Genomic DNA, 72,089 nt, shown 5'->3' on the forward strand with positions numbered 1-72,089 from the left:
CAGTATCTCCAATGTCCCTGGGTGGTATGTCATTATTTACTGTGGTCCCTGGGGAGAATATCACCATTTACAATGGTCTCTGGGTAGTGTATCATTATTTACAGTAGTCCCTGTGTAGTGAATCATTATATAAAGTGGACCCTGGGCAGTATATCATTATTTACAGTGGTCCCTGGGTAGAATACCATTACTTACAGTGGTCCCTGGGCAGTATATCATTATTTACAGTGTTCCCTGTGTAGAATATCATTATATAAAGTGAACCCTGGGCACTATATCATTATTTACAGTGGTCCCTGGGTAGAATATCATTATTTACAGTGGCCCCCGGGGTCGTATATCATTACTTGCAGTGGTCCCTCTGTAGAACATCAATATTTACAGTGGTCCCTGGGTATTATATCATTATTTACACTGGTTCCTGTGTAGAATATCATTATTTACAGTGGCCCCCGGGGTCGTATATCATTATTTACAGTGGTCCCTCTGTAGAATATCAATATTTACAGTGGTCCCTGGGTAGTATATCATTATTTACACTGGTTCCTGTGTAGAATATCATTATTTACAGTGATCCCTGGGTATTATATCATTATTTACAGTGGTCCCTGGGTAGTATATCTTTATTTATAGTGGTCCTTGGGTAGATTATCATCATTTACAGTGGTCCCTGGGTAGTATATCATTATTTACAGTGGTCCTTGGGTAGAATATCATTATTTATAGTGGTCCCTGCGTATTATATCATTCTTTACAGTGGTCCCTTTGTAGAATATCATTCATTACAGTTGTCACTGGGTAGAATATCATTATTTAAAGTGGTCCCTGGGTAGTATATCATTATTTACAGTGCTCCCTGGGTAGTATATCATTATTAACAGTGGTCCCTGGGCAGAATACCATTATTTATAGTGGTCCCTGCGTATTATATCATTCTTTACAGTGGTCCCTTAGTAGAATATCATTATTTAAAGTGGTCCCTAGTGGTATATCATTATCTACAGTGGTCCCTGGGTGGAACATCTTTATTTCTAGTGGTCCCTTGGTAGCATATCATTATTTACTGTTGTCCCTGGGCAGTATATCATTATTTACAGTGGTCCCTGGGTAGTATATCATTATTTACAGTGGTCCCTGGGTAGTATATCATTATTGACAGTGTTCCCTGGGTAGAATATCATTATTTACAGTGGTATCTGTGTAGTATCTCATTATTTACGTGGTCCCTGTGTAGAATATCATTACTTACAGTGGTCCCTGGGCAGTATATCATTATTTATTGTGGTCCCTGGGTAGAGTATCATTATTTACAGTGGTCCCTTGATTAGAATATCACTATTTATAGTGGTCCCTGCGGATTATATTATTCTTTACAGTAGTATATAAAGTAGTATATCTTTATATCATTCACCTGAGGAAGGAGCAGCGCTCCGAAAGCTAGTGACATCGAAACAAACCTGTTGGACTTTAACCTGGTGTTGTAAGACTTCGTACTGTGCTCACCCCAGTCCAACGCCGGCATCTCCACATCATTATTTACTGTGGTGCCTGAGTAGAATATAATTAATTACAGTGGTCGCTGGGTCTTATATCATTATTTACAGTTGTCTCTGGGTTGTATATCCTAATCTTCAATGGTCCCTGTGTAGAATATCATTATTATCAGTGGTCCCTCGGTAGTATATCATTATTTACGGTGGTCTCTGTGTAGTATCTCATTATTTACAGTGGTCCCTGGGGAGAATATCATTATTTACAGTGGTCCCTGGGTAGAATATCATTATTTACAGTGGTCACTGGGTAGAATATCATTATTTACAGTGGTGCCAGGGTATTATATCATTCTTTGCAGTGGTCCCTGGGTAGAATATTATTATTTACAGTGGTCCCTGGGTATTATATCATTATTTACAGTGGTCCCTGGATGGAATATTATTATTTACTGTGGTCCCTGGGTAGTCTGTCATTATTTACTGTGGTGCCTGAGTAGAATATGATTAATTACAGTGGTCGCTGGGTCTTATATCATTACTTACAGTTGTCTCTGGGTTGTATATCCTTATCTTCAATGGTCCCTGGGTATTATATCATTATTTACAGTGGTCCCTGGGTAGAATATCATTATTTACAGTGTTCTCTGGGGAGTATATCATTATTTACAGTGGTCCCTGGGTAGAATATCAATATTTACAGTGTTCATTGGGGAGTATATCATTATTTACAGTAGTTCCTGGGTAGAATATCATTATTGTCAGTGGTCCCTCGGTATTATATCATTATTTACGGTGGTCTCTGTGTAGAATATCATTATTTACAGTGGGCTCTGGGTAGTACATCATTACTTACAGTGGTTCCTGGATAGTATATCTGTATCTACAATGGTCCCTGGGTAGCATATCATTATTTACCGTGATCCCTGGTAGTACCTCTTTATTTGCAGTGGACTCTGAATGGTCTATCTTTAATTACATTGGTCCGTCGGTAGTATATCTTTATTTACAGTGGTCCCTGGGTAGAATATCATTATTTACAGTGGTCCCTGGGCAGTATATCATTATTTACAGTGGTCCCTGTGTAGAATATCACGAAATACAGTGGTCTCTGAGCAGTGTATCATTAAATACAGTGGTCCCTGGATATTATATCATTATTTACAGTATTTCCAGGGTAGTATATCAGTATTTACAGTGTTCCCTGGGTAGAATATCAATAGTTACAGTGGTCCCTGGGTAGAATATCATTATTTACAGTGGTCCTTAGGTAGTATATCATTATTTACAGTGTTCCCTGGGTATGATATCATTCTTTACAGTGGTTCCTCGGTAGAATAACATTATTTACAGTGCTCCCTAGGTAGTCTATCATTATTTATAGTGGTCGCTGGGTAGAATACCATGATTTTCAGTGGTCCCTGGCTATTATAACATTATCTACAGTGGTCCCTGGGTAGAACATCATTATTTCAATTGGTCCCTTCGTAGTATATCATTATTTATTGTGGTCCCTGGGTAGAATTTCATTATTTACAGTGGTCTCTGGGTACTATATCATTCTTTACAGTGGTCCCTGGATGGAATATCATTATTTACTGTGGTCCCTGTGCAGTATGTCATTATTTACTGTGGTGCCTGAGTGGAATATCATTAATTACAGTCGTCCCTGGGTCTTATATCATTATTTACAGTTGTCTCTGGGTTGTATATCCTTATCTTCAATGGTCCCTGTGTATTATATCATTATTTAAAGTGGTCCCTGGGTAGAATATCATTATTTACAGTGGTCCCTAGAGAGAATATAATTATTTAATGTTGTCTCTGGGTAGGATATCCATATCTTCAATGGTCCCTGTGTATTATCTCATTATTTACTGTGGTCCCTGGGTAGAATTTCATTATTTAATGTGGTCCCTGGGAAGTATCTCATTATTTACAGTGGTCCCTGGGCATCCACAGCCCGGCCCTCCGCCACCCAGCCCTTCCCACGGCACCCACAGCCCGGCACTCCGCCACCCAGCCCTTCCCACTGCACCCACAGCCCTCCGCCACCCAGCCCTTCCCACGGCACCCACAGCCCTCCGCCACCCAGCCCTTCCCACGGCACCCACAGCCCTCCCCACCCAGCCCTGCCCACGGCACCCACAGCCCGGCCCTCCCCCACCCAGCCCTTCCCACGGCACCCACAGCCCGGCCCTCCCCCACCCAGCCCTTCCCACGGCACCCACAGCCCGGCCCTCAACAACCCAGCTCTTCCCACGGCACCCACAGCCCGGCCCTCCGCAACCCAGCCCTGCCCACGGCACCCACAGCCCTCCCCACCCAGCCCTTCCCTCGGCACCCACAGCCCTCCCCCAGCCAGCCCTTCCCACGGCACCCACAGCCCGGCCCTCCGCCACCCAGCCCTTCCCACGGCACCCACAGCCCGGCCCTCCGCCACCCAGCCCTGCCCACGGCACCCACAGCCCTCCCCACCCAGCCCTGCCCACGGCACCCAAAGCCCGGCCCTCCCCCACCCAGCCCTTCCCACGGCACCCACAGCCCGGCCCTCCCCCACCCAGCCCTTCCCACGGCACCCACAGCCCGGCCCTCCGCCACCCAGCCCTTCCCACGGCACCCACAGCCCGGCCCTCCGCAACCCAGCCCTGCCCACGGCACCCACAGCCCTCCCCACCCAGCCCTTCCCTCGGCACCCACAGCCCTCCCCCAGCCAGCCCTTCCCACGGCACCCACAGCCCGGCCCTCCGCCACCCAGCCCTTCCCACGGCACCCACAGCCCGGCCCTCCGCCACCCAGCCCTGCCCACGGCACCCACAGCCCTCCCCCACCCAGCCCTTCCCACGGCACCCACAGCCCTCCCCACCCAGCCCTTCCCACGGCACCCACAGCCCTCAGCCACCCAGCCCTTCCCACGGCACCCACAGCCCGGACCTCCGCCACCCAGCCCTGCCCTCGGCACCCACAACCTCCCCCACCCAGCCCTTCCCACGGCACCCACAGCCCGGACCTCCGCCACCCAGCCCTGCCCACGGCGCCCACAGCCCTCCCACACCCAGCCCTTTCCACGGCACCCACAGCCCTCCCCACCCAGCCCTTTCCACGGCACCCACAGCCCGGCCCTCCGCCACCCAGCCCTTCCCACGGCACCCACAGCCCTCCCCCACCCAGCCCTTTCCACGGCACCCACATCCCGGCCCTCCCCCACCCAGCCCTGCCCACGGCACCCACAGCCCTCCGCCACCCAGCCCTGCCCACGGCACCCACAGCCCTCCCCACCCAGCCCTGCCCACGGCACCCACAGCCCTCCCCCACCCAGCCCTTTCCACGGCACCCACAGCCCGGCCCTCCCCCACCCAGCCCTGCCCACGGCACCCACAGCCCTCCGCTCCGCCAGCCACCCGAATGGAGATTGGCGGAGGTGCGGATTCCTGAGCAGCGGCTCCCTTACGACAGCCGCCACTCCTGACGGGGGAGAGCTGCGGCGCCTGGAGACCGTGTTCCAGACTTTGAGGAGGTCCTGGTACAAGACGGGCAGCGCCAACAGAGAGTTCCGAAGACCCTGCTGGTCCACAGACAGGAGCTGCACGTTGTAGTTCAGGCCGAGCCCCTGGGGGAAGAAATCCGTCGCCAGGGCCCCACCGTGGAGGAGGCTCAGCGTACAGGTAACGCTGCAGAGTCTGAGGGTGGAAAGTGGCAGTCTGGGTGCGGAGGCACACCAGCGCCTGACCGCCCTCCGCTATCGGGAGACTCCAGACCTCCGCAGCGACCCCGTGCAGTCGATTGTCCCAGAGGAACCGAAGCCGGGCTCTCTGGATGGTGTGACAAAGCCAGGGGGAGGAGTCAGTGACCAGCCGGGACCACAGCATGGAGGCGATCAGCTGGTTTATGACGAGAACTCGGCCCCTGTGGGACAGCACTCGGAGCCGTCCTGTCCAGCGTCCCAGGCCAGCGGTGACCTTGGTCTCCAGCTCCTGCCCGTTCGCCGGCCAGGCTCCCTCTGCCGGGCAAAGATGGACTCCCAGGTCGAGACTGTTGGTCCGACTCCAGCTGAAGGGCCCGAGCTCCTCCGGGAGGGGGTCCACCTGCCACGGACCGACCAGGAGTCGGGAACATTTAGCCCAGTTGATCCGTGGGGAGGACGCGGCGGAGTAGACAGCTTGGCTCTCTCGCATCCTCCGGGGGTCCGCGGGGTCAGTGACCATGAGGAACACGGCATCAGCGTCCGCCGAGAGGACCACCCCCCCGTCCGGCTCGCGCAGAACCAGCCCCGTGAACCCCCTCCGCAGGAGGCACAGGAAAGGCCCCACGCAGAGGGAATAATGTTGGCCGGACAGGGGGCAGCCCTGACGCACTCCTCTCCCAAAGCGAAGGGGCGCCGTCAGGGACCCGTTAACCTTAATCAGACTCTCCGAGGCGGCGGACAGTAACCGGATCCGGGCGGCAAAATCCCACCCGAACCCGACAGCTCGCAGAGTCCCGAGCAAATCCCCGGGCCCCACCCTGTCGAACGCCTTCTCCTGGTCAAGAGACAGGGAGGCGCTCGACATACCAGTCCCCTGGGTAAAGTGAATAATGTCCCGGGCCAGGTGGATATTGTCATAGACTGTGCGGTCCGGGGCTGTGTAGGACTGGTCAGGGTGGATCATGTGGTCCAGCTCGGGGCCAAGGCGTAAACACAGCACCTTGGCAAAGATTTTATAGTCCGTGCTGAGGAGGGAGACCGGTCGCCAGTTCTTAAGTCGGCGGAGATCCCCCTTCTTGGGCAGCAGGGCAATGATGGCCCTGCGCCACGAAAGGGGCATCTCCCCGGTCGCGGTACATTCCCCCAGGACCCCCGCGTAGTCACTCCCCAGGCCGTCCCAGCACGCCCTGAAGAACTCCACGGTCGGCCCGTCGAGCCCTGGGGATTTGCCCCGTGAGAGGCTGTCCAGGGCGCCGGTCAGCTCTTGGAGGTTGATGGCATTATCAAGCTTCCCGGCGCCCTCCGGGCCCACCTGCGGCAGGTCCTCCCCCAGAACTCTGCAAGCGTCCTCGCTGGACGGACCCGGGGAAAAGAGGTCGGAGTAAAAATCCCTGATCAGGGTCCTGACCCCCTCCGGATCCGAGACGAGGGGCCGGTCGTCGGCCAACTGCGTAGAAACCTGCCGACGGGCCCCGCGTCCTCTTTCCAGCGAGTAGAAGAAGCGGGAGCCGCGGTCCATGTCCGTTAGGAGACGGATCCGTGACCTCACGTCCTCGCCGCGGAACCCGGCGAGTTGCAGGCCCCGCAGTGCGCCCCTCTTCTCCCTGTACACCAGCCCCAGGGCCGGGCCTCATCGGGCTGAGCGAGACGTGACTCCAGATCGAGGAGTTCCTCAGCCAATTTGGCGATCGTGGAGTTCCGTCCCGCCGTAGACCCCTCCGTGTACCCCTGACAGAAGGCACGGTTCTGGGCCTTGCCCACATCCCACTGTAGCCTCAAGGAGGGGAAGCCATCCCGCTTCCTTCTCCAGCCGGCCCAGAAACGGCGGAACGAGTCCAGGAACCGCTCGTCCTCCAGCAGCAGGTTGTTAAAGTGCCAGTACGCGGACCGTGTCTGAGCGCGGGACGGGGCGAGACCCGCCCACACCAGGTGGTGATCCGAGCTCGGCACCTGCTCCATGGAGGCCGTCGGAACGCTGGGCAAGTACGTCTTGGAAATGTAAAGACGGTCGATGCTGGACGCTCTGAACGGGGGCCGCACAGAGGTGCGCCCCCGCAATTCAGGATGGAGAGTCCGCCAGACATCCACCAAGTCGAAGGACATAACCAGGTCCCTCAACTCCACCACCGCAGCCGGGCCGCGCTGGACTCCGATGCGGTCCTTGTCCCGGAGGGTGCAGTTGAAATCCCCTCCGAGGTCGATGCACTCGCCCACCAGGATGGTGCCTGGAAGAGTGGACACCTTTTGGAAGAAAGTCGCCTGCTGCGGTCCGGCCACGGGAGCGGATACATTTACAAAGTGAATCACCGCTGCCCCGAAACGGGCCTTTAGGTGCAGCAGACGGACTGGCACCGGCTCCTTGACCCCCCAAGATCTCCGGCTGAAAATGTGGAGCCAACAAGATAGCCACCCCGCCCGAACGTGGGGCCAGGTGACTCATGAAGACTCCTCCTTGCCCCTCCAGGGTCCACTGAGCTTCGTCACCCGGATGGTCTGGGTTTCCTGCAGGAAGCACATACCGTACTTTCCGACCCGGAGGATAGACAAGAACTGGAGACGGTGGTGCGCGTGGCTGCTGCCGTTGATGTTGAGGCTGGCCATCGTTACCTCCATGTCAGCAGCAATAGTTATCCATCCCCTTCAGTGCTCAGAGTGGGGGTACCGCCCCCTCCACTCCCTCAGGAGTCCCACAAGGAACTGAGCAGCTTGGCGCTGCTCCTCCTGGTCTTGATCGAACTCCCGGGCCTCTCTGACATAGGCCCGGGCGGAGCCAAGGAGCAGCCCCAGGTTTCCCCAGCTGCCCAGGGCCAGCCGCACACAGTCCGGGTGACCGTGATGTTTACCCAGAAATGTCCGGAGTTCCCCAGGGGGGACGAGAGGAGACTCGGTGCCGGGTGTGAGGGTGCCCTCTGCCTCTGCAGAGAGAGTCTAAATCCTCCTCCTCACCCGCCACCGAGCAGCCTTCCTCCTCCGAACGGTCACCTCCCGAGCTCGAGTCCCCCGCCACATGGAGAGTGGGCGGCACGGGCCCACCGGCTAACCCTTGGCCCGAGTCGACCCCACCCCCCAGGGTCATCCTCAGGCAGGTCCCTCGCAGGCTCCTCCCGCGGCTCAGGGCCCGTGGACGGCGCCCCCACCCACGCCGGCGATCCCGGGACCTCGGAGAGGCCCCCCGGAAACATGTCCGGGTTGAAAACAGGGCTCTCCGGCGTCGCCCACCCGGGTGTAGAGGGCGGGGAGCCTTCCCCGTCCTCCCCCGTCCACGGCCCACAGCGGCACGATGAGCGGTCGCTGCTGCTGCCGGCCCCCGGCGATGGTGAAGAGGAGGCGTCCGGGGAGGAAACTTGCACCGGGCGGGACGGGACCCCAGGGGCTTCGTCTCCGCTCGACCCCGGGTCCTCCTGCTCGGGGGGCGACAGCCCCGCCCATCGCACGGGTGCCCGCCTCAATGGTCATGGTAGGGTGGGCATAGCACTTCACCCCCAGCTGCCGCGTGAGCAGGCGGGAGGGCGAGGGCACCGCGGGGGCAGCGGAGCGACGGGAGGCTGCCGCCCCCACATAATGTCTTGTCCGCCCTGCCCCCGGCAGTGGAGGATGCCCCCGAGGTGCTGGCCAGAGGGGTGGGAGGACAGGAGGCCGGGCCTGCAGCCCTGGATGGTCCCTGTCCCACCTCAGGCAGAGGGGTGGGAGGACAGGAGGCCGGGCCTGCAGCCCCAGGCGGTCCCACTCCCACCTCAGGCAGAGGAGTGGGAGGACAGGAGGCTGGGCCTGCAGTCCTGGATGGTCCCAGTCCCACCACAGGCAGAGGGGTGGGAGGACAGGAGGCCGGGCCTGCAGCCCCAGGCGGTCCCACTCCCACCTCAGGCAGAGGGGTGGGAGGACAGGAGGCCGGGCCTGCAGCCCTGGATGGTCCCACTCCCACCTCAGGCAGAGGGGTGGGAGGACAGGATGCCGGGCCTGCAGCCCTCGATGGTCCCAGTCCCACCTCAGGCAGAGGGGTGGGAGGACAGGAGGCTGGGCCTGCAGCCCCAGGCGGTCCCACTCCCACCTCAGGCAGAGGGGTGGGAGGACAGGAGGCTCGGCCTGCAGCCCTGGATGGTCCCACTCCCACCTCAGGCAGAGGAGTGGGAGGACAGGAGGCTGGGCCTGCAGTCCTGGATGGTCCCAGTCCCACCACAGGCAGAGGGGTGGGAGGACAGGAGGCCGGGCCTGCAGCCCCAGGCGGTCCCACTCCCACCTCAGGCAGAGGGGTGGGAGGACAGGAGGCCGGGCCTGCAGCCCTGGATGGTCCCACTCCCACCTCAGGCAGAGGGGTGGGAGGACAGGATGCCGGGCCTGCAGCCCTCGATGGTCCCAGTCCCACCTCAGGCAGAGGGGTGGGAGGACAGGAGGCCGGGCCTGCAGCTCTGGATGGTCCCAGTCCCACCTCAGGCAGAGGGGTGGGAGGACAGGAGACTGGGCCTGCAGCCCTGGATGGTCCCACTCCCACCTCCGGCAGAGGGGTGGGAGGACAGAAGGCTGGGCCTGCAGCCCCAGGCGGTCCCACTCCCACCTCAGGCAGAGGGGTGGGAGGACAGGAGGCTCGGCCTGCAGCCCTGGATGGTCCCACTCCCACCTCAGGCAGAGGGGTGGGAGGACAGGAGGCTGGGCCTGCAGCCCTGGATGGTCACAGTCCCACCTCAGGCAGAGGGGTGGGAGGACAGGAGGCCGGGCATGCAGCCCTGGATGGTCACACTCCCACCTTAGGCAGAGGGGTGGGAGGACAGGAGGCCGGGCCTGCAGCCCCAGGCGGTCCCACTCCCACCTCACGCAGAGGGGTGTGAGGACAGGAGGCCGGGCCTGCAGACCCGAATGGTCCCGCTCCCACGTCAAGCAGAGGGGTGGGAGGACAGGAGGCTTGGCCTGCAGCCCTGGATGGTCCCGCTCCCACCTCAGGCAGAGGGGTGGGAGGACAGGAGACTGGGCCTGCAGCCCTGGATGGTCCCAGTACCACCTCAGGCAGAGGGGTGGGAGGGCAGGAGGCTGGGCCTGCAGCCCTGGATGGTCCCAGTCCCACCTCAGGCAGAGGGGTGGGAGGACAGGAGGCCGGGCCTGCAGCCCTGGATGGTCCCACTCCCACCTCAGGCAGAGGGGTGGGAGGACAGGAGGCCGGGCCTGCAGCCCCGAATGGTCCTGCTCCCACGTCAAGCAGAGGGGTGGGAGGACAGGAGGCTGGGCCTGCAGCCCTGGATGGTCCCGCTCCCACCTCAGGCAGAGGGGTGGGAGGACAGGAGGCCGGGCCTGCAGCTCTGGATGGTCCCAGCCCCACCTCAGGCAGAGGGGTAGGAGGACAGGAGGCCGGGCCTGCAGCCCTGGATGGTCCCAGCCCCACCTCAGGCAGAGGGTTGGGGGGACAGGAGGCCGGGCCTGCAGCCCTGGATGGTCCCACTCCCACCTCAGGCAGAGGGGTGGGAGGACAGGAGGACGGGCCTGCAGCCCTCGATGCTCCCACTCCCACCTCAGGCAGAGGGGTGATCAAACCGTGATCTTTATCAATGATGAGAAGGCGGAGACAGTGGAAGTTTAAACTGTACAGATATTTCACAGCTGGATTCACACAATACAGACAGCAATATATCGTAGATTGTGGAAGTGCCACAAATGTTGTCAAATGCAGGACGTGGGGTCCCTCAATGTTTCAATCTTGCTGAGAAACTGTCATCCCACAGGGACAACATTTCTGTACAATAGGACTGATGCACAAGTTAAAATAGTTCCATTTCAAAGTTTAAAATAACCAGTCATTGCTCTGAGCAGCTTTCGGAATCTGTCAGTGGAATTTACTTCACACAGGCAAGTTTAACAAGTGGATGGGGAACTGATTAGAAGTTTTGATGGAGATATTCCTGCATTATGGAAATGTGTGAGATCTATTTAGGGTTGGGAAATGGATTGAGGATCAAAGGAAGCAGTTGTTTTTTAACTACATTAGACTGAGAGCCTTGAAGATTCACAACTTCCATGTGCTGTGAGAAAGGATTGATTAACTAAGGCCTATTATTCAAATACTTCAGACAAGTGAATAAGCTACAGGAACATTGAATATACAGACAGAGACAAGCAGACACCTGTAATCGGAGCTTAAACTTCACGTTTAAATGTGAAGGGCTGAAATAAACAAGAGTCCACCCTGGGATTCGGTGCAATTTAAGTTCTGCTTTTCCAAAAAATAAAAGTAACTATCTGCAATGAAAAATTTCTTGGACAGGACAGAGGGATTTTGACTCTGTATTTAATCCCAGACAGTATTTGGGTTGTGAGTGTTTGATGGGCAGTGTAGATGAAGCTTTACTCTGAAACACTGGAATTCAGTCTCAGGGCTGATTTAATCAAAATGCTTCAGAATACTAATTGACATTGTACATAGAATCATAGAATCATAGAAGTTTACAGCATGGAAACAGGCCCTTCGGCCCAACCAGTCCATGCCGCCCAGTTTTTACCATTAAGCTAGTTCCAGTTGCCCGCACTTGGCCCATAACCCTCTATACCCATCTTACCCATGTAACTATCTAAATGTTTTTTAAAAGACACAATTGTACCCGCCTCTACTACTACCTCTGGCAGCCCATTCCAGACACTCACTACCCTCTGAGTGAAGAAATTGCCCCTCTGGGCCCTTCTGAATCTCTCCCCTCTCACCTTAAACCTATGCCCTCTAGTTTTAGACTCCCCTACCTTTGGGAAAAGATGTTGACTATCTACCTTATCTCTGCTCCTCATTATTTTATAGACCTCTATAAGATCACCCCTAAGCCTCCTACGCTCCAAGGAAAAAAGTCCCAGTCTATCCAGCCTCTCAAAAAGAACAAAGAACAAATAAATGTACAGCACAGGAACAGGCCCTTCGGCCCTCCAAGCCCGTGCCGACCATGCTGCCCGACTAAACTACAATCTTCTACACTTCCTGGGTCCGTATCCTTCTATTCCCATCCTATTCATATATTTGTCAAGATGCCCCTTAAATGTCCCTGCTTCCACTACCTCCTCCAGTAGCGAGTTCCAGGCACCCACTACCCTCTGCGTAAAAAACTTGCCTCGTACACCTACTCCTTATAACTCAAACCATCAAGTCCCGGAAACATGCTAGTAAATCCTTTCTGTACTCTTTCCAGTTTAATAATATCCTTCCTATAATAGGGTGACCAGAACTGCACACAGTATTCCAAGTGTGGCTGTACCAGTGTCTTGTACAACTTCAACAAGACGTCCCAACTCCTGTATTCAATGTTCTGACCAATGAAACCAAGCATGCCGAATGCCTTCTTCACCACCCTGTCCACCTGCGACTCCACCTTCAAGGAGCTATGAACCTGTACTCCTAGATCTCTTTGTTCTATAACTCTCCCCAACGCCCTACCATTAACTGAGTATGTCCTGGCCTGATTCGATCTGCCAAAATGCATCACCTCACATTTATCTAAATTAAACTCCATCTGCCATTCGTCGGCCCACTGGCCTAATTGATCAAGATCCCGTTGCAATCCTAGATAACCTTCTTCACTATCCACTGTGCCACCAATCTTGGTGTCATCTGCAAACTTACTAACCATGCCTCCTAAATTCTCATCCAAATCATTAATATAAATCACAAATAACAGTGGACCCAGCACCGATCCCTGAGGCACACCACTGGTCACAGGCCTCCAGTTTGAAAAACAACCCTCTACAACCACCCTCTGCCTTCTGTCGTCCAGCCAATTTTGAATCCAATTGGCAACCTCACCCTGGATCCCATGAGCTTTAACCTTCTGCAACAACCTACCATGCGGTACCTTGTCAAAGGCTTTGCTAAAGTCCATGTAGACAACGTCTACTGCACTGCCCTCATCTACCTTCTTGGTCACCCCCTCAAAAAACTCAATCAAATTTGTGAGACATGATTTTCCACGCACAAAGGTATGCTGACTGCCCCGAATCAGTCCTTGCCTCTCTAAATGCTGGTAGATCCTGTCTCTCAGAATACCTTCAAGCAATTTACCTACTACAGACGTTAGGCTCACCGGTCTGTAGTTCTCAGGCTTTTCCCTGCTGCCCTTCTTAAACAAGGGCACAACATTCGCCACTCTCCAATCTTCAGGCACCTCACCTGTGGCTGCCGATGATTCAAATATGTCTGTTAGGGGACCCGCAATTTCCTCCCTAGCCTCCCACAACACCCTGGGATACATTTCATCAGGTCCCGGGGATTTATCTACCTTGATGCGCTTTAAGACTTCCAGCACCTCCTCCTCTGTAATATGCACACTTCTCAAGACATCACTATTTATTTCCCTTAGTTTCCTAACATCCATGCCTTTCTCCACCGTGAATACCGATGAGAAATATTCATTCAGGATCTCACCCAACTCTTGTGGCTCTGCACATAGATGCCCTTGTTGATCCTTAAGAGGCCCTACTCTGTCCCTAGTTACTCTTTTCCCCTTTATGTATTTGTAGAATCTCTTTGGATTCTCCCTTGCATTATTTGCCAAAGCAATTTCATGTCCCCTTTTTGCCCTCCTGATTTCCCTCTTAACTCTATTTCGACAATCTCTATACTCTTCAAGGGATCCACTTGATCCCAGTTGCTTATGTACGTCATATGCCTCCTTCTTCTTTTTGACCAGAGTCTCAATATCTCGAGTCATCCAGGGTTCCCTACTTCTGCCAGCCTTACCCTTCACTCTAAAGGGAATGTGCTTACCCTGCACCCTGGTTAACACATTTTAAAAAACCTCCCATTTACCAGCCGTCCCTTTGCCTGCCAACAGTCTTCCCCAATCTACCTCTGCAAGTTCCTGTCTGATACCATCAAAATTGGCCTTGCCCCAATTAAGAAATTTAACTCTTGGGCCAGACCTATCATTCTCCATAGCTGTCTTAAAACTAATGGAGTTATGGTCACTTATCCCAAAGTGATCCCTCACTTCTGTCACTTGCCCTTCCTTATTTCCCAAGACGAGGTCAAGTTTTGCCCCCTCGCTAGTCGGTCCATCCACATACTGAATGAGAAATTCCTCCTGAATACACTCAACAAATTTCCCTCCATCCAAGCCCCCAATGCTCTGGCTGTCCCAGTCAATGTTGGGAAAGTTATAGTTCCCTACTACTACCACCCTATTATTCTTGCAGCTATCTGTAATCTCCTTACATATTTGCTCCTCAATTTCCCGCTGACTATTTGGGAGCCTGTAGTACAGTCCTACCAAGGTGATCTCTCCCTTCTTATTTTTCAGTTCCACCCATATATACTCAGTGGGCGAACCCTCGGATATATCCCCTCTAAGTACTGCCGTGATGTTCTCCCTAATCAAAAACGCCACTCCCCCTCCTCTCTTACCTCCTGTTCTATCCTTTCTATAGCATCTGTACCCCGGAACATTGAGCTGCCAGTCCTGCCCCTCCCTTAGCCATGTTTCAGTCATAGCTATAATATCCCAGTCCCATGTGCCCGTCCATGCCCTGAGTTCATCCGCTTTGCCCGTCAGGCCCCTTGCATTGAAGTAAATGCAGTTTAATGTAGACCGTCCTTGCTCTCTGCCCTGCTTTCTCAGGTCATGCTTTACACACTCTCCCTTCCTGCCTTTTGTTTCTGTCCCCACTGACTTCCTACATCGGTTCCCATCCCCCTGCCACATTAGTTTAAACCCTCCCCAACTGCACTAGCAAACACCCCCCCGAGAACATTGGTTCCGGTCCCACCCAGATGCAGACCGTCCGATTTGTACAGGTCCCACCTACCCCAGAACCGGTCCCAATGTCCCAGGAATTTGAAACCCTCCCTCTTGCACCATCTCTCAAGCCACGTATTCATCCTAGCTATCCTGTCATTCCTACTCTGACTATCACGTGTCACTGGTAGCAATCCTGAGATTACTACCTTTGAGGTACTACTTTTTATTTTAACTCCTAACTCCCTAAATTCAGCTTGTAGGACCTCATCCCGTTTTTTACCTATGTCGTTGGTGCCTATATGCACCACGACAGCTGGCTGTTCACCCTCCCCCTCCAGAATGCCCTGCAGCCGCTCCGAGACATCCTTGACCCTTGCACCAGGGAGGCAACATACCAACCTGGATTCTCGTTTGCGTCCACAGAAACGCCTGTCTATTCCCCTTTGTCTCTGTCTGTGTCTCTGTCTGTGTCTCTGTCTCTGCCACTGTCTGTGCCTCTGTCTCTGTCTGTGTCTCTGTCTGTGCCCCTGTCTCCGTCTGTGTCTCTCTGTACCTCTGTCTGTGTCTCTGTGTCTGTCTGTGTCTCTGTCTGTGTCTCTCTGTACCTCTGTCTGTGTCTCTGTCTGTGTCACAGTCTCTGCCATTGTCTGTGCCTCTGTCTCTGTCTGTGTCTCTGTCTGTGCCCCTGTCTCCGTCTGTGTCTCTCTGTACCTCTGTCTGTGTCTCTGTGTCTGTCTGTGTCTCTGTCTGTGTCACTGCCTCTGTCTCTGTCTGTTTCTGTGTTTTTGTCTCTATCTTTGTCTCTGTCTGTGTCTCTGTCTGTGTCCCTGTTTCTGTCTGTGTCTCCCTGTACCTCTGTCTGTGTCTCTGTGTCTGTCTGTGTCTCTGTCTGTGTCTCTGTCTGTGTCTCTGTCTCTGCCTCAGTCTGTGTCTATGTCTCTGTCTGTGTCTCTGTCTGTGTCCCTGTTTCTGTCTGTGTCTCCCTGTACCTCTGTCTGTGTCTCTGTGTCTGTCTGTGTCTCTGTCTGTGTCTCTGTCTCTGCCTCAGTCTGTGTCCCTGTTTCTGTATGTGTCTATGTCTGTGTCTCTCTGTTACTCTGTCTGTGTCTCTGTCTGTGTCACTGCCTCTGTCTCTGTCTGTTTCTGTGTGTTTGTCTCTATCTGTGTCTCTGTCTGTGTCTCCGTCTGTGTCTCTGTCTCTGCCTCTGTCTGTGTCTCTGTCCCTGTCTGTGTCTCTGCCTCTTTCTCTGTCTGTTTCTCTGTGTTTGTCGCTATCTGTGTCGCTGTCTGTGTCTCTGTCTGTGTCCCTGTTTCTGTCTGTGTCTCCCTGTACCTCTGTCTGTGTCTCTGTGTCTGTCTGTGTATCTGTCTGTGTCTCTGTCTGTGTCTCTGTCTCGGCCTCAGTCTGTGTCTATGTCTCTGTCTGTGTCTCTGTCTGTGTCCCTGTTTCTGTCTGTGTCTCCCTGTACCTCTGTCTGTGTCTCTGTGTCTGTCTGTATCTCAGTCTCTGTCTCTATCTGGGGCACATTCTGCTGCACAGACTGTGTTTAGGTGTGAGGCACCCACCCAGCTGATCGGCATTGGGAGAGTCACACACCCAGCTGATCGGCAATGCGGGGAAGGAAACACCAAGCTGATCGGCAATGGGGGGAAGCACAAAACCAGCTGATCGGCAATGGGGGGAAGGACAGACCCAGCTGATCGGCAATGCGGGGAAGCACACATCCAGCTGATCAGCAATGCGGGGAAGGACAGACCCAGCTGATCGGCAATGTGGGGAAGCACACACCCAGCTGATCGGCAATGCGGGGAAGCACACACCCGGCTGATCGGCAATGCGGGGAAGCACACACACAGCTGATCGGCAATGGGGAGAAGCACACACCCAGCTGATCGGCAATGCGGGGAAGGATAGACCCAGCTGATCGGCAATGCGGGGAAGTACACTCCCAGCTGATCGGCAATGTGGGGAAGGTCACACCCAGCTGATCGGCAATGGGGGGAGCCACACACCCAGCTGATCGGCAATGCGGGGAAGGACACACAGAGCTAATCGGCAATGCGGGGAAGGACAGACCCAGCTGATCGGCAATGCGGGGAAGCACGCACCCAGCTGATCGACAATGGGGGGGAACCACACAACCAGCTGATCGGCAATGCGGGGCAGCACACACCCAGCTGATCGACAATGGGGGGGAAGGACAACCCAGCTGATCGGCAATGGGGGGAAGCACACACCCAGCTGATCGGCATTGTAGCGAAGGACAGACCCAGCTGATCGGCAATGGGGGGAAGCACCCACCCAGCTGATCGGCAATGGGGGGGGGAAGGACATACCCAGCTGATCGGCATTGGTGGGAAGCACACACCCAGCTGATCGGCAATGGGGGGGAAGGACATACCCAGCTGATCGGCATTGGTGAGAAGGACAGACCCAGCTGATCGGCAATGGGGGGAAGCACAGACCCACCTGATCGGCAATGCGGGGAAGCACACACCCAGCTGATCGGCAATTGGGGGAAGGACACACCCAGCTGATCGGCAATGGTGAGAAGGACAGACCCAGCTGATCGGCAATGGGGGGAAGCACAGACCCACCTGATCGGCAATGCGGGGAAGCACACACCCAGCTGATCGGCAATTGGGGGAAGGACACACCCAGCTGATCGGCAATCGGGGCAAGGACAGACACAGCTGATCGGCAATGGGGGGAAGGACAGACCCAGCTGATCGGCAATGGGGGAAGCACAGACCCACCTGATCGGCAATGCGGGGAAGCACACACCCAGCTGATCAGCAAAGGGGGGAAACACACACCCAGCTGATCGGCAATGGGGGGAAGCACACGCCAACTGATCGGCAATGCGGGGAAGCACACACCCAGCTGATCGGTAATTGGGGGAAGGACAGACCCAGCTGATCGGCAATGGGGGAAAGCACGCACCCAGCTGATCGGCAATGCGGGGAAGCACACACCCAGCTGATCGGCAATGCGGGGAAGCACACACCCAGCTGATCGGCAATGCGGGGAAGCACACACCCAGCTGATCGGCAATGTGGGGAAGCACACACCCAGCTGATCGGCAATGGGGGGAAGCACACACCCAGCTGATCGGCAATGTGGGGAAGGACAGACCCAGCTTATCGGCAATGGGGGGAAGCACACGCCCAGCTGATCGGCAATGGGGTGAAGCACACACCCAGCTGATCGGCAATGCGGGGAAGCACACACCCAGCTGATCGGCAATGGGGGGAAACACACACCCAGCTGATCGGCAATGGGGGGAAGCACACGCCAACTGATCGGCAATGCGGGGAAGCACACACCCAGCTGATCGGTAATTGGGGGAAGGACAGACCCAGCTGATCGGCAATGGGGGAAAGCACGCACCCAGCTGATCGGCAATGCGGGGAAGCACACACCCAGCTGATCGGCAATGCGGGGAAGCACACACCCAGCTGATCGGCAATGCGGGGAAGCACACACCCAGCTGATCGGCAATGCGGGGAAGCACACACCCAGCTGATCGGCAATGGGGGGAAGCACACACCCAGCTGATCGGCAATGCGGGGAAGGACAGACCCAGCTTATCGGCAATGGGGGGAAGCACACGCCCAGCTGATCGGCAATGGGGTGAAGCACACTCCCAGCTGATCGGCAATGCGGGGAAGCACAACCCAGCTGATCGGCAATGGGGGGGAAGCACACACCCAGCTGATCGGCAATGTGGGGAAGCACACACCCAGCTGATCGGCAATGGGGGGAAGCACACACCCAGCTGATCGGCAATGGGGGGGGGGGAAGGACAGACCCAGCTGATCGGCAATGCGGGGAAGGACAGACCCAGCTGATCGGCAATGGGCGGAAGGACAGACCCAGCTGATCGGCAATGGGGGGAAGCACACGCCCAGCTGATCGGCAATGGGGTGAAGCACACACCCAGCTGATCGGCAATCTGAGGAAGGACAGGCCCAGCTGATCGGCAATGGGGGAATCACACACACCCAGTTGATCGGCAATGCGGGGAAGGACAGACCCAGCTGATCGGCAATGGGCGGAAGGACAGACCCAGCTGATCGGCAATGGGGGGAAGCACACGCCCAGCTGATCGGCAATGGGGTGAAGCACACACCCAGCTGATCGGCAATGCGGGGAAGCACACACCCAGCTGATCGGCAATGGGGTGAAGCACACACCCAGCTGATCGGCAATGCGGGGAAGCACACACCCAGCTGATCGGCAATGGGGGGGAAGCACACACCCAGCTGATCGGCAATGTGGGGAAGCACACACCCAGCTGATCGGCAATGGGGGGAAGCACACACCCAGCTGATCGGCAATGGGGGGGGGGGGGAAGGACAGACCCAGCTGATCGGCAATGCGGGGAAGGACAGACCCAGCTGATCGGCAATGGGCGGAAGGACAGACCCAGCTGATCGGCAATGGGGGGAAGCACACGCCCAGCTGATCGGCAATGGGGTGAAGCACACACCCGGCTGATCGGCAATCTGGGGAAGGACAGGCCCAGCTGATCGGCAATGGGGGAATCACACACACCCAGTTGATCGGCAATGGGGGGAAGCACACACCCAGCTGATCGGCAATGGGGGGTAGCACACTCCCAGCTGATCGGCAATGCGGGGAAGCACAGACCCAGCTGATCGGCAATGGGGGAATCAGACACACCCAGTTGATCGGCAATGGGGGGAAGCACACACACAGCTGATCGGCAATGGGGGGAAGCACACACACAGCTGACGGACCATGGGGGAGTCACACTGAAACAGCTGATCGGCCATGGGGGAGTCACACTGACCCAGCTGATCGGCCAATGGGGGAGTCACACTGACCCAGTTGATCGGCCATGGGAGAGTCACACTGACCCAGTTGATCGGCCATGGGGGAGTCACACTGACCCAGCTGATCGGCCAAAGGGGAGTCACACCCACCCACCGACAGTCTCTCCTGGTAATGCAGAATGGTAAATCTCTGCCTGTGTCTCTGCCTGTATCTGTCCAATTCTCTCTCTGTCTGTGTTTCTCTCTGTGTCTCTGTCTGTGTCTCTGTCTGTATCTTTGTCTGTGTCTCTGTGTCGGTCTGTATCTCTCTCTGTGTCTCCGTCTCTGTCTGTGTCTCTGTCTGTGTCTGTGTCTGTATCTCTCTGTGTCTGTGTCCCTGTCTCCGTCTCTGTCTGTGTCTCTGTCTGTATCTCTCTGTGTCTGTGTCCCTGTTGAGGCTGTGTCAGTGTCTCTCCCTGTGTCTCTATCTTTGTCTCTATCTGTATCTCTGTTGTGTTTCTGTCTGTGTCTCTGTCAGTGTCTCTTTCTCTGTCCGTGTCTGTCTCTGTGTCTCTGTCTGTGTCCCTGTTTCTGTCTGTGTCTCCCTGTACCTCTGTCTGTGTCTCTGTGTCTGTCTGTATCTCAGTCTCTGTCTCTATCTGGGGCACATTCTGCTGCACAGACTGTGTTTAGGTGTGAGGCACCCACCCAGCTGATCGGCATTGGGAGAGTCACACACCCAGCTGATCGGCAATGCGGGGAAGGAAAACACCAAGCTGATCGGCAATGGGGGGAAGCACAAAACCAGCTGATCGGCAATGGGGGGAAGGACAGACCCAGCTGATCGGAATGCGGGGAAGCACACATCCAGCTGATCAGCAATGCGGGGAAGGACAGACCCAGCTGATCGGCAATGTGGGGAAGCACACACCCAGCTGATCGGCAATGCGGGGAAGCACACACCCGGCTGATCGGCAATGCGGGGAAGCACACACACAGCTGATCGGCAATGGGGAGAAGCACACACCCAGCTGATCGGCAATGCGGGGAAGGATAGACCCAGCTGATCGGCAATGCGGGGAAGTACACTCCCAGCTGATCGGCAATGTGGGGAAGGTCACACCCAGCTGATCGGCAATGGGGGGAGCCACACACCCAGCTGATCGGCAATGCGGGGAAGGACACACAGAGCTAATCGGCAATGCGGGGAAGGACAGACCCAGCTGATCGGCAATGCGGGGAAGCACGCACCCAGCTGATCGACAATGGGGGGGAACCACACAACCAGCTGATCGGCAATGCGGGGCAGCACACACCCAGCTGATCGACAATGGGGGGGAAGGACAACCCAGCTGATCGGCAATGGGGGGAAGCACACACCCAGCTGATCGGCATTGTAGCGAAGGACAGACCCAGCTGATCGGCAATGGGGGGAAGCACCCACCCAGCTGATCGGCAATGGGGGGGGGAAGGACATACCCAGCTGATCGGCATTGGTGGGAAGCACACACCCAGCTGATCGGCAATGGGGGGGAAGGACATACCCAGCTGATCGGCATTGGTGAGAAGGACAGACCCAGCTGATCGGCAATGGGGGGAAGCACAGACCCACCTGATCGGCAATGCGGGGAAGCACACACCCAGCTGATCGGCAATTGGGGGAAGGACACACCCAGCTGATCGGCAATGGTGAGAAGGACAGACCCAGCTGATCGGCAATGGGGGGAAGCACAGACCCACCTGATCGGCAATGCGGGGAAGCACACACCCAGCTGATCGGCAATTGGGGGAAGGACACACCCAGCTGATCGGCAATCGGGGCAAGGACAGACACAGCTGATCGGCAATGGGGGGAAGGACAGACCCAGCTGATCGGCAATGGGGGAAGCACAGACCCACCTGATCGGCAATGCGGGGAAGCACACACCCAGCTGATCAGCAAAGGGGGGAAACACACACCCAGCTGATCGGCAATGGGGGGAAGCACACGCCAACTGATCGGCAATGCGGGGAAGCACACACCCAGCTGATCGGTAATTGGGGGAAGGACAGACCCAGCTGATCGGCAATGGGGGAAAGCACGCACCCAGCTGATCGGCAATGCGGGGAAGCACACACCCAGCTGATCGGCAATGCGGGGAAGCACACACCCAGCTGATCGGCAATGCGGGGAAGCACACACCCAGCTGATCGGCAATGTGGGGAAGCACACACCCAGCTGATCGGCAATGGGGGGAAGCACACACCCAGCTGATCGGCAATGTGGGGAAGGACAGACCCAGCTTATCGGCAATGGGGGGAAGCACACGCCCAGCTGATCGGCAATGGGGTGAAGCACACACCCAGCTGATCGGCAATGCGGGGAAGCACACACCCAGCTGATCGGCAATGGGGGGAAACACACACCCAGCTGATCGGCAATGGGGGGAAGCACACGCCAACTGATCGGCAATGCGGGGAAGCACACACCCAGCTGATCGGTAATTGGGGGAAGGACAGACCCAGCTGATCGGCAATGGGGGAAAGCACGCACCCAGCTGATCGGCAATGCGGGGAAGCACACACCCAGCTGATCGGCAATGCGGGGAAGCACACACCCAGCTGATCGGCAATGCGGGGAAGCACACACCCAGCTGATCGGCAATGCGGGGAAGCACACACCCAGCTGATCGGCAATGGGGGGAAGCACACACCCAGCTGATCGGCAATGCGGGGAAGGACAGACCCAGCTTATCGGCAATGGGGGGAAGCACACGCCCAGCTGATCGGCAATGGGGTGAAGCACACTCCCAGCTGATCGGCAATGCGGGGAAGCACAACCCAGCTGATCGGCAATGGGGGGGAAGCACACACCCAGCTGATCGGCAATGTGGGGAAGCACACACCCAGCTGATCGGCAATGGGGGGAAGCACACACCCAGCTGATCGGCAATGGGGGGGGGGGAAGGACAGACCCAGCTGATCGGCAATGCGGGGAAGGACAGACCCAGCTGATCGGCAATGGGCGGAAGGACAGACCCAGCTGATCGGCAATGGGGGGAAGCACACGCCCAGCTGATCGGCAATGGGGTGAAGCACACACCCAGCTGATCGGCAATCTGAGGAAGGACAGGCCCAGCTGATCGGCAATGGGGGAATCACACACACCCAGTTGATCGGCAATGCGGGGAAGGACAGACCCAGCTGATCGGCAATGGGCGGAAGGACAGACCCAGCTGATCGGCAATGGGGGGAAGCACACGCCCAGCTGATCGGCAATGGGGTGAAGCACACACCCAGCTGATCGGCAATGCGGGGAAGCACACACCCAGCTGATCGGCAATGGGGTGAAGCACACACCCAGCTGATCGGCAATGCGGGGAAGCACACACCCAGCTGATCGGCAATGGGGGGGAAGCACACACCCAGCTGATCGGCAATGTGGGGAAGCACACACCCAGCTGATCGGCAATGGGGGGAAGCACACACCCAGCTGATCGGCAATGGGGGGGGGGGGGAAGGACAGACCCAGCTGATCGGCAATGCGGGGAAGGACAGACCCAGCTGATCGGCAATGGGCGGAAGGACAGACCCAGCTGATCGGCAATGGGGGGAAGCACACGCCCAGCTGATCGGCAATGGGGTGAAGCACACACCCGGCTGATCGGCAATCTGGGGAAGGACAGGCCCAGCTGATCGGCAATGGGGGAATCACACACACCCAGTTGATCGGCAATGGGGGGAAGCACACACCCAGCTGATCGGCAATGGGGGGTAGCACACTCCCAGCTGATCGGCAATGCGGGGAAGCACAGACCCAGCTGATCGGCAATGGGGGAATCAGACACACCCAGTTGATCGGCAATGGGGGGAAGCACACACACAGCTGATCGGCAATGGGGGGAAGCACACACACAGCTGACGGACCATGGGGGAGTCACACTGAAACAGCTGATCGGCCATGGGGGAGTCACACTGACCCAGCTGATCGGCCAATGGGGGAGTCACACTGACCCAGTTGATCGGCCATGGGAGAGTCACACTGACCCAGTTGATCGGCCATGGGGGAGTCACACTGACCCAGCTGATCGGCCAAAGGGGAGTCACACCCACCCACCGACAGTCTCTCCTGGTAATGCAGAATGGTAAATCTCTGCCTGTGTCTCTGCCTGTATCTGTCCAATTCTCTCTCTGTCTGTGTTTCTCTCTGTGTCTCTGTCTGTGTCTCTGTCTGTATCTTTGTCTGTGTCTCTGTGTCGGTCTGTATCTCTCTCTGTGTCTCCGTCTCTGTCTGTGTCTCTGTCTGTGTCTGTGTCTGTATCTCTCTGTGTCTGTGTCCCTGTCTCCGTCTCTGTCTGTGTCTCTGTCTGTATCTCTCTGTGTCTGTGTCCCTGTTGAGGCTGTGTCAGTGTCTCTCCCTGTGTCTCTATCTTTGTCTCTATCTGTATCTCTGTTGTGTTTCTGTCTGTGTCTCTGTCAGTGTCTCTTTCTCTGTCCGTGTCTGTCTCTGTATCTCTGTCTGTGCCTCTGTCTGTGTCACTGCCTCTGTCTCTGTCTGTGTCTCTGTCTCTGTCTGTTTCTGTGTTTGTGTCTCTATCTGCGTCTATGCCTCTGTCTGTGTCTGTGTCTCTCTGTGCCTCTGTCTGTGTCTCTGTCTGTGTCACTGCCTCTGTCTCTGTCTGTTTCTGTGTGTTTGTCTCTGTCTGTGTCTGTGTCTGTGTCTGTCTCTGTATCTCTGTCTGTGTCTCTGTCTGTGTCACTGCCTCTGTCTCAGTCTGTTTCTTTGTCTCTGTCTGTGTCACCGCCTCTGTCTCTGTCTGTTTCTGTGTGTTTGTCTCTGTCTGTGTCTGTGTCTGTGTCTGTCTCTGTATCTCTGTCTGTATCTCTGTCTGTGTCACTGCCTCTGTCTCTGTCTGTTTCTGTGTGTTTGTCTCTGTCTGTGTCTCTGTCTCTGCCTCCGTCTGTGTCTGTGTCTCTGTCTGTGTCCCTGTTCCTGTCTGTGTCTCTCTGTACCTCTGTCTGTGTCTCTGTGTCTGTCTGTCTCTGTCTGTGTCTCTCTGTACCTCTGTCTGTGTCTCTGTCTGTGTCACTGCCTCTGTCTCTGTCTGTTTCTGTGTATTTGTCTCTATCTGTGTCTCTGTCTGTGTCTCTGTCTGTGTCTCTGTCTGTGTCCCTGTATCTGTCTGTGTCTCCCTGTACCTCTGTCTGTGTCTCTGTGTCTGTCTGTGTCTCTGTCTGTGTCTCTGTCTCTGCCTCAGTCTGTGTCCCTGTTTCTGTCTGTGTCTCTGTCTGTGTCTCTCTGTACCTCTGTCTGTGTCTCTGTCTGTGTCACTGCCTCTGTCTCTGTCTGTTTCTGTGTGTTTGTCTCTATCTGTGTCTCTGTCTGTGTCTCCGTCTGTGTCTCTGTCTCTGCCTCTGTCTGTGTCTCTGTCTCTGTCTGTGTCTCTGCCTCTGTCTCTGTCTGTTTCTCTGTGTTTGTCTCTATCTGTGTCTCTGTCTGTGTCTCTTCTGTTTCCCTGTTTCTGTCTGTGTCTCCCTGTACCTCTGTCTGTGTATCTGTGTCTGTCTGTGTATCTGTCTGTGTCTCTGTCTGTGTCTCTGTCTGTGTCTCTGTCTCTGTCTGTGTCTCTGCCTCTGTCTCTGTCTGTTTCTCTGTGTTTGTCTCTATCTGTGTCTCTGTCTGTGTCTCTGTCTGTGTCTGTGTGTCTGTCTGTGTATCTGTCTGTGTCTCTGTCTGTGTCTCTGTCTCTGCCTCAGTCTGTGTCTATGTCTCTGTCTGTGTCTCTGTCTGTGTCCCTGTTTCTGTCTGTGTCTCCCTGTACCTCTGTCTGTGTCTCTGTGTCTGTCTGTGTCTCAGTCTCTGTCTCTGTCTGCGGCACATTCTGCTGCACAGACTGTGTTTAGGTGTGAGGCACCCACCCAGCTGATCGGCATTGGGAGAGTCACACACCCAGCTGATCGGCCATGGTGGGGGCACATACCCAGCTGATCGGCAATGGGGGAAAGCACACACCCAGCTGATCGGCAATGGGGGAAAGCACACACCCAGCTGATCGGCAATGGGGGAAAGCACACACCCAGCTGATCGGAAATGGGGGAAAGCACACACCCAGCTGATTGGCAATGCGGGGAAGCACACACCCAGCTGATCGGCAATGCGGGGAAGCACACACCCAGCTGATCGGCAATGCGGGGAAGCACACACCCAGCTGATCGGCAATGTGGGGAAGCACACACCCAGCTGATCGGCAATGGGGGGAAGCACACACCCAGCTGATCGGCAATGTGGGGAAGGACAGACCCAGCTTATCGGCAATGGGGGGAAGCACACGCCCAGCTGATCGGCAATGGGGTGAAGCACACACCCAGCTGATCGGCAATGCGGGGAAGCACACACCCAGCTGATCGGCAATGGGGGGAAACACACACCCAGCTGATCGGCAATGGGGGGAAGCACACGCCAACTGATCGGCAATGCGGGGAAGCACACACCCAGCTGATCGGTAATTGGGGGAAGGACAGACCCAGCTGATCGGCAATGGGGGAAAGCACGCACCCAGCTGATCGGCAATGCGGGGAAGCACACACCCAGCTGATCGGCAATGCGGGGAAGCACACACCCAGCTGATCGGCAATGCGGGGAAGCACACACCCAGCTGATCGGCAATGCGGGGAAGCACACACCCAGCTGATCGGCAATGGGGGGAAGCACACACCCAGCTGATCGGCAATGCGGGGAAGGACAGACCCAGCTTATCGGCAATGGGGGGAAGCACACGCCCAGCTGATCGGCAATGGGGTGAAGCACACTCCCAGCTGATCGGCAATGCGGGGAAGCACAACCCAGCTGATCGGCAATGGGGGGGAAGCACACACCCAGCTGATCGGCAATGTGGGGAAGCACACACCCAGCTGATCGGCAATGGGGGGAAGCACACACCCAGCTGATCGGCAATGGGGGGGGGGGGAAGGACAGACCCAGCTGATCGGCAATGCGGGGAAGGACAGACCCAGCTGATCGGCAATGGGCGGAAGGACAGACCCAGCTGATCGGCAATGGGGGGAAGCACACGCCCAGCTGATCGGCAATGGGGTGAAGCACACACCCAGCTGATCGGCAATCTGAGGAAGGACAGGCCCAGCTGATCGGCAATGGGGGAATCACACACACCCAGTTGATCGGCAATGCGGGGAAGGACAGACCCAGCTGATCGGCAATGGGCGGAAGGACAGACCCAGCTGATCGGCAATGGGGGGAAGCACACGCCCAGCTGATCGGCAATGGGGTGAAGCACACACCCAGCTGATCGGCAATGCGGGGAAGCACACACCCAGCTGATCGGCAATGGGGTGAAGCACACACCCAGCTGATCGGCAATGCGGGGAAGCACACACCCAGCTGATCGGCAATGGGGGGGAAGCACACACCCAGCTGATCGGCAATGTGGGGAAGCACACACCCAGCTGATCGGCAATGGGGGGAAGCACACACCCAGCTGATCGGCAATGGGGGGGGGGGGAAGGACAGACCCAGCTGATCGGCAATGCGGGGAAGGACAGACCCAGCTGATCGGCAATGGGCGGAAGGACAGACCCAGCTGATCGGCAATGGGGGGAAGCACACGCCCAGCTGATCGGCAATGGGGTGAAGCACACACCCGGCTGATCGGCAATCTGGGGAAGGACAGGCCCAGCTGATCGGCAATGGGGGAATCACACACACCCAGTTGATCGGCAATGGGGGGAAGCACACACCCAGCTGATCGGCAATGGGGGGTAGCACACTCCCAGCTGATCGGCAATGCGGGGAAGCACAGACCCAGCTGATCGGCAATGGGGGAATCAGACACACCCAGTTGATCGGCAATGGGGGGAAGCACACACACAGCTGATCGGCAATGGGGGGAAGCACACACACAGCTGACGGACCATGGGGGAGTCACACTGAAACAGCTGATCGGCCATGGGGGAGTCACACTGACCCAGCTGATCGGCCAATGGGGGAGTCACACTGACCCAGTTGATCGGCCATGGGAGAGTCACACTGACCCAGTTGATCGGCCATGGGGGAGTCACACTGACCCAGCTGATCGGCCAAAGGGGAGTCACACCCACCCACCGACAGTCTCTCCTGGTAATGCAGAATGGTAAATCTCTGCCTGTGTCTCTGCCTGTATCTGTCCAATTCTCTCTCTGTCTGTGTTTCTCTCTGTGTCTCTGTCTGTGTCTCTGTCTGTATCTTTGTCTGTGTCTCTGTGTCGGTCTGTATCTCTCTCTGTGTCTCCGTCTCTGTCTGTGTCTCTGTCTGTGTCTGTGTCTGTATCTCTCTGTGTCTGTGTCCCTGTCTCCGTCTCTGTCTGTGTCTCTGTCTGTATCTCTCTGTGTCTGTGTCCCTGTTGAGGCTGTGTCAGTGTCTCTCCCTGTGTCTCTATCTTTGTCTCTATCTGTATCTCTGTTGTGTTTCTGTCTGTGTCTCTGTCAGTGTCTCTTTCTCTGTCCGTGTCTGTCTCTGTATCTCTGTCTGTGCCTCTGTCTGTGTCACTGCCTCTGTCTCTGTCTGTGTCTCTGTCTCTGTCTGTTTCTGTGTTTGTGTCTCTATCTGCGTCTATGCCTCTGTCTGTGTCTGTGTCTCTCTGTGCCTCTGTCTGTGTCTCTGTCTGTGTCACTGCCTCTGTCTCTGTCTGTTTCTGTGTGTTTGTCTCTGTCTGTGTCTGTGTCTGTGTCTGTCTCTGTATCTCTGTCTGTGTCTCTGTCTGTGTCACTGCCTCTGTCTCAGTCTGTTTCTTTGTCTCTGTCTGTGTCACCGCCTCTGTCTCTGTCTGTTTCTGTGTGTTTGTCTCTGTCTGTGTCTGTGTCTGTGTCTGTCTCTGTATCTCTGTCTGTATCTCTGTCTGTGTCACTGCCTCTGTCTCTGTCTGTTTCTGTGTGTTTGTCTCTGTCTGTGTCTCTGTCTCTGCCTCCGTCTGTGTCTGTGTCTCTGTCTGTGTCCCTGTTCCTGTCTGTGTCTCTCTGTACCTCTGTCTGTGTCTCTGTGTCTGTCTGTCTCTGTCTGTGTCTCTCTGTACCTCTGTCTGTGTCTCTGTCTGTGTCACTGCCTCTGTCTCTGTCTGTTTCTGTGTATTTGTCTCTATCTGTGTCTCTGTCTGTGTCTCTGTCTGTGTCTCTGTCTGTGTCCCTGTATCTGTCTGTGTCTCCCTGTACCTCTGTCTGTGTCTCTGTGTCTGTCTGTGTCTCTGTCTGTGTCTCTGTCTCTGCCTCAGTCTGTGTCCCTGTTTCTGTCTGTGTCTCTGTCTGTGTCTCTCTGTACCTCTGTCTGTGTCTCTGTCTGTGTCACTGCCTCTGTCTCTGTCTGTTTCTGTGTGTTTGTCTCTATCTGTGTCTCTGTCTGTGTCTCCGTCTGTGTCTCTGTCTCTGCCTCTGTCTGTGTCTCTGTCTCTGTCTGTGTCTCTGCCTCTGTCTCTGTCTGTTTCTCTGTGTTTGTCTCTATCTGTGTCTCTGTCTGTGTCTCTTCTGTTTCCCTGTTTCTGTCTGTGTCTCCCTGTACCTCTGTCTGTGTATCTGTGTCTGTCTGTGTATCTGTCTGTGTCTCTGTCTGTGTCTCTGTCTGTGTCTCTGTCTCTGTCTGTGTCTCTGCCTCTGTCTCTGTCTGTTTCTCTGTGTTTGTCTCTATCTGTGTCTCTGTCTGTGTCTCTGTCTGTGTCTGTGTGTCTGTCTGTGTATCTGTCTGTGTCTCTGTCTGTGTCTCTGTCTCTGCCTCAGTCTGTGTCTATGTCTCTGTCTGTGTCTCTGTCTGTGTCCCTGTTTCTGTCTGTGTCTCCCTGTACCTCTGTCTGTGTCTCTGTGTCTGTCTGTGTCTCAGTCTCTGTCTCTGTCTGCGGCACATTCTGCTGCACAGACTGTGTTTAGGTGTGAGGCACCCACCCAGCTGATCGGCATTGGGAGAGTCACACACCCAGCTGATCGGCCATGGTGGGGGCACATACCCAGCTGATCGGCAATGGGGGAAAGCACACACCCAGCTGATCGGCAATGGGGGAAAGCACACACCCAGCTGATCGGCAATGGGGGAAAGCACACACCCAGCTGATCGGAAATGGGGGAAAGCACACACCCAGCTGATTGGCAATGCGGGGAAGGAAACACCCAGCTGATCGGCAATGGGGGGAAGCACACACCCAGCTGATCGGCAATGGGGGGAAGGACAGACCCAGCTGATCGGCAATGCGGGGAAGCACACATCCAGCTGATCAGCAATGCGGGGAAGGACAGACCCAGCTGATCGGCAATGTGGCGAAGCACACACCCAGCTGATCGGCAATGAGGGGAAGCACACACCCAGCTGATCGGCAATGCGGGGAAGCACACACCCAGCTGATCGGCAATGGGGGGGAAGGACAGACCCAGCTGATCGGCAATGGGGGGAGTCACACCCACCCACCGATAGTCCTGGTCATGCAGAATGGTAAGTCAGGGTGAGGCTGGCTGGGGAGGGTCAGTTTTACCGGCAGTGCGAGGAGAGATTCCGAGTGGGTGGGGTTTCCTCTCAGGGTTTAATGAATTGAAGAATTGAACTAAAGGGAACTTTCAGCACATTTTTCAACTGCTGCCTGAACTGAGTCTGTGTCACGGCGTAAATCGCAGTGTTTGTGCAGCAACTCAGGAGCTGCAGCATGAAGCCCAATTCCTGAACATAATAATCTAACCATACAGAGTCATACCCCAGATTGAACATCCGGTTCCATATAGAATAAACCATTAACGTTGACCATAACAGGATGAAGTTGGCGGAGATAACGAAGAGTAAAATGATGGATTTGCTCCGACTCTCCATCTCTGGGTCTCTGGCACTGTGCCCACTGCTGTGAGCCCGGAGTCTCCTGCGGGCCCTGCTGCTCAGGACAATGTGTCTGACGGTGAGAACATTGAGCAGCAGAATCAGGGCGAATGGAACACCCGGGGTTAGAATGTGGTGGAGGAACTCGATTGGCCCCCAGACCGGAGAGAACATAACACCATCTGTGACATCACAAAACCAGGGGGCGTTCACCAGCCAATACCCACCGGACAGCATCACCCCCCAGGAAATGTCCTTCAGACAGCTCAGCACAGCCACTGTTCCCAGAACCACAGCCGCCGTTTTCTCGCTGCAATATTTACTTTTCAGCCTCGGGCAACAAATGGCCACAAATCGATCAAAGGTGAAAGTGACGGTGAACCAGACAGAACAGTCAGTGGCTGCATAAAGCAGGGCGGCGTGGATATTACACACGCGGATGGACAGCAGGAAAATGAACTGTTCCCAAAAAACAATGGGAATGTGTCTGAATATCAGGTCGAGAATAACGACCAGGAGATCCCCCACTGCCATGGCCAACAGGTAACAAGTCACACATTTGGACAGCCCGCAGTTTCTTCTCTTCAGGATCACAATTGTGATGAGGTTCACTGTGAGGAAGGGAAATACACAATGAAATTATACATCAGCCTGGGAAAGACATCACAAGTATGGTCGGCGTGGTGTTGAGGAAGTGAAATCAATATATACAAATACACACACTCACACAGACAGTAACACACACACACACAGACACTGACACACACACACACACAATCTAACACACTCACACTCACTAACACACACAGACACTAACACACATACACTAACACAAAGACACTAACACACACACAGGCACTAACACACTCACACACAGACAGTAATACACACACAGACACTAACACACAGACAGTAATACACACACACAGACACTAACACACTCACACACACAGAGACAGTAACACACACAGACACTGACACACACACACACACTCACACTCACAGACAGTAACACACATACACAATCTAACACACTCACACTCACTAACACACACAGACACTAACACACATACACTAACACAAAGACACTAACACACACACAGACACTAACACACTCACACACAGACAGTAATACACACACACAGACACTAACACACAGACAGTAATACACACACACAGACACTAACACACTCACACACACAGAGACAGTAACACACACACACACAGACACTAACACACTCACACACACAGAGACAGTAACACACACACACACAGACACTAACACACTCACTAACACACACACAGACACTAACACACACACACAGACAGTAATACACACACACAGACACTAACACACTCTCACACACACACAGACAGTAACACTCTCACAGACACATAAACACTAACACGAACACACACACAGACACCAACACACACACACACAATAACACACACACACACTAACACCCTCACACACAGACAGTAACACACGCACACAGACACGAACACACTCACACAGACAGTAACACACACACACACACAGTAATACTCTCACACACACAGACACCTCCCGTACCAGCCTCCCCAAACAGGCGGTGGAATGTGGCGACTAGGTGCTTTTCACAGTAACTTCATTTGAAACCTACTTGTGACAATAAGCGATTTTCGTTTTATTTCATTTCACTAACACACTCACACACATACAGAGACAGTAACACACTCACACACACACAGACACTAACACACTCACACACACACACACTAACACACACACACACTAACACACTCACACACACACAGACACTAACACACTCACACACACTAACACACACACACACTAACACACCCACACACATAGAACATAGAACGATACAGTTCAGTACAGGCCTTCGGCCCACGATGTTGCACCGAAACAAAAGCCATCTAACCTACACTATGCCAGTATCATCCATATGCTTATCCAATAAACTTTTAAATGCCCTCAATGTTGGCGAGTTCACTACTGTAGCAGGTAGGGCATTCCACGGCCTCACCACTCTTTGCGTAAAGAACCTACCTCTGACCTCTGTCCTATATCTATTACCCCTCACATACATACATAGACTAACACACACTCTCACACACACATACAGTAATACACTCCCACACACACACTGAGACAGTAATACACTCACAGACACTAACATGCTCACACACCCATACATAGACAGTATTACATTCACACACACACACACTGACACACAGTCACACACACACATACAGTAATACACGTATACACACACAGACAGTAATGCACTCACACTCACACAGACACTAACACACACACAGATACAGATACAGTAATACACTCACACTCACACAGACATTAACACACACACACGCAGACAGTAATACACTCACACACACACACACACAGTAATACACTCACACACACAGACACTGACACACACACACATACAGAGACAGTAATACACTCACACAGCCACTGACACACACTTACAAACACACATACAGAGACAGTAATACACACACACATACAGAGGCAGTAATGCCCTCACACTCACACAGACACTAACAGACACACCGACACACATGCAGTAATACACTCTCTCACACACACACGGGCAGAGACAGTTATGCATTCACACTCATACAGGCACGAAAACACACACACACATACAGTAACACACTCACACACACACAGAGACAGTAATACACTCACACTCACAGACACTGACACACACTCACACACACACATACAGAGACAGTAATACACTCTCACACACACAGACACGAACACACACATACACACATACAGAGACAGTAATACACTCACACACACATACAGAGACAGTAATACACACACACATACAGAGTCAGTAATACACACACTCACACAGACTAACACACTCATGCACTCACATACAGAGACAGTAATACACTCGCACACTCACACAGACACTAAGACACTCACACACACATACAGTAATACACTCACACACACACAGACAGATACAGTAATACACTCACACTCACGCAGATACCAACACACACACAGTAATACACTCACACAGGCACAGAGAGAGACAGTAATGCACTCACACAGAGACTAACACACTCACACACACATATACAGAGACAGTAATACACTCACACACACAGACACTACACACTCACACACACTCATAGAGACAGTAATACACTCACATACACTGACACGCACATACAGAGACAGTAATACACTCACACAGACACTAACACACTCACACACACACATACAGAGACAGTAATACACTCACGCTCACACACACACATACAGAGACAGTAATACACTCACGCTCAAACAGACACTAACACTCGCACACACACAGAGGCAGTAATATACTCAGGCACAAAGGCACTAATATACACTCACAAAGACACTAATGCACACAGTCAAACAACAGACACAAATACACACACTCACTGACACTGATACACTAATACAAACACTCACAGAAACAGAGACACTAATACACACACTCAAAGACACACAGAGACACTAATACACACACTCACTGACACGCAGATACACTAATACAAACTCACAGACACACACAGACACTAATACACACACAGAGACAATAATACACACACAGGCACATAGAGAAATAAATATACACACTCACAGACACACACTGACACTAATGCACACACACACACTGACACTGATAAACACACTCACAGGCACAGAGACAATAATACACATACTCACACACAGACACTAATACACACTCACAGACAGACTGCTACACTAATACACACAGATACACTAATACACACTATCAGTGACTCACACAGACATTAATACATCCACACACAGACACACAGAGACACGAATATGCACACACAGAAACTAATAGACACACTCACAGCCGCACACAAAGACTCTATTACAGACATTCACTCACACACACAAATACACACACTCTCAGACACACAGATAGAACATAGAATATAGAACATTACAGCGCAGTACAGGCCCTTCAGCCCTCGATGTTGCGCTGACCTGTAGATAGACTAATACACACACGCACTGACACGCAGATACACTAATACATACTCACAGGCACACACCCATGCACAGTAATACACACAAACACTAATGCACACTCACACATAGACAGTAACACACACACTCACAGACACACACAGGGACACAAATACACACTCACACAGAGACAGTAATACACACACACACACAGTCACACACGCAAACACAAATACACACACTCACAGGCACACAGATAGACCCTAATACACACACTCACTCACGCACACAAAGACACCAATGCTCACAATCTCACACAGATACACTAATACACATACACTCACAGACCTAAACAGAGACTCTAATACACACACACAGACACTAATACACATACACTAATGCACACACCCACAGACAAACACACAGACAGCAATACGCACACTCACAAACACTAATACACACACTCACACAAAACAGACACACACAGGGACACTAATTCACACTCACAGACACTAAGAGACACAAATACACACACACTCACACAGAGACAATAATACACACACTCACAGACACAAACACAGACATTAATACACGCACTCACACACACAGACAATAATACACACACACAAAGACACAGACAGAGGCACTAATACACATACTCATAAACACACACAGCCACACACAGATACACTAATGCACACACACAGACATACACAGACACTAATACACACACTCAACGACACACAGAGGCACTAATACACACACTCACTGACAAGCAGATACACTAATACATACTCAGACACACACACGCACACTAATACACACACTCTTACACACAAGCACTAATGCACACACTCACAGACACACATAGACACTAATCCACACGCACACACAGACACTAATACACACACTCACTGACACATAGAGACAGTAATATACACACTCAGAGACACAGACACAATAATACACATCCTCACCCACAGGCACTAATACACATTCACAGATACATTAATACATACACTCACAGTCACACACAAACACTAATACACACACTCACAGACACCCAGAGACACTAATTCACACACTCACTGACACACAGAGACATTAATGTACACACTTACAGACCCAGAGACACAAAACTCACACACACAGACATACACAGATACATTGATAGATAAATTGAAACACACAGGGACACTAATACACACACACACACGAATGCACACACTCACAGACATACAGAGACACTAATACACACACTGACTGACACATAGAGAAACTAATATACACACTTATATACACAGAGACACTAAAACACAGAGACACTGACACACACACTCACAGTCACGCAGATACACGAATACTCACACACTCCCACAGACACTAAGTCAGACACTCACTGACACACAGCGACATTAATCTACCCAGTCTCAGATACACGCAGAGACACTAATAAACGCACTCACACAACTCAGACACTAATGCACACACTCACACACACACACACACACTAATCCATACACACAGACACACACAGACACTAATGCACAAACTCAAAGACACACACTAATACACACACACAGACACACAGAGAAACTAATACAACTACTCACACAGACACTAATACACACACACACGGACATGCAGGTAGACTAATACACACACTCACACAAACACAGGCAAGAATGCACACACTCACACACAAACAGACACTTATACACACACACAGACACACAGAGACAATAATACACACGCACACACACACACACACATATAGTAATACACACACTCAAAGATAGACAGACACTAACACACACACTCACAAACACACACAGCCACACACAAACACTAATGCACAAACCCAAAGACACACACACAGACACAAATACACACACACAGACACTAAAACACACACACAGACACACTAATACACACACTCACCGACACTTAGATACACTAATACACACTTACAGACACACATACAGTCACTAATACACACACTCACACACATAGACACTAATACACGGATTGGAAATTAGCAAACGTGACACCACTGTTTAAAAAAGGAGGTAGGCAGAAAGCGGGTAATTATAGGCCAGTGAGCTTAACTTCGGTAGGAGGGAAGATGCTGGAATCTATCATCAAGGAAGAAATAGTGAGGCATCTGGATGGAAATTGTCCCATTGGGCAGACGCAGCGTGGGTTCATAAAGGGCAGGTCGTGCCTAACTAATTTAGTGGAATTTTTGAGGACATTACCAGTGCGGTAGATAATGGGGAGCCAATGGATGTGGTATATCTGGATTTCCAGAATACCATTGACAAGGTGCCACACAAAAGGTTACTGCATAAGATAAAGATGCATGGCATTAAGGGGAAAGTAGCAGCATGGATAGAGGATTGGTTAATTAATGGACAGAAAAGAGTGGGGATTAATGGGTGTTTCTCTGGTTGGCAATCAGTAGCTAGTGGTGTCCCTCAGGGATCAGTGTTGGGCCCACAACTGTTCACAATTTACATCGATGATTTGGAGTTGGGGACCAAGGGCAATGTGTCCAAGTTTGCAGACGACACTAAGATGAGTGGTAAAGCAAAAAGTGCAGAGGACACTGGAAGTCTGCAGAGGGATTCGGATAGGCTAAGTGAATGGGTGAGGGTCTGGCAGATGGAATACAATGTTGACAAATGTGAGTTTATCCATTTTGGTAGGAATAATAGTAAAAGGGATTATTATTTAAATGATAAAATATTAAAACATGCTGCTGTGCAGAGAGACCTGGGTGTGCTAGTCTATGAGTTGCCAATAGTTGGTTTACAGGTGCAAGAGGTGATTAAGAAGGCAAATGGAATTTTGTCCTTCATTGCTAGACGGATGGAGTTTAAGACTAGGGAGGTTCTGCTGCAATTGTATAAGGTGTTAGTGAGGCCACACCTGGAGTATTGTGTTCAGTTTTGGTCTCCTTACTTGATAAAGGACGTACTGGCACTGGAGGGTGTGCAGAGGAGATTCACAAGGTTAACCCCAGAGCTGAAGGGGTTGGATTACGAGGAGAGGTTGAGTAGACTGGGACTGCACTTGTTGGAATTTAGAAGAATGAGGGTTGATCTTATAGAAACATTTAAATTATGAAGGGATTAGATAGGATAGATGTGGGCAGGTTGTTTCCACTGGCAGGTGAAAGCAGAACTAGGGGGCACAGCCTCAAAATAAGGGGAAGTAGATTTAGTACTGAGTTTAGGAGGAACTTCTTCACCCAAAGGGTTGTGAATCTATGGAATTCCTTGCCCAGTGAAGCAGTAGAGGCTCCTTCACTAAATGTTTTTAAGATAAAGATAGATAGTCTTTTGAAGAATAAAGGGATTAAGGGTTATGATGTTCGGGCCGGAAAGTGGAGCTGAGTCCACAAAAGATCAGCAATGATCTCATTGAATGGTGGAGCAGGCTCGAGGGGCCAGATGGCCTACTCCTGCTCCTAGTTCTTATGTTCTCACAGACACACGCTGGCACTAATACACACTCACAGGCTCAAAGAAACACTAGTAAACACTCGCAGACACATAGAGACACTTATACACACTCACAGAAACACATACAGACACTAATACACACACACAGACACTAATACACCCACTCACAGACACACACTGGCACCAATACACACAGACATTAACACACACACACATATACTAATACACACACTAACGATGCACAGAGACAATAATATACCCACTCACAGGCACACACTGGCACCAATACACACAGACATTAACACACACACACAGATACTAAAACAAACATTAACGATGCACAGAGGCAATAATATACCCACTCACAGACACAGGGAGACTCGAATGCATACACTCACACACAGCGACACTAATACACACAGTCACACACACATGCACCAATACACGCACTAACACACACACACACACAGAAACTAATACACACACTCACTGATACACAGAGACAACAATATACACACCCACAGACACAGGGAGACTCGAATGCACACACTCACAGACACACAGAGACACTAATACAGACACTCACAGACACACAGACACTAACACACACTCGCAGACACACAGAGACAATAATACACACACTCACAGACACAAGCAGACACTAATAAACACACACAGACACTAATACACACACTCACAGACACACACAGACACTAATACACAGACGCACAGTCACATGCAGACACTAATACACACACTAACACACAGAGACACTAATCCACATTCACAGACATACAGATACACTAATACACCGACTCACACACAGAGAGGCACTAGTACACAGCTCACAGACCGACAGAGACACTAATACACAAACACACACACATTAATAGAGACACTCACACACATAGCCACTAATACACTCACACAAACAGACACTAATGCACACACTCACATACACATACACTAATACACGCACTCACAGACAGACACTGGCACCAATACACACATACACACTCACACACACAGACACTAATACACACACTCACAAACTCACACTGGCACTAATACACACACACACATACACTAATGCACAGACACAGATACTAATTCACACACAGTGATACACAGAGACAATAATATACACACTCACAGACACAGGGAGACTCTAATGCATACACTCACACACACACACAGCGACACTAATACAAACAGTCACACACACATGCACCAATAAACGCACAAACACATACACACAGATACTAATACACATACTTACTGATACACAGAGGCAATACCACACACTCACAGACACACACAGACACTAATACAGATACGCACACACATAGAGACTAATACACACTCACAGACATACACATACACTAATACAGACACGCACACACACAGAGACTAATACACACTCACAGACACACACACACACTAATACACACACTCACTCACAGAGAGACTAATACACACTCACAGACACTAATACACACACTCACACACAGAGAGACTAATACACACTCACAGACACACACAGACACTAATACAGACACGCACACACAGAGAGACTAATACACACTCACAGACACACACAGACACTAATACAGACACGCACACACAGAGAGACACTAGTACACAGCTCACAGACCGACAGAGACACTAATACACAAACACACACACACTAACAGAGACACTCACACACAAAGACACTAATACACTCACACACACAGACTAATGCACACTTTCTCACACACACACCGACACTCACAGATACACTAATATACACAGAAATACAGACACACTCAGACTATAATACACACACTCAAACGTCCCTCCACACACACACACCACCCTCCACACACACACTACCCCTCCACACACACTAACCCCCTAAACCACAGATCTACTAACCCCTCCACACACACTAACCCCCCCACACACTGACCCCACCCCCCACACACTGACCCCCGCCCACACACACACTAACCCCCCCACACACACTAACCCCCCCCACTCACACTAACACCCACACACACTGTTCCCTCTCCCACCCACACACACTAAACCCCCACACAAACCCTGACACACACACACATTAATCCCCCCACACACACACGAACCCCCCACACACACTCCCCCACCCCACACACACTAACCCCCCCCACACACACTAACGCCCCCACACACACTAACCCCCCCACAGACACTAACCCCCACACACACTAACCCCTCCACACGCATTAACTCCCCCCACACACTGACCCCACCCCACACACACTGACCGTCGCCCACACACACACTAACCCCCCCCACACACACTAACCCCTCCACACGCATTAACCCCCCCCCACACACACACACTGACCCCACACCACACACACTGACCCCCGCCCACACACACACTAACCCCCCCACACAGACAAACACCCCCACTCACACTAACACCCACACACACTGTTCCCCCTCCCACCCACACACACTAAACCCCCCACACACCCTGACACACACACACTAATCCCCCCACATACGCACTAACCCCCCACACACACACTCCACCACCCCACACACACTAACCCCCCCACACACACTGCCCCACCCCACACACACTAACCCCCCACACACACACTCCCCCACCCCACACACACTAACCCTCACACACACACTAACCCACCCCCACACAAACACACACACTAACCCCCCCACACACTAACCCCCTCAAATAAACACACACACTAACACCCCCACACACACTAACCCCCCACACACACTAACCACACCCAACACACACTAACCCCCCCACACACACACTAATCCCCCCACACACACTATCTCCCCCCAACACACACTAGCCCCCCACACACACACTAATCCCCCCACACACACTAACTCCCCCACACACTAACCCCCCCACACACACACTAATCCCCCCACACACACTAACCACCCCCAACACACACTAATCCCCCACACACACACTAATCCCCCCACACACACACTCCCCCACCCCACACACACTAACCCTCACACACACACTAACCCCCCCCACACAAACACACACACTAACCCCCCCACACACTAACCCCCTCAAATAAACACACACACTAACACCCCCACACACACTAACCCCCCCATACACACACTAATCCCCCCACACACACTAACTCCCCCAACACACACTAGCCCCTCCCCCACACACACTTATCCCCCCACACACTAACCCCCCACACACTAACCCCCTCACACACACACTAATCCCCCCACACACACTAACCACCACCAACACACACTAACCCCCACCACACACACACTAACACACCCAACACACACTAACCCCCACCACACACACACTTGCCCCCCCACACACACACAATAAACTCTCCCCACACACACTAACTCACCGCCCACACACACTAACACCCTCCACACACACCATCCGTCCCACACGCACACTAACCCCCCCACACACACTAACACCCCCTCACACACTAACATCCCCACTACACACACACTAACCCCACACACACTAACCTCCCCAACGAACACACTAAACCCGCCCCACACACGCACTAAACTCCCCACACACACACTAACCCTCGCACACCCACTAACACCTCACTGACAAACATTAACACCCCCCCACACACACACTGACCCTCCCACACACACTAACCCCCCTCACACACACACTAACCCCCCCCACACACACTAACACTCCCACACACTCAACCACCCCCCCCAGGCACACATTAACCCTCCCACCCACACACTAACCCCCCCCCCACACACACTAACCCTCCCATACATACAGTAGCCCCCTGTGGTGGTATGTATTAGGGGTATTGCGGTACCCTGTGATGCCGAGAGGCTATTGGTGGATAGACACTGTGTCCTGATTGGATCAGCCGCCGACTGGCTCGACCCATAAGGCGGAGTATAAGAGCCCGTGTTCTCCCAGCAGCCGCATTCTGTAACTGTGCTGCTGGGGAACAAGTCTGCATAATAAAGCCATCGATCGACTCCTTCTCTTTTCGTCTCGTGAGTGATTGATTCTGCCACAATTTATTACGCAGACTTAAAGGACATGGAGCTCCGACTCACTCCGGAGTGTCTGCGAATCAGCCCCCACGCGGCAGACTCAGCGGCCACTTTTAAACACTGGCTAGCGTGGTTCGAAGGATACCTCGGAACGGGCACCTGCATGACTACAGAAGACCAGAAAATGCTAGTCCTGCATTCCAGGGTGAGCCCGGGACCCCCCCCCCCACCCCCACAGCGATCCATGTGCGGCCAACGGGCGCCGCCATGTTGGGTCCCGGACTCCATGTGAGAGGGAGTGGCGCTGCCATCTTGGGTCCCGGACTCCATGTGGGAGGGAGTGGTGCTGCCATCTTGGGTCCCGGACTCCATGTGGGAGGGAGTGGCGCCGCCATCTTGGGTCCCGGACTCCATGTGGGAGGGAGTGGCGCCGCCATCTTGGGTCCCGGACTCCATGTGGGAGGGAGTGGCGCCGCCATCTTGGGTCCCGGACTCCATGTGGGAGGGAGTGGCGCCGCCATCTTGGGTCCCGGACTCCATGTGGGAGGGAGTGGCGCTGCCATCTTGGGTTCCGGACTCCATGTGGGAGGGAGTGGCGCCGCCATCTTGGGTCCCGGACTCCTTGCGGGAACGTTGGGCACCGCCATCTTGGCTGACGGCCAAGGACCCCGGAATGGACGACTTCACGGGGCCTGAAGAAAACGCCCCGATGCAGCAACTACGACTGGCTTCGGTGACCCTGGACCAGTCGCGGCCCCGAACGCTCCAAACGTCAACAACGACGGTACTCGTCAACGGGTACGGGCGCCCTGCCTGATCGACTCTGGGAGCACGGAGCGTTTTATACATCCCGATACGGTAAGACGCTGTTCCCTTTCAATCCACCCGAGTAATCAAAAGATTTTCCTGGCAGCAGGATCCCATTCCGTACAGATCAAAGGGTTCTGCATCGCGAAACTGACGGTGCAGGGGAGGGAGTTCAAGAACTACCGGCTTTACGTCCTCCCCCACCTCTGCGCTGCCACACTCCTGGGGTTGGATTTTCAGTGTAACCTCCAGAGTTTAACGTTTCAATTTGGCGGCCCTGTACCCCCACTCACTATCTGCAGCCTCGCGACCCTCAAGGTCGACACACCGTCCCTGTTTGCGAACCTCACCCCGGATTGCAAACCCGTTGCCACTAGGAGCAGACGGTACAGAGCCCAGGACCGAACATTTATCCGGTCTGAAGTCCAGCGGCTGCTGCGGGAAGGCGTAATCCAGGCCAGCAATAGTCCCTGGAGAGCCCAGGTGGTAGTTGTAAAGACCGGGGAGAAGCAGAGGATGGTTATGGACAATAGTCAAACCAACAACAATTACACGCAGCTGGATGTGTACCCTCTCCCTCCCCCCCCCCCCGCATATCCGACATGGTCAATCGGGTTGCACAGTACAAGGTCTTTTCCACGGTGGACCTTAAGTCCGCCTACCACCAGCTCCCCATCCGCCCGAGCGACCGCAAATACACTGCTTTTGAAGCGGATGGGCGGCTCTATCACTTTTTAAGGGTTCCATTCGGCGTCACTAACGGGGTCTCGGTCTTCCAACGGGAGATGGACCAAATGGTTGACTGGGACGGTTTGCGGGCCACGTTCCCGTACCTCGACAACGTCACCATCTGCGGCCACGACCAGCAGGACCATGACGCCAACCTACGCAAATTCCTCCAGACCGCGAACGCCCTGAATCTCACATACAACAGGGAGAAATGCGTGTTTAGCACCGACTGTCTAGCCATCCTCGGCTACGTCGTGCAAAATGGAGTGACAGGCCCAGACCCCGAACGCATGCTGAACTCTTGGAGTTCCCCCTCCCCCACTGCTCCAAGGCCCTGAAACGCTGCCTGGGCTTTTTCTCTTATTACGCCCAGTGGGTCCTCAACTACGTGGACAAGGTTGATCCGCTAATCCAGTCCACGGTCTTTCCCCTGACGACAGAGGCCGGCCAGGCCTTCAGCCGCATCAAAGCGGATATCGCAAAGGCCACGATGCGCGCTATCGACGAGTCCCTCCCCTTCCAAGTCGAGAGTGATGCATCCGACGTAGCTCTGGCGGCCACCCTCAACCAAGCGGGCAGACCCGTGGCCTTTTTTTCACGCACCCTCCACGCTTCAGAAATCCGCCACTCCCCAGTGGAAAAGGAGGCCCAGGCCAGAGTGGAAGCTGTGCGGCATTGGAGGCATTACCTGGCCGGGAGGAGATTCACTCTCCTCACTGACCAATGGTCGGTTGCCTTCATGTTCGATAATGCGCAGCGGGGCAAGATCAAGAATGACAAGATCCTGCGGTGGAGGATCGAACTCTCCACCTATAACTATGAGATCTTGTACCGTCCGGGAAGCTGAGCGAGCCTCCTGATGCCCTATCCCGCGGCACATGTGCCAACGCACAAGTGGACTGTCTCTGAACCCTCCACGAGGACCTCTGCCACCCGGGGGTCACTCGGTTCTATCACTTTGCAAAGACCCGCTACCTGCCGTACTCCATCGTGGAGGTCGGGACAGCCACAAGGAACTGGCAAATCTGCGCAGAGTGTAAGCCGCACTTCTCCAGGCCAGATAAAGAGCACATGATAAAGGTTTCCCGTCCCTTTGAGCGCCTCAGTCTGGACCTCAAAGGCCCCCTGCCCTCCACCGACCGCAACAAGTACTTCCTGAACGTGATTGACGAGTACTCCCGTTTCCCATTCGCCATCCCCTGTCCCGACATGACCGCGGCCACGGTCATTCGAGCCGTCGGCACCACCTTTACCCTGTTCGGTTTCCCCGCGGACATACATAGTGATAGGGGGTCGTCCTTCATGAGCGACGAACTGCGTCAATTCCTGCTCTGCATGGGCATCGCCTCGAACAGGACGACCAGTTACAACCCCGGTGGAATGGTCAGGTAGAGAGGGAGGACGGAACGGTCTGGAAACCCGTCCTGCTGGCCCTACGGTCCAGAGGTCTCACAGTTTCCCGCTGGCAGGAAGTCCTCCCGGACGCCCTCCACTCTGCTTTGTACAACAACAAATCAAACACCCCAGGAACTCCTCCTTGTCTTCACTAGGTCGTCCTCTTCCATAACCTCACTTCCGACCTGGCTGGCAGCCCCGGGACCCATCCTGCTCCGGAAACATGTGCGGGCGCACAAATCGGACCCGTTGGTCGAGAGGGTTCATCTCCTCCACGCGAACCCTCAATACGCCTAGGTGGCGTACCCCAACAGCCGACAGGACACGGTCTCCCTGCGGGACCTGGCACCCGACGGAGCTCCATCCCCTCCCCCCCCCCCAACACCAGTCACCCCCTCCCTCCCACCGGCGCACCCCACAGCCGCCCCATCCGGAGCTCCACAACCCCCCCTCCCAACACCAGCCGCCCCCTCCGGAGCTCCACCACCCCCCCAACACCAGTCACCCACTCTGGAGCTCCACCCCCCCCACCGAACACCAATCACACCCTCCCTCCCACCGGCGCACCCCACAGCCGCCCCATCCGGAGCTCCACAACCCCCCCCCCCCCTCCCAACACCAGCCGCCCCCTCCGGAGCTCCACCACCCCCCCAACACCAGTCACCCACTCTGGAGCTCCACCCCCCCCCCCCCCACCGAACACCAATCACACCCTCCCTCCCACCGGCGCACCCCACAGCCGCCCCCTCCGGAGCTCCACAACCCCCCCTCCCAACACCAGCCGCCCCCTCTGGAACTCCACCCCCCCCAACACCAGTCACCCACTCTGGAGCTCCACCCCCCCTAACACATACCTTAACACCAATCACCCCCTCCCTCCCACCGGCGCACCCCACAGCCGCCCCTTTCCCGGGTGGATCGGTCCTTCCCCCGGTCCCGAATAGGGATATTGGAGCGGGAGGAGGCATCGTGACGCTCCCAGAGACGAGGGGGCCTGAACCAGCGCCTGTATCACCACCAGGCCTTTCGGCGAGGATGACCAGGGCACCAATTCGACTCATCAAATCAGTATAGTAAAGCAAGAAATGACTCTGTAAATAATTTTTTTTGGTTGCCTAGTAAAAGCGGCATTGTAAGTAGTACTAGTAGTTGATATCGGAGCATAGCCGCCGTGTTAGCGGCATCCTAGGTACCGACTCTGTAAACACCGACCACCATACGGCCCACGACCCCGCCGGGTTCTTTTTCAACAAGGGGTGAATGTGGTGGTATGTATTAGGGGTATTAAGGTACCCTGTGATGCCGAGAGCCTATTGGTGGATAGTCACTGGGTCCCGAGTGGATCAGCCGCCTATTGGCGCCTCCCAATAAGGCAGAGGAGAAGAGCCCGGGTTCTCCCAGCAGCCACAGTCTGTAACTGTGCTGCTGGGGAAGAAGTCTGCGTAACAAAGCCATCGATCGACTCCTTCTCGTCTCGTCTCGTGAGTGATTGATTGTGCTACACCCTGTGCCTGTATACAGTTCACCATTTATTGCTCAATAATCCCTGTGAGCAGGGGACAGGCAGTGTGGTGCAGGGAGCCCCCAATTAAAAAGCTGTTTCATAGACCTCTGTGCTGTATATAGTTAAACATTTACTGCTCGAATAATCTCTGGGAGCAAGGGCAAGCCAGTGTGGCCCCGGGAGCCCCCAATTAACAAGCTGTTTCAGAGACCTATGTGCTGTATATAGTTAACCAGTTACTTCTCAATAATCCCTGGGAGCAGGGGAGAGGCAGTGTGGCCTCGGGAGCCCCCAATTAAAAAGCTGTTTCAGATACCTCTTTGCTGTATATAGTTAACCATTTACTGCTCAATAATCCCTGGGAGCAGGGGACAGGCAGTGTGGCCTCGGGATCCCACAATTAAAAAGCTGTTTCAGAAAAATCAGTGCTCTATATAGTTAACCATTTACTTCTCAATAATCCCTGTTAGCAGGGGACAGGCAGTGTGGTCCGGGAGGCCCCAATTAAAAAGTTGTTTCAGAGACCTCGGTGCTGTATATAGTTAACGATTTACTGCTCAATAATCCCTGGGAGCAGGGGACAGGCAGTGTGGCCTCGGGAACTCCAAATTAATAAGGTGTTTCAGTGGCATCTGTGCCTGTATATAGTTAACCATTTACTGCTCAATAATCCCTGGGAGCAGGGGACAGGCAGTGTGGCCTTGGGAGCCCCCAATTAAAAAGCTGTTTCAGTGATCTCTGTGCTGTATATAGTTAACCATTTATTGCTCAATAATCCCTGGGAGCAGGGGACAGGCAGTTTGGCCTCAGGAGCTCCCAATTAAAAAGCTGCTTCATTGACCCCTGTGCCTGCATATTGTTAACCATTTACTGCTCAATAATCCCTGGGAGCAGGGGACAGGCAGTGTGGCCTCGGGTTCACCCAATTAAAAAGCTGTGTCAGAGACCTCTGTGATGTATATAGTTAACCATTTACTGCTCAATAATCCCTGGGAGCAGGGGACAGGCAGTGTGGCCTCGGGAGCCCCCAATTAAAAAGCTGTTACAGTGACTTCTGTGCTGGAAATGGTTAACCATTTACTGCTCAATAATCCCTGGGAGCAGGGTACAGGCAGTGTGGTCCGGGAGCTCCCAATTAAAAAGCTGTTTCAGAGACCTCTGTGCCTGTATATAGTTAACCATTTACTGCTCAATAATCCCTGGGAGCAGGGGACAGGCAGTTTGGCCTCAGGAGCTCCCAATTAAAAAGCTGCTTCATTGACCCCTGTGCCTGCATATTGTTAACCATTTACTGCTCAATAATCCCTGGGAGCAGGGGACAGGCAGTGTGGCCTCAGCTTCACCCAATTAAAAAGCTGTGTCAGAGACCTCTGTGCCTGTATATAGTTAACCATTTACTGCTCAATAATCCATGGGAGCAGGGGACGGCAGTGTGGCCTCGGGAGCCCCCAATTAAAAAGCTGTTTCAGAGACCTCTGTGCTGTATATAGTTAACCATTTACTTCTCAATAATCCCTGGGAGCAGGGGACAGGCAGTGTGGCCTCGGGAGCTCCCAATTAAAAAGCTGCTTCTTTGACCTCTGTGCCTGTATATAGTTAACCATTTACTGCTTAATAATCCCTGGGAGCAGGGGACAGGCAGTGTGGCCTCGGGAGCTCCCAATTAAAAAGCTGTTTCATTGACCTCTGTGCCTGTATATAGTTAACCATTTCCTGCACAATAATCCCTGCGAGCAGGGGACAGGCAGTGTGGCCTCGGGTTCACCCAATTAAAAAGCTGTGTCAGAGACCTCTGTGCTGTATATAGTTAACCATTTACTGCTCAATAATCCCTGGGAGCAGGGGACAGGCAGTGTGGCCTCGGGAGCCCCCAATTAAAAAGCTGTTACAGTGACTTCTGTGCTGGAAATGGTTAACCATTTACTGCTCAATAATCCCTGGGAGCAGGGTACAGGCAGTGTGGTCCGGGAGCTCCCAATTAAAAAGCTGTTTCAGAGACCTCTGTGCCTGTATATAGTTAACCATTTACTGCTCAATAATCCCTGGGAGCAGGGGACAGGCAGTTTGGCCTCAGGAGCTCCCAATTAAAAAGCTGCTTCATTGACCCCTGTGCCTGCATATTGTTAACCATTTACTGCTCAATAATCCCTGGGAGCAGGGGACAGGCAGTGTGGCCTCGGCTTCACCCAATTAAAAAGCTGTGTCAGAGACCTCTGTGCCTGTATATAGTTAACCATTTACTGCTCAATAATCCCTGGGAGCAGGGGACGGCAGTGTGGCCTCGGGAGCCCCCAATTAAAAAGCTGTTTCAGAGACCTCTGTGCTGTATATAGTTAACCATTTGCTTCTCAATAATCCCTGGGAGCAGGGGACAGGCAGTGTGGTCTCGGGAGCTCCCAATTAAAAAGCTGCTTCTTTGACCTCTGTGCCTGTATATAGTTAACCATTTACTGCTCAATAATCCCTGGGAGCAGGGGACAGGCAGTGTGGCCTCGGGAGCTCCCAATTAAAAAGCTGTTTCATTGACCTCTGTGCCTGTATATAGTTAACCATTTACTGCTCAATAATCCCTGCGAGCAGGGGACAGGCAGTGTGGCCTCGGGTTCACCCAATTAAAAAGCTGTGTCAGAGACCTCTGTGCCTGTATATAGTTAACCATTTACTGTTCAATAATCCCTGGGAGCAGGGGACGGCAGTGTGGCCTCGGGAGCCGCCAGTTAAAAAGCTGTTTCAGAGAACCTCTGTGTTGCACATAGTTCATCATTTTCTTTTCAATAATCCCTAGGAGCAAGTGCCAGGCAGGTGGTCCAGGAGCCGCTAATTAAAACGCTGTGTGTGGTGGTATGTATTCGGGGTAATGTGGTACCTGTGAAGCCGAGAGGCTATTGGCTGACAGGTCTCGGGCCCTGGTTGGATCTGCCGACTTCTGGCTTCGCCCTGAAGGCGGAGTATAACAGCTCGAGCTTCTCCCCGCAGCCTCATTCTGTAACTGAGCTGCTGGGGACAAGTCTCCCTTAATAAAACCTAGATCGACTTCATCGCTTCTCGTCTCGCGTTAGTCATTGTGCGCTACAATTTATTAAGCGAGCTTAAAAGACTATGGAGCTCCGGATCGCCCCGGAGTACCTGCTCACGCCCCCGTTCAGTGAACTCGGTGGCCGTATTCAAACACTGGCAAGCATGCTTTGAAGGCTACCTTCGAACGGCCCCCGACCGGATCACGGAAAAGCAGAAAATGCAGGTCCTGCCTTCGAGGGTAAGCCCGGAAATTTACTCGCTAATAGAAGACGCAGAGGATTTCCCGACGGCGCTCGCATTGCTGAAGGGCATCTACGTTCGGCCCGTAACGCAGGTCTACGCGCGCCACCAACTCGCAACGAGACGGCAAAGTCCCGGAGAATCGCTCGAGGAATTCTACGGAGCGCTGCTGATTTTGGGACGAGGCTGCAACTGCCCGCCGGTGAACGCGATCGAACACACGGACCTACTAATTCGTGACGCATTCGTGGCAGGTATGAACTGTCCGCAAATCCGTCAGAGACTTTTTGAAAGAGAGTAGGACTTTCAGAGGCACGGGCCCTTGCGGCCTCCCTTGATGTGGCCTCCCAAAACGCCCGCGCCGACGGCCCCGACCGCGCGGCAGCCCCTTGTGCTCCGTGGACCCCCATCATGACCAGATCCCCGGCATCCCCCCCACCCCCCCCGCAAGCTTGCGCGGTTAAAGCACCAGACCATCCCGGGGGGGCCCGCTGCTATTTTTGCGGACAGGCGAAACACCCCCGGCAGCGCTGCCCGGCCCGCGCAGCTCCCTGTAAAAGCTGCGGCGAGAAGGGCCATTGCGCGGCGGTCCCGGGGGGGTCGCCGCAATCCCCAGAGAAGAACGAGGACAGCACATACCAAACACCCCCCCAACCCCCCCCCCACGCCCCATGTGAGACGCGTAGGTGCCGCCATTTTGGGTCCCAGGCATCACGTGGGGTGGATGGGCGCCGCCACCTTGTGACCCCCCAGCCACGTGCGATTCATGGGGGTGGCCATTTTGTCCACCCCGACCACGTGCGACCCATGGGGGAGGCCATTTTGTCCACCCCCGGCCATGTGCGATTCATGGACGCCGCCACCTTGGTTGACAACAAAGGACCCCAGCATCGACGGCTCCACGGGGTCCGAAGAAGACGCCACAACACTACTACCACGACTGGCTTCGGTGACACTGGATCAATCGCGGCCTCGGACGCTCCAGACGATGACAACAACGGTGCTGGTCAATTGATACGAGACGCCATTCCTGATCGACTCCGGGAGCACCAAAAGTTTTATTCACCCAGACACGGTAAGACGCTGTTTTCTGTCCATCCAAGCACGCAAAAGATTTCCCTAGCTGCAGGATCCCACTCCGTACAGGTCAAAGTGTTCTGCATAGTGAACCTAACGGTGCAAGGGAGGGAGTTTAAAAACTACAGGCTCTACATCCTTCCCCAACTCTGCGCGCCCACATTACTGGGATTAGACTTCCAGTGTAACCTTCAGAGCCTAACATTCCAATTAAGCGGCCCAATACCCCCACTCACTATCTGCGGCCTCGCAACCCTCAAGGTTGAACCGCCGTCCTTGTTTGCAAACCTCACCCCGGATTGCAAACCCGTCACCACTAGGAGCAGACGGTACAGCGCCCAGGACCGGATATTTATTCGGTCTGAAGTCCAGCGGTTGCTGAAGGAAGGTGTAATCCAGTCCAGCAATAGTCTCTGGAGAGCCCAGGTGGTAGTCGTAAAGACCGGGGAGAAGCAAAGGATGGTCATAGACTATAGCCAGACCATCAACAGGTACACGCAGCTAGATGCGTACCCTCTCCCCCGCATATCCGACATGGTAAATCGGATTGCCCAGTATAAGGTTTTCTCCACCGTGGACCTCAAGTCCGCCTACCACCAGCTCCCCATCCGCCCAGGTGACCGCAAGTACACAGACTTCAAGGCAGACGGGCAGCTATACCACTTCCTAAGGGTCCCATTTGGCGTCACGAACGGGGTCTCGCTCTTCCAGCGGGAGATGGACCGAATGGTTGACCAGCACGGGTTGCAGGCCACGTTCTCGTATCTCGACAACGTGACCATCTGTGGCCACGATCAGCAGGACCACGACGCCAACCGCAAACGCCCTGAACCTCACATACAACGAGGAAAAATGCGTTTTTAGCACAAACCGTTTGGTCATCCTGGGATACGTAGTGCGCAATGGAGTGATAGGCCCCGACCCCGAACGCATGCGCCCCCTTATGGAATTTCCTCTCCCCCACTGCTCCAAAGCCCTGAAACATTGCCTGGGCTTCTTTTCATATTACGCCCAGTGGGTTCCCCAGTATGCAGACAAGGCCCGCCCACTAATACAGACCACTACCTTCCCCCTGTCGACAGAGGCTTGCCAGGCCTTCAGCCGCATCAAAGCGGATATCGCAAAGGCCACGATGCGCGCTATCGACGAGTCCCTCCCCTTCCAGTCGAGAGCGACGCATCCGATGTAGCTCTGGTTGCCACTCTTAACCAAGCGGGCAGACCCGTGGCCTTTTTCTCCCGGACCCTCCGCGCCTCAGAAATCCGCCACTCCTCAGTGGAAAAGGAAGCCCAAGCCATAGTGGAAGCTGTGCGACATTGGAGGCATTACCTGGCCGGCAGGAGATTCACTCTCCTCACCGACCAACGGTCGGTAGCCTTCATGTTCGATAATGCACTGCGGGGCAAAATTAAAAATGACAAGATCTTAAGGTGGAGGATCGAGCTCTCCACCTTCAACTACGAGATCTTGTACCGTTCCGGAAAGCTGAACGAGACGTCCGATGCCTTGTCCCGCGGCACATGTGGCAACTCACAAAAAGACCGTCTCAAAGCCCTCCATGAGGACCTCTGCCACCCGGGGGTCACCCGATTCTACCATTTTATAAAGTCCCGCAACCTCCCCTACTCTGTGGAGGAGGTCCGTACAGTCACCAGGAACTGCCACATCTGCGCAGAGTGCAAACCGCACTTTTTCAGGCCGGATAGAGCGCACCTGATCAAGGCTTCCCGCCCCTTTGAACGCCTCAGTCTGGATTTCAAAGGGCCCCTCCCCTCCACCGACCGCAACGCATACTTCCTGAACGTGGTGGACGAGTACTCCCGTTTCCCCTTCGCCATCCCCTGCCCTGACATGACAGCGGCCACAGTCATTAAAGCCCTTAACACCATATTCACACTGTTCGGATGCCCCGCATATATCCATAGCGACAGGGGGTCCTCCTTCATGAGTGACGAGCTGCGCCAGTTCCTGCTCAGCAAGGGCATAGCCTCGAGCAGGACGACTAGCTACAACCCTCGGGGGAACGGGCAAGTAGAGAGGGAGAACGGCACGGTATGGAAGACCGTCCTACTAGCCCTACAGTGCAGGGATCTCCCAGTTTCCCGGTGGCAGGAGGTCCTCCCGGACGCTCTCCACTCCATCCGGTCGCTGCTGTGTACCACCACTAACCAAACGCCTCATGAGCGCCTCCTTGTCTTCCCCAGGAGGTCCTCCTCCGGAACGTCGCTGCCGACCTGGCTGGCGGCCTCAGGACCCATCTTGCTCCGGAAAAATGTGCGGGCTCACAAATCGGACCCGTTGGTCGAGAGGGTTCACCTTCTCCACGCGAACCCGCAGTACGCCTATGTGGCGTACCCCGACGGCCGACAGGACACGGTCTCCCTGCGCGATCTGGCGCCCGCCGGCAACACACCCCCCCCCCCCCCCCCCCGACACCGATCACCCCCTCCCTGCCACCGGCGCACCCCGCGACCGCCCCCTTCCCGGGGGGCTCGGTCCTCCTCCCGTGCCCGCCCAGGAGTGAAACAGGGACAAACACCGAAACGCTCCCGGAGACGACAACGCCTGAGCAAGCACCTGCACCACCACCGGGGCTGAGGCGATCGACGAGGAAGACCAGACCGCCCGCTCGACTCGTTGAATCCGCGTGACATCAAGAAAATCAAGAATGTTGTTGTAACAAAAAAAAATGTTTTTGCCCGTATTGTAAACAGTTCTCACAAACCTGTACATAGCCCATTGTAGGGCTAAAGCTGTTTTAACACAGTCCGAAATTTGTTCCAGAGCCAGCCTTGTAAACCCCTACCACAATGCGGACCACCACACCGCCGGGTTCCTTTTTAACAAGGGGTGAATGTGGTCGTATGTATTAGGGGTAATGTGGTGCCTGTGAAGCCGAGAGGCTATTGGCTGACATGTCCCGAGTCCTGGTTGGATCTGCCGACCTCTGGCTCCGCCCTGAAGGCGGTGTATAACAGCTCGAGCTTCTCCCCGCAGCCTCATTCAGTTGCTGAGCTGCTGGGGACAAGTCTCGCTTAATAAATCCTAGATAGACTTCATCGCTTCTTACCTCGCGTAAGTCATTGTGCGCTACAATGTGTCAGTGACCTCCGTGCGATATATAGTGAACCATTTACAGCTCAATAAGCACTGGGAGCAGGAGACAGGCAGTGTGGCCTCGGGAGCCCCGAATTAATAAGCTGTTTCAGAGATCTCTGTGCTGTATATAGTTAACCATTTACTTCTTCTCAATAATCCCCTTTCGTGTGATACAAGGAGCCCCTGTAGTGTTGCCTCAAACCCCCGCAGTGTAATGGTCACCATTACTGAGACGGATTTTTAAATTCCAGATACAGAAACGGACAATGGAACTGTGACGTTAACAGCCCTTACAGGCCCATCCACAGCCTGGTGTCAGGCTCCAGGCCGTGCTGAAGGAGGTGATACCGTTCTGTAACCAGCTCCTTGTTATATCAGATTTGACAGGACCATCCACAGCCTGGTGTCAGGCTCCAGGCCGTGCTGAAGGAGGTGATCCCGTTCTGTAACCAGCTCCTTGTTATATCAGATTTGACAGGACCATCCACAGCCTGGTGTCAGGCCCCAGGCCGTACTGAAGGAAGCAACACCGTTCTGTAACCAGCTCCTTGTTATATCAGATTTGACAGGACCATCCACAGCCTGGTGTCAGGCTCCAGGCCGTGCTGAAGGAGGTGATACCGTTCTGTAACCAGCACCTTGTTATATCAGATTTGACAGGACCATCCACAGCCTGGTGACAGGCTCCAGGCCGTGGTGAAGGAGGCGACACCGTTCTGTAACCAGCTCCTTGTTGTATCAGATTTGACAGGACCATCCACAGCCTGGTGTCAGGCTCCAGGCCGTGCTGACGGAGGCGACACCGTTCTGTAACCAGCACCTTGTTATATCAGATTGGACAGGACCATCCACACTCTGGTGTGAAGCTCCAGGCCGTGCTGAAGGAGGCGACACCGTTCTGTAACCAGCTCCTTGTTAAAACAGATTTGACAGGACCATCCAGAGCATTGTGTCAGGCTCCAGGCCGTGCTGAAGGAGGTGACACCGTTCTGTAACCAGCTCCTTGTTATATCAGATTTGACAGGACCATCCACAGCCTGGTGTCAGGCTCCAGGCCGTGCTGAAGGAGGCGACACCGTTCTGTAACCAGCTCCTTGTTGTATCAGATTTGACAGGACCATCCACAGCCTGGTGTCAGGCTCCAGGCCGTGCTGAAGGAGGCGACACCGTTCTGTAACCAGCACCTTGTTATATCAGATTTGACAGGATCATCCACAGCCTGGCGTCAGGCTCCAGGCCGTGCTGAAGGAGGTGACACCGTTCTGTAACCAGCTCCTTGTTTTATCAGATTTGACAGGACCTTCCACAGCCTGGTGTCAGGCTCCAGGCCGTGCTAAAGGAGGCGACACCGTTCTGTAACCAGCTCCGTGTTATATCTGATTTGACAGGACCATCCACAGCCTGGTGTCAGGCTCCAGGCCGTGCTGAAGGAGGCGACACCGTTCTGTAACCAGCTCCGTGTTATATCTGATTTTACAGGACCATCCGCAGCCTGGTGTCAGGCTCTAGGCCGAGCTGAAGGAGGCGACACAGTTCTGTAACCAGCACCTTGTTATATCAGATTTGACAGGGCCATCCACAGCCTGGTGTCAGACTCCAGGCCGTGCTGAAGGAGGCGACACCGTTCTGTAACCAGCTCCTTGTTATATCAGATTTGACAGGACCATCCACAGCCTGGTGTCAGGCTCCAGGCCGTGCTGAAGGAGGTGACACCGTTCTGTAACCAGCTCCTTGTTATATCAGATTTGACAGGACCATCCACAGCCTGGTGTCAGGCTCCAGGCCGTGCTGAAGGAGGTGACACCGTTCTGTAACCAGCTCCTTGTTATATCAGATTTGACAGGACCATCCACAGCCTGTTGTCAGGCTCCAGGCCGTGCTGAAGGAGGTGACACCGTTCTGTAACCAGCTCCTTGTTATATCAGATTTGACAGGACCATCCACAGCCTGGTGTCAGGCTCCAGGCCGTGCTGAAGGAGGTGACACCGTTCTGTAACCAGCACCTTGTTATATCAGATTTGACAGGACCATCCACAGCCGGGTGTCAGGCTCCAGGCCGTGCTGAAGGAGGCGACACCGTTTTGTAACCAGCTCCTTGTTATATCAGATTTGACAGGACCATCCACAGCCTGGTGTCCGGCTCCAGGCCGTGCTGAAGGAGGTGACACCGTTCTGTAACCAGCTCCTTGTTATATCGGATTTGACAGGACCATCCACAGCCTGGTGTCAGGCTCCAGGCCGTGCTGAAGGAGGTGACACCGTTCAGTAACCAGCTCCTTGTTTAATCAGATTTGACAGGAACATCCACAGCCTGGTGTCAGGCTCCAGGCCGTGCTGAAGGAGGTGACACCGTTCTGTAACCAGCACCTTGTTATATCAGATTTGACAGGACCATCCACAGCCGGGTGTCAGGCTCCAGGCCGTGCTGAAGGAGGCGACACCGTTTTGTAACCAGCTCCTTGTTATATCAGATTTGACAGGACCATCCACAGCCTGGTGTCCGGCTCCAGGCCGTGCTGAAGGAGGTGACACCGTTCTGTAACCAGCTCCTTGTTATATCGGATTTGACAGGACCATCCACAGCCTGGTGTCAGGCTCCAGGCCGTGCTGAAGGAGGTGACACCGTTCTGTAACCAGATCCTTGTTATATCAGACAGGACCATCCACAGCCTGGTGTCAGGCTCCAGGCCCTGCTGAAGGAGGTGACACCGTTCTGTAACCAGCAACTTGTTATATCAGATTTGACAGGATCATCCACAGCCTGGTGTCAGGCTCCAGGCCGTGCTGAAGGAGGCGACACCGTTCTGTAACCAGCTCCTTGTTATATCAGATTTGACAGGACCATCTACAGCCTGGTGTCAGGATCCAGGCCGTGCTGAAGGAGGCGACACCGTTCTGTAACTATCACCGTGTTGTATCAGGTTTGACAGGACCATCAACAGCCTGGTGTCAGGCTCCAGTCCATGCTGAAGGAGGCGACACCGTCCTGTAACCAGCTCCTTGTTATATCAGATTTGACAGGACCATCCACAGACTGGTGTCAGGCTCCAGGCCGTGCTGAAGGAGGCGACACCGTTCAGTAACCAGCTCCTTGTTGTATCAGATTTGACAGGACCATCCACAGCCGGGTGGCAGGCTCCAGGCCGTGCTGAATGAGGCAACACCGTTCTGTAACCAGCTCCTTGTTATATCAGATTTGACAGGACCATTCACAGCCTGGTGTCAGGCTCCAGGCAGTGCTGAAGGAGGCGACACCGTTCTGTAACCAGCTCCTTGTTGTATCAGATTCGACAGGACCATCCACAGCCGGGTGTCAGGCTCCAGGCCGTGCTGAAGGAGGCGACACCGTTCTGTAACTATCACCGTGTTGTATCAGATTTGACAGGACCATCAACAGCCTGGTGTCAGGCTCCAGGCCATGCTGAAGGAGGCGACACCGTTCTGTAACCAGCTCCTTGTTATATCAGATTTGACAGGACCATCCACAGACTGGTGTCAGGCTCCAGGCCGTGCTGAAGGAGGCGACACCGTTCTGTAACCAGCTCCTTGTTGTATCAGATTTGACAGGACCATCCACAGCCGGGTGTCAGGCTCCAGGCCGTGCTGAAGGAGGCGACACCGTTCTGTAAACAGCTCCTTGTTGTATCAGATTCGACAGGACCATCCACAGCCGGGTGTCAGGCTCCAGGCCGTGCTGAAGGAGGCGACACCGTTCTGTAACCAGATCCTTGTTATATCAGAATTGACAGGACCATCCACAGCCTGGTGTCAGGCTCCAGGCCGTGCTGAAGGAGGCGACATCGTTCTGTAACCAGCTCCATTTTTTCTCAGATTTGACAGGACCATCCACAGCCTGATGTCAGGCTCCAGGCCGTGCTGAAGGAGGCGACACCGTTCTGTAACCAGCTCCATTTTTTCTCAGATTTGACAGGACCAACCACAGCCTGGTGTCAGGCTCCAGGCCGTGCTGAAGGAGGTGACACCGTTCTGTAACCAGCTCCTTGTTGTATCAGATTTGACAGGACCATCCACAGCCTGGTGTCAGGCTCCAGGCCGTGCTGAAGGAGGCGACACCGTTTTGTAACCAGCTCCTTGTTGTATCAGATTTGACAGGACCATCCACAGCCTGGTGTCAGGCTCCAGGCCGTGCTGAAGGAGGTGACACCGTTCTGTAACCAGCTCCTTGTTATATCGGATTTGACAGGACCATCCACAGCCTGGTGTCAGGCTCCAGGCCGTGCTGAAGGAGGTGACACCGTTCAGTAACCAGCTCCTTGTTTAATCAGATTTGACAGGAACATCCACAGCCTGGTGTCAGGCTCCAGGCCGTGCTGAAGGAGACGACACCGTTCTGTAACCAGCTCTTTGTTATATCAGATTTGACAGGACAATACACAGCCTGGTGTCAGGCTCCAGGCCGTGCTGAAGGAGGTGATACCGTTCTGTAACCAGCTCCTTGTTATATCAGATTTGACAGGACCATCCACAGCCTGGTGTCAGGCTCCAGGCCGTGCTGAAGGAGGCCACACCGTTCTGTAACCAGCTCCTTGTTATATCAGACAGGACCATCCACAGCCTGGTGTCAGGCTCCAGGCCCTGCTGAAGGAGGTGACACCGTTCTGTAACCAGCAACTTGTTATATCAGATTTGACAGGATCATCCACAGCCTGGTGTCAGGCTCCAGGCCGTGCTGAAGGAGGCGACACCGTTCTGTAACCAGCTCCTTGTTATATCAGATTTGACAGGACCATCTGCAGCCTGGTGTCAGGATCCAGGCCGTGCTGAAGGAGGCGACACCGTTCTGTAACTATCACCGTGTTGTATCAGGTTTGACAGGACCATCAACAGCCTGGTGTCAGGCTCCAGGCCATGCTGAAGGAGGAGGCACCGTCCTGTAACCAGCTCCTTGTTATATCAGATTTGACAGGACCATCCACAGACTGGTGTCAGGCTCCAGGCCGTGCTGAAGGAGGCGACACCGTTCAGTAACCAGCTCCTTGTTGTATCAGATTTGACAGGACCATCCACAGCCGGGTGGCAGGCTCCAGGCCGTGCTGAATGAGGCAACGCCGTTCTGTAACCAGCTCCTTGTTATATCAGATTTGACAGGACCATTCACAGCCTGGTGTCAGGCTCCAGGCCGTGCTGAAGGAGGCGACACCGTTCTGTAACTATCACCGTGTTGTATCAGATTTGTCAGGACCATCAACAGCCTGGTGTCAGGCTCCAGGCCATGCTGAAGGAGGCGACACCGTTCTGTAACCAGCTCCTTGTTATATCAGATTTGACAGGACCATCCACAGACTGGTGTCAGGCTCCAGGCCATGCTGAAGGAGGCGACACCGTTCTGTAACCAGCTCTTGTTGTATCAGATTTGACAGGACCATCCACAGCCGGGTGTCAGGCTCCAGGCCGTGCTGAAGGAGGCGACACCGTTCTGTAACCAGCTCCTTGTTGTATCAGATTCGACAGGACCATCCACAGCCGGGTGTCAGGCTCCAGGCCGTGCTGAAGGAGGCGACACCGTTCTGTAACCAGCTCCTTGTTATATCAGAATTGACAGGACCATCCATAGCCTGGTGTCAGGCTCCAGGCCGTGCTGAAGGAGGCGACATCGTTCTGTAACCAGCTCCATTTTTTCTCAGATTTGACAGGACCATCCACAGCCTGATGTCAGGCTACAGGCCGTGCTGAAGGAGGCGACACCGTTCTGTAACCAGCTCCATTTTTTCTCAGATTTGACAGGACCAACCACAGCCTGGTGTCAGGCTCCAGGCCGTGCTGAAGGAGGCGACACCGTTCTGTAACTATCACCGTGTTATTTCAGATTTGACAGGACCATCCACCGCCTGGTGTCAGGCTCCAGGCCGTGCTGAAGGAGGTGACACCGTTCTGTAACCAGCTCCTTGTTATATCAGATTTGACAGGACCATCCACAGCCTGGTGTCAGGCTCCAGGCCGTGCTGAAGGAGGCGACACCGTTCTGTAACCAGCAGCTTGTTGTATCAGATTTGACAGGACCATCCACAGCCTGGTGTCAGGCTCCAGGCCGTGCTGAAAGAGGTGACACCGTTCTATAACCAGCTCCTTGTTATATCAGATTTGACAGGACCATCCACAGCCTGGTGTCAGGCTCCAGGCCGTGCTGAAGGAGGTGACACCGTTCTGTAACCAGCTCCTTGTTATATCAGATTTGACAGGACCATCCACAGCCTGGTGTCAGGCTCCAGGCCGTGCTGAAGGAGGCGACACTGTTCTGTAACCAGCTCCTTGTTGTATCAAATTTGACAGGACCATCCACAGCCTGGTGTCAGGCTCCAGGCCATGCTGAAGGAGGCGACACCATCCTGTAACCAGCACATTGTTATATCAGATTTGACAGGGCCACCCACAGACTGGTGTCAGGCTCCAGGCCGTGCTGAAGGAGGCGACACCATTCTGTAACCAGCACCTTGTTGTATCAGATTTGACAGGACCATCCACAGCTTGGTGTCAGGCTCCAGGCCGTGCTGAAGGAGGCGACACCGTTCTGTAACCAGCTCCTTGTTATATCAGATTTGACAGGACCATCCACAGCCGGGTGTTAGGCTCCAGGCCGTGCTGAATGAGGCAACACCGTTCTGTAACCAGCTCCCTGTTGTATCAGATTCGACAGGACCATCCACAGCCGGGTGTCAGGCTCCAGGCCGTGCTGAAGGAGGCGAAACCGTTCTGTTACCAGCTCCTTGTTGTATCAGATTCGACAGGACCATCCACAGCCGGGTGTCAGGCTCCAGGCCGTGCTGAAGGAGGCGACACCGTTCTGTAACCAGCTCCTTGTTATATCAGATTTGACAGGACCATCCACAGACTGGTGTCAGGCTCCAGGCCGTGCTGAAGGAGGCGACACCGTTCTGTAACCAGCTCCTTGTTGTATCAGATTTGACAGGACCATCCACAGCCGGGTGTCAGTCCAGGCCGTGCTGAAGGAGGCGACACCGTTCTGTAACCAGCTCCTTGTTGTATCAGATTCGACAGGACCATCCACAGCCGGGTGTCAGGCTCCAGGCTGTGCTGAAGGAGGCGACACCGTTCTGTAACCAGCTCCTTGTTATATCAGAATTGACAGGCCCATCCACAGCCTGGTGTCAGGCTCCAGGCCGTGCTGAAGAAGGCGACACCGTTCTGTAACCAGCTCCATTTTTTCTCAGATTTGACAAGACCAACCAAAGCCTGGTGTCAGGCTCCAGGCCGTGCTGAAGGAGGCGACACCGTTCTGTAACTATCACCGTGTTATATCAGATTCGACAGGACCATCCACCGCCTGGTGTCAGGTTCCAGGCCGTGCTGAAGGAGGTGACACCGTTCTGTAACCACCACCTTGTTATATCGGATTTGACAGGCCCATCCACAGCCTGGTGTCAGGCTCCAGGCCGTGTTGAAGGAGGCGACACCGTTCTGTAACCCGCACCTTGTTGTATCAGATTTGACAGGACCATCCAAAGCCTGGTGTCAGGCTCCAGGCCGTGCTGAAGGAGGTGACAACGTTTCGGAACCAGCTCCTTGTTATATCAGATTTGACAGGACCATCTAAAGCCTGGTGTCAGGCTCCAGGCCGTGCTGAAGGAGGCGACACCGTTCTGTAACCAGCTCCTTGTTATATCAGATTTGACAGGACCATCCACAGCCTGGTGTCAGGCTCCAGGCCGTGCTGAAGGAGGTGACACCGTTCTGTAACAGGCTCCTTGTTATATCAGATTTTACAGGACCATCCACAGCCTGGTGTCAGGCTCCAGGCCGTGCTGAAGGAGGCGACAAATTTCTGTAACCAGCTCCTTGTTGTATCAAATTTGACAGGACCATCCACAGCCTGGTGTCAGGCTCCAGGCCATGCTGAAGGAGGCGACACCTTTCTGTAACCAGCACCTTGGTATATCAGATTTGGCAGGACCACCCACAGACTGGTGTCAGGCTCCAGGCCGTGCTGAAGGAGGCGACACCGTTCTGTAACCAGCACCTTGTTGTATCAGATTTGACAGGACCATCCACAGCCTGGTGTCAGGCTCCAGGCCGTGCTGAAGGAGGCGACACCGTTCTGTAACCAGCACCTTGTTGTATCAGATTTGACAGGACCATCCACAGCCTGGTGTCAGGCTCCAGGCCGTGCTGAAGGAGGCGACACCATTCTGTAACCAGCACCTTGTTATTTCAGATTTGGCAGGACCACCCACAGACTGGTGTCAGGCTCCAGGCCGTGCTGAAGGAGGCGACACCGTTCTGTAACCAGCACCTTGTTGTATCAGATTTGACAGGACCATCCGCAGCCTGGTGTCAGGATCCAGGCCGTGCTGAAGGAGGCGACACCGTTCTGTAACCAGCTCCTTGTTATATCAGATTTGACAGGCCCATCCACAGCCTGGTGTCAGGCTCCAGGCCGTGCTGAAGGAGGTGACACCGTTCTGTAACCAGCTCCTTGTTATATCAGATTTGACAGGACCATCCACAACCTGGTGTCAGGCTCCAGGCCGTGCTGAAGGAGGCGACATCGTTCTGTAACCAGCTCCTTGTAATATCAGATTTGACAGGACCATTCACAGTCTGGTGTCAGGCTCCAGGCAGTGCTGAAGGAGGCGACACCGTTCTGTAACCAGCACCTTTTTATATCAGATTTGACAGGACCATCCACAGCCTGGTGTCAGGCTCCAGGCCGTGCTGAAGGAGGTGACACCGTTCTGTAACCAGCTCCTTGTTATATCAGATTTGACAGGACCATCTACAACCTGGTGTCAGGCTCCAGGCCGTGCTGAAGGAGGCGACATCGTTCTGTAACCAGCTCCTTGTAATATCAGATTTGACAGGACAATTCACAGTCTGGTGTCAGGCTCCAGGCAGTGCTGAAGGAGGAGACACCGTTCTGTAACCAGCACCTTTTTATATCAGATTTGACAGGACCATCCCCAGCCTGGTGTCAGGCTCCAGGCCGTGCTGAAGGAGGTGACACCGTTCTGTAACCAGCTCCTTGTTATATCAGATTTGAGAGGACCATCCACAGCCGGGTGTCAGGCTCCAGGCCGTGCTGAAGGAGGCGACACCGTTCTGTAACCAGCACCTTGTTGTATTAGATTTGACAGGACCATCCACAGCCTGGTGTCAGGCTCCAGGCCGTGCTGAAGGAGGCGACACCGTTCTGTAACCAGCTCCTTGTTATATCAGATTTGACAGGCCCATCCTCAGCCTGGTGTCAGGCTCCAGGCCATGCTGAAGGAGGCGACACCGTTCCGTAACCAGCTCCTTGTTATATCAGATTTGACAGGCCCATCCTCAGCCTGGTGTCAGGCTCAAGGCTGTGCTGAAGGAGGCGCCACCGTTCTGTAACCAGCACCGTGTTATATCAGATTTGGCAGGACCATCCACAGCCGGGTGTCAGGCTCCAGGCCGTGCTGAAGGAGGCGACACCATTCTGTAACCAGCGCATTGTTATATCAGAATTGACAGGACCATCCACAGCCTGGTGTCAGACTCCAGGCCGTGCTGAAGGAGGCGACACCGTTCTGTAACCAGCTCCTTTTTATATCAGATTTGACAGGACCATCCACAGCCTGGTGTCAGGTTCCAAGCCATGCTGAAGGAGGCGACACCGTTCTGTAACCAGCTCCTTGTTATATCAGGTTTGACAGGCCCATCCACAGCCTGGTGTCAGGCTCCAGGCCGCGCTGAAGGAGGCGACACCGTTCTGTAACCATCACCTTGTTATATCAGATTTGACAGGACCATCCACAGCCTGGTGTCAGGCTCCAGGCCGTGCTGAAGGAGGTGACAACGTTCTGTAACCAGCTCCTTGTTTTATCAGATTTGACAGGACAATCCACAGCCTGGTGTCAGGCTCCAGGCCGTGCTGAAGGAGGTGACACCGTTTTGTAACCAGCTCCGTGTTATATCAGAATTGACAGGACCATCCACAGCCTGGTGTCAGGCTTCAGGCCGTGTTGAAGGAGGCGACACCATTCTGTAACCAGCTCCTTGTTGTATCAGATTTGACAGGACCATCCACAGACTGGTGTCAGGCTCCAGGCCGTGCTGAAGGAGGCAACACCGTTCTGTAACCAGCTCCTTGTTATATCAGTTTTGACAGGACCATCCACAGCCTGGCGTCAGGCTCCAGGCCGTGCTGAAGGAGGCGACACCGTTCTGTAACCAGCTCCTTGTTATATCAGATTTGACAGGACCATCCACAGCCTGGTGTTAGGCTCCAGGCTGTGCTGAAGGAGGCAACACCGTTCTGTAACCAGCACCTTGTTATATCAGAATTGACAGGACCATCCACAGCCTGGTGTCAGGCTCCAGGCCGTGCTGAAGGAGGCGACACCGTTCTGTAACCAACTCCTTGTTATATCAGATTTGACAGGACCATCAACAGCCTGGTGTCAGGCTCCAGGCCGTGCTGAAGGAGGCGACACCGTTCTGTAACCAGCACCTTGTTATATCAGATTTGACAGGACCATCAACAGCCTGGTGTCAGGCTCCAGACCGTGCTGAAGGAGGCGACACCGTTCTGTAACCAGCTCCTTGTTATATCAGATTTGACAGGACCATCCACAGCCTGGTGTCAGGCTCCAGGCCGTGCTGAAGGAGGCGACACCGTTCTGTAACCAGCACCGTGTTATATCAGATTTGACAGGACCATCAACAGCCTGGTGTCAGGCTCCAGGCCGTGCTGAAGGAGGCGACACCGTTCTGTAACCAGCTCCGTGTTATATCAGATTTGACAGGACCATCCACAGCCTGGTGTCAGGCTCCAGGCCGTGCTGAAGGAGGCGACACCGTTCTGTAACCAGCTCCTTGTTGTATCAGATTTCACAGGACCATCCACAGCCTGGTGTCAGGTTCCAGGCCGTGCTGAAGGAGGCGACACCGTTCTGTAATCAGCACCTTGTTATATCAGATTTGACAGGACCATCCACAGCCTGGTGTCAGGCTCCAGGCCGTGCTGAAGGAGGCGACACCGTTCTGTAACCAGCTCCTTGTTGTATCAGATTTCACAGGACCATCCACAGCCTGGTGTCAGGCTCCAGGCCGTGCTGATGTAAGCGACACCGTTCTGTAACCAGCTCCGTGTTATATCAGATTTGACAGGACCATCCACAGCCTGGTGTCAGGCTCCAGGCCGTGCTGAAGGAGGCGACACCGTTCTGTAACCAGCTCCTTGTTGTATCAGATTTGACAGGACCATCCACAGCCTGGTGTCAGGCTCCAGGCCGTGTTGAAGGATGCGACACCATTCTGTAACCAGCTCCTTGTTATGTCAGATTTGACAGGACCATCCACAGCCTGGTGTCAGCTTCCAGGCCGTGCTGAAGGAGGCGACACCGTTCTGTAACCAGCTCCTTGTTTTATCAGATTTGACAAGACAATCCACAGCCTGGTGTCAGGCTCCAGGCCGTGCTGAAGGAGGTGACACCATTCTGTAACCAGCTCCTTGTTATATCAGATTTGACAGGACCATCCACAGCCTGGTGTCAGGCTCCAGGCTGTGCTGAAGGAGGCGACACCGTTCTGTAACCAGCACCTTGTTATATCAGATTTGACAGGACCATCCACAGCCTGGTGTCAGGCTCCAGGCCGTGCTGAAGTAAGCGACACCGTTCTGTAACCAGCTCCTTGTTATATCCGATTTGACAGGACCATCCACATCCTGGTGTCAGGCTCCAGGCCGTGCTGAAGGAGGCGACACCGTTCTGTAACCAGCACCTTGTTATATCAGATTTGACAGGACCATCCACAGCCTGGTGTCAGGCTCCAGGCCGTGCTGAAGGAGGTGACACCATTCTGTAACCAGCTCCTTGTTATATCAGATTTGACAGGACCATCCACAGCCTGGTGTCAGGCTCCAGGCCGTGCTGAAGGAGGCGACGCCGTTCTGTAACCAGCTCCTTGTTATATCAGATTTGACAGGACCATCCACAGCCTGGCGTCAGGCTCCAGGCCGTGCTGAAGGAGGCGAAACCGTTCTGTAACCAGCTCCTTGTTATATCAGATTTGACAGGACCATCCACAGCCTGGTGTTAGGCTCCAGGCTGTGCTGAAGGAGGCAACACCGTTCTGTAACCAGCACCTTGTTATATCAGATTTGACAGGACCATCCACAGCCAGGTGTCAGACTCCAGGCCGTGCTGAAGGAGGCGACACCGTTCTGTAACCAACTCCTTGTTATATCAGATTTGACAGGACCATCAACAGCCTGGTGTCAGGCTCCAGGTCGTGCTGAAGGAGGCGACACCGTTCTGTAACCAACTCCTTGTTATATCAGATTTGACAGGACCATCAACAGCCTGGTGTCAGGCTCCAGGCCGTGCTGAAGGAGGCGACAACGTTCTGTAACCAGCTCCTTGTTATATCAGATTTGACAGGACCATCCACAGCCTGGTGTCAGGCTCCAGGCCATGCTGAAGGAGGTGACACCGTTCTGTAACCAGCTCCTTGTTATATCAGATTTGACAGGACCATCCACAGCCTGGTGTCAGGCTCCAGGCCGTGCTGAAGGAGGCGACACCGTTCTGTAACCAGCTCCTTGTTGTATCAGATTTGACAGGACCATCCACAGCCTGGTGTCAGGCTCCAGGCCATGCTGAAGGAGGTGACACCGTTCTGTAACCAGCTCCTTGTTATATCAGATTTGACAGGACCATCCACAGCCTGGTGCCAGGCTCCAGGCCGTGCTGAAGGAGGCGACACCGTTCTGTAACCAGCTCCTTGTTGTATCAGATTTGACAGGACCATCCACAGCCTGGTGTCAGGCTCCAGGCCGTGTTGAAGGATGCGACACCATTCTGTAACCAGCTCCTTGTTATATCAGATTTGACAGGACCATCCACAGCCTGGTGTCAGCTTCCAGGCCGTGCTGAAGGAGGCGACACCGTTCTGTAACCAGCTCCTTGTTTTATCAGATTTGACAAGACAATCCACAGCCTGGTGTCAGGCTCCAGGCCGTGCTGAAGGAGGTGACACCATTCTGTAACCAGCTCCTTGTTATATCAGATTTGACAGGACCATCCACAGCCTGGTGTCAGGCTCCAGGCTGTGCTGAAGGAGGCGACACCGTTCGGAAACCAGCACCTTGTTATATCAGATTTGACAGGACCATCCACAGCCTGGTGTCAGGCTCCAGGCCGTGCTGAAGTAAGCGACACCGTTCTGTAACCAGCTCCTTGTTATATCCGATTTGACAGGACCATCCACATCCTGGTGTCAGGCTCCAGGCCGTGCTGAAGGAGGCGACACCGTTCTGTAACCAGCACCTTGTTATATCAGATTTGACAGGACCATCCACAGCCTGGTGTCAGGCTCCAGGCCGTGCTGAAGGAGGTGACACCATTCTGTAACCAGCTCCTTGTTATATCAGATTTGACAGGACCATCCACAGCCTGGTGTCAGGCTCCAGGCCGTGCTGAAGGAGGCGACGCCGTTCTGTAACCAGCTCCTTGTTATATCAGATTTGACAGGACCATCCACAGCCTGGCGTCAGGCTCCAGGCCGTGCTGAAGGAGGCGAAACCGTTCTGTAACCAGCTCCTTGTTATATCAGATTTGACAGGACCATCCACAGCCTGGTGTTAGGCTCCAGGCTGTGCTGAAGGAGGCAACACCGTTCTGTAACCAGCACCTTGTTATATCAGATTTGACAGGACCATCCACAGCCAGGTGTCAGACTCCAGGCCGTGCTGAAGGAGGCGACACCGTTCTGTAACCAACTCCTTGTTATATCAGATTTGACAGGACCATCAACAGCCTGGTGTCAGGCTCCAGGTCGTGCTGAAGGAGGCGACACCGTTCTGTAACCAACTCCTTGTTATATCAGATTTGACAGGACCATCAACAGCCTGGTGTCAGGCTCCAGGCCGTGCTGAAGGAGGCGACAACGTTCTGTAACCAGCTCCTTGTTATATCAGATTTGACAGGACCATCCACAGCCTGGTGTCAGGCTCCAGGCCATGCTGAAGGAGGTGACACCGTTCTGTAACCAGCTCCTTGTTATATCAGATTTGACAGGACCATCCACAGCCTGGTGTCAGGCTCCAGGCCGTGCTGAAGGAGGCGACACCGTTCTGTAACCAGCTCCTTGTTGTATCAGATTTGACAGGACCATCCACAGCCTGGTGTCAGGCTCCAGGCCATGCTGAAGGAGGTGACACCGTTCTGTAACCAGCTCCTTGTTATATCAGATTTGACAGGACCATCCACAGCCTGGTGTCAGGCTCCAGGCCGTGCTGAAGGAGGCGACACCGTTCTGTAACCAGCTCCTTGTTGTATCAGATTTGACAGGACCATCCACAGCCTGGTGTCAGGCTCCAGGCCGTGTTGAAGGATGCGACACCATTCTGTAACCAGCTCCTTGTTATATCAGATTTGACAGGACCATCCACAGCCTGGTGTCAGCTTCCAGGCCGTGCTGAAGGAGGCGACACCGTTCTGTAACCAGCTCCTTGTTTTATCAGATTTGACAAGACAATCCACAGCCTGGTGTCAGGCTCCAGGCCGTGCTGAAGGAGGTGACACCATTCTGTAACCAGCTCCTTGTTATATCAGATTTGACAGGACCATCCACAGCCTGGTGTCAGGCTCCAGGCTGTGCTGAAGGAGGCGACACCGTTCGGAAACCAGCACCTTGTTATATCAGATTTGACAGGACCATCCACAGCCTGGTGTCAGGCTCCAGGCCGTGCTGAAGTAAGCGACACCGTTCTGTAACCAGCTCCTTGTTATATCCGATTTGACAGGACCATCCACATCCTGGTGTCAGGCTCCAGGCCGTGCTGAAGGAGGCGACACCGTTCTGTAACCAGCACCTTGTTATATCAGATTTGACAGGACCATCCACAGCCTGGTGTCAGGCTCCAGGCCGTGCTGAAGGAGGCGACACCATTCTGTAACCAGCTCCTTGTTATATCAGATTTGACAGGACCATCCACAGCCTGGTGTCAGGCTCCAGGCCGTGCTGAAGGAGGCGACGCCGTTCTGTAACCAGCTCCTTGTTATATCAGATTTGACAGGACCATCCACAGCCTGGCGTCAGGCTCCAGGCCGTGCTGAAGGAGGCGACACCGTTCTGTAACCAGCTCCTTGTTATATCAGATTTGACAGGACCATCCACAGCCTGGTGTTAGGCTCCAGGCTGTGCTGAAGGAGGCAACACCGTTCTGTAACCAGCACCTTGTTATATCAGATTTGACAGGACCATCCACAGCCAGGTGTCAGACTCCAGGCCGTGCTGAAGGAGGCGACACCGTTCTGTAACCAACTCCTTGTTATATCAGATTTGACAGGACCATCAACAGCCTGGTGTCAGGCTCCAGGTCGTGCTGAAGGAGGCGACACCGTTCTGTAACCAACTCCTTGTTATATCAGATTTGACAGGACCATCAACAGCCTGGTGTCAGGCTCCAGGCCGTGCTGAAGGAGGCGACAACGTTCTGTAACCAGCTCCTTGTTATATCAGATTTGACAGGACCATCCACAGCCTGGTGTCAGGCTCCAGGCCATGCTGAAGGAGGTGACACCGTTCTGTAACCAGCTCCTTGTTATATCAGATTTGACAGGACCATCCACAGCCTGGCGTCAGGCTCCAAGCCGTGCTGAAGGAGGCGACACCGTTCTGTAACCAGCTCCTTGTTATGTCAGATTTGACAGGACCATCCACAGCCTGGTGTTAGGCTCCAGGCTGTGCTGAAGGAGGCAACACCGTTCTGTAACCAGCACCTTGTTATATCAGAATTGACAGGACCATCCACAGCCTGGTGTCAGGCTCCAGGCCGTGCTGAAGGAGGCGACACCGTTCTGTAACCAACTCCTTGTTATATCAGATTTGACAGGACCATCCACAGCCTGGTGTCAGGCTCCAGGCCGTGCTGAAGGAGGCGACACCGTTCTGTAACCAGCACCTTGTTATATCAGATTTGACAGGACCATCAACAGCCTGGTGTCAGGCTCCAGGCCGTGCTGAAGGAGGCGACAACGTTCTGTAACCAGCTCCTTGTTATATCAGATTTGACAGGACCATCCACAGCCTGGTGTCAGGCTCCAGGCCATGCTGAAGGAGGTGACACCGTTCTGTAACCAGCTCCTTGTTATATCAGATTTGACAGGACCATCCACAGCCTGGCGTCAGGCTCCAGGCCGTGCTGAAGGAGGCGACACCGTTCTGTAACCAGCTCCTTGTTATGTCAGATTTGACAGGACCATCCACAGCCTGGTGTTAGGCTCCAGGCTGTGCTGAAGGAGGCAACACCGTTCTGTAACCAGCACCTTGTTATATCAGAATTGACAGGACCATCCACAGCCTGGTGTCAGGCTCCAGGCCGTGCTGAAGGAGGCGACACCGTTCTGTAACCAACTCCTTGTTATATCAGATTTGACAGGACCATCCACAGCCTGGTGTCAGGCTCCACGCCGTGCTGAAGGAGGCGACACCGTTCTGTAACCAGCACCTTGTTATATCAGATTTGACAGGACCATCAACAGCCTGGTGTCAGGCTCCAGGCCGTGCTGAAGGAGGCGACACCGTTCTGTAACCAGCTCCGTGTTATATCAGATTTGACAGGACCATCCACAGCCTGGTGTCAGGCTCCAGGCCGTGCTGAAGGAGGCAACACCGTTCTGTAACCAGCTCCGTGTTATATCAGATTTGACAGGACCATCCACAGCCTGGTGTCAGGCTCCAGGCCGTGCTGAAGGAGGCGACACCGTTCTGTAACCAGCTCCTTGTTGTATCTGATTTGCCAGGACCATCCACAGCCTGGTGTCAGGCTCCAGGCCGTGCTGAAGGAGGCGACACCGTTCTGTAACCAGCTCCTTGTTATATCAGATTTGACAGGACCATCCACAGCCTGGTGTCAGGCTCCAGTCCGTGCTGAAGGAGGCGACACCGTTCTGTAACCAGTACCTTGTTATATCAGATTTGACAGGACCATCCACAGCCTGGTGTCAGTCTCCAGGCCGAGCTGAAGGAGGCGATACCGTTCTGTAACCAGCACCTTGTTATATCAGATTTGACAGGACCATCCACAGCCTGGTGTCAGGTTCCAGGCCGTGCTGAAGGAGGCGACACCGTTCTGTAACCAGCACCTTGGTATATCAGATTTGACAGGACCATCCACAGCCTGGTGTCAGGTTCCAGGCCGTGCTGAAGGAGGCGACAACGTTCTGTAATCAGCCCCTTGTTATATCAGATTTGACAGGACCATCCACAGCCTGGTGTCAGGCTCCAGGCCGTGCTGAAGGAGGCGACACCGTTCTGTAACCAGCTCCTTGTTCTATCAGATTTGACAGGACCATCCACAGCCTGGTGTCAGGTTCCAGGCCGTGCTGAAGGAGGCGACACCGTTCTGTAACCAGCTCCTTGTTTTATCAGATTTGACAGGACAATCCACAGCCTGGTGTCAGGCTCCAGGCCGTGCTGAAGGAGGTGACACCGTTCTGTAACCAGCTCCTTGTTATATCAGATTGGACAGGACCATCTACAGCCTGGTGTCAGGCTCCAGGCTGTGCTGAAGGAGGCGACACCGTTCTGTAACCAGCACCTTGTTATAACAGATTTGACAGGACCATCCACAGCCTGGTGTCAGGTTCCAGGCCGTGCTGAAGGAGGCGACACCGTTCTGTAACCAGCACCTTGGTATATCAGATTTGACAGGACCATCCACAGCCTGGTGTCAGGTTCCAGGCCGTGCTGAAGGAGGCGACACCGTTCTGTAATCAGCCCCTTGTTATATCAGATTTGACAGGACCATCCACAGCCTGGTGTCAGGCTCCAGGCCGTGCTGAAGGAGGCGACACCGTTCTGTAACCAGCTCCTTGTTCTATCAGATTTGACAGGACCATCCACAGCCTGGTGTCAGGTTCCAGGCCGTGCTGAAGGAGGCGACACCGTTCTGTAACCAGCTCCTTGTTTTATCAGATTTGACAGGACAATCCACAGCCTGGTGTCAGGCTCCAGGCCGTGCTGAAGGAGGTGACACCTTTCTTGAACCAGCTCCTTGTTATATCAGATTGGACAGGACCATCTACAGCCTGGTGTCAGGCTCCAGGCTGTGCTGAAGGAGGCGACACCGTTCTGTAACCAGCACCTTGTTATAACAGATTTGACAGGACCATCCACAGCCTGGTGTCAGGCTCCAGGCCGTGCTGAAGGAGGCGACACCGTTCTGTAACCAGCTCCTTGTTATATCCGATTTGACAGGACCATCCAC

This window comes from Scyliorhinus torazame, chromosome 5 (genome assembly GCF_047496885.1).
Source record: "Scyliorhinus torazame isolate Kashiwa2021f chromosome 5, sScyTor2.1, whole genome shotgun sequence".
NCBI lineage: Eukaryota > Metazoa > Chordata > Chondrichthyes > Carcharhiniformes > Scyliorhinidae > Scyliorhinus > Scyliorhinus torazame.